The following is a 72,089-nucleotide window of genomic DNA, read 5'->3' as shown; positions in this document are numbered from 1 at the left end:
TTACTGCATCGCAAAAGTGTGTCCGACCCTCTGTCTAAATGGTTTATAAGCATGTTCTTCGTGTCTGCAAACATGTTATCTAAGTGGCTGTGTATCGTAATGCAGGAATACATATGTGCTTCATGTCTAATGCATCTATGTCATAATCTCAGTCATGACATCATCAGCTTTTGCATGGTCGCCATCAGTCTACCTTTTCCATTGACTGCAAACGTATTTATTCAGTGATGTCCTCAGGATTAGGTCTAAATGATTGTCTGAGTGAATAGCGTTTTTCACATCTTAGGTACATTGACGATGGTGAGGATGGGGCCGGGAAAGATGTGCACCTTTCCTTTCACTGCATCGAGATGCGGGTGGGATAAGCGCAACAAGGGCCACATTAATGTCTCCCTCATCAATCCCCCCTCTGGTCGATATATATTGAGCACACTTCCTCAGATATTTTCCCTGTTCATATATGGTTTCGGAATCCATACTTTCGCCACTCCTCGCAGATGACTTGCGTGCTTCATTTGTTTGTCCAAACTCCAGGCCATATAGCAGCAGTCTCCATTGGGCTTGCACCAGACCCATCATCCCATGTAGTTGCGTGGATCTGGGGGAAATGAGAACCTTGTGCCTGGACGGAAAAGGGGACAATGCTTGAGAAGTGACTGTCGGACTTCGTAAGTCTGCGTCTCTCCATCTGCCTTTGTCTCTACGTCCAATAATATTTTCATCATTATTGTCTTCTCAGTGGCCATCTTGCATTGGGTTATAGCTACTCAAATGACACAGAATGCTAGCAGTACTACCACTAGGGCTTCTACAAGTACTTTTAGCCCGTTGGCCATCCATGATGGTATCCAGGAAAAAATATATGTCAGCCAATCTTCATCTTCCCTTGCTGAGCTCGTTATCTCTTCCATTTTGGCATACAGGTCTGATAATTGCATGATTGCTTCTGTGAGGGTTCCATTCTCTTCATCGTGAGAGGGCACCTAGTTGCAACAGGACGGCCCTATCTTTGTGCACAGGCCTCCTTCCATGGCTGTGAGGAGATCCAAAACATATCTGTTCTGTAGGGTCATCAGTCGGACAGCTCTCAATTCGTTCTTGATAGCGTTGAATCCTTTAACTCTTGAATTTATTGTCGGCAAAAGTTCCCGTCTTGTAATCTGGAGCTACCTGGCATTTGAGTTGACGTGAACTCTTGGAACAACTGATTTGAAAAACATTTCAGTTCTGTAGAATAGTCTGTGCTCTGGTGGTGTCGCATGGAGCATCTCTTCCATCTTTGTCAAAATGTAATTTCCTCTTTACTCTTATCAGCTCCACTGATCTCCTCTTCCTCTGGTGTGCATCCACTTTGGGGATCCCATCAATTTGTATGTCCTTTTGAGGCACCACTAATGCTCGTGTATTCAGCTGTACTAGGGAACATATCCCCCCCCCCAGTTTAGTGGTAGTTGCATGTACGCCTTGAAACCACAGGCCCAATAGTAGTCCATTATCACTGTGGTACCGAACTTCATACTCAGTGGGCCTTATTACGAGTGCGGCGGTAAGGGGTTAACGGCGCCGGTAAGGATGCCGGTGCTGTTAACCCCTTGTGGTGGTGAGTCTGTGGTGAGTCTGTTATGAAAGGGAGATGTTGTGTGTGGTGAGTCTGGTATGAAAGGGAGATGTTGTAATGTAGTCTTGTCCTGCCACTGGCCTGGATGTTTGCTGTAGAATGTTGGGGCATGAATGCAGCTCAGGAGAATGTTGGGTGGATCTGTGTGTGAATGTTCTGTGAGTGTCAGTTGGGGGCCTGAGCTGGGTTGAATGGATGGCCGGTGGGTCAGCTCCTTTGTGAGTGATGTTTATACCTTCCCACGTTCCTGTCCATGTCTACGTGTGCTGTAAATACATGAAGAGTAACTGGAGTATTGTACAGATTGTACATATGTGAATAAAGCCTACCTGGAACCAAACCTAGACTACAGCTGGTCTGTACTTCAGTGATGCATCCTGAATGTCTAGCATAAGGTTTTATTACAGCCCTTACCACCGCATTCAGAGGTCCTTAAGCAGGCCCTGCTAAGGGCGGCTGGTAAAACCAGCCTCCCTTAGCGTGAGCCGCTAAGGAAACAGGGAGCTAATAATGGGCCCGTTATTAATGGGCCCATTATTAGCTCCCTCCCCATTCCCATTGAGCCCTATGGGGGCTCAAATGGGAATGGGGATGGGTAAATTGAATGAGGAATTACCGGGTCCTCCAAGATTGGAATGGGCCGGTAATTCCTCATTCAAGGAAACCGGACCCGAGTTTGGAGGCAGCCATGCCGCAAATAGCGGCATGGTTACCACCAAACTCGTAATGAGGCCTAGTATCTTTGATGTCCATTTGCATCCTTTTTCCGCCCGACCTTCACTGGACCGTCATTCTGGAAACACAGGGAAGCATTCTCAAGTGGTATAATTGACATAGGACCTGCTTCATTCTTGTCCCATGTGAGCAGCTTGGCACTTGCCGCCCATTCTCTGAGACAGTCATTGGGCCTCATTACACGGACGGCGGTAAGGGTTTACCGGTACCGGTAAATCCTTACCGCCTTACTACAAGGTCCCTTTGCGGGTTGTAGAATTTAACGCCTGCTTTTTGTAGGCGTTAAAAACCAACCCGCAAAGGGACCAGGGAGCTAATTACGGCACCGCAATTTGTGGTGCCGTAATTAGCACCTTCCCCATTCCCATTATGCCCTATGGGGCAAAAATGGGAATAACGAAGGGCAATGGGGAAAGGGGGAATTACCGCCCCACCAACCTTGGAATAGGGCTGTAATTCCCCTTTCCACCAAGGCGGTGCCGGTATTTTACCGGCATGGACCAAGGTGCTAAAAGCACCTTGGTCCACCGCTGTCCGTGTAATGAGGCCCATTGTTTTACTTTTGTACCACTTCCACTGGAACCATCAGCAGTGCCTGTGATTTGCACCTCACCATCCCTTCCATCCATCCTTCTCCTGTGAACACCTGTCCATACACCAACAGTTGACGTCTCCCCCAGCACACTGGCAGTCCTTCCGTCTCTTTTCTCCCTGTTTTTTGACATTGCAACTCCTTTTGTTTTATTATCCTGGCTTCTCCTTTGTTTGACCCATACAAAATATACTGTATGGTTATACCAGAATGGCAATAATTGTCCAACTTTGCTTGAGTCTTGATATAGCTGTCTTCATACGGGAACGTCTTTTGTGACATCCATCGCAGTGTGGCTCATCTTACTTGAAATTGACCCCTTGTAGTGTAGAGCACTAGGTGCATAAGGCATTGTGCTATGGCTGCTGGAATTTCTGTGGCTATGAATGCTCGGGAAGCACTATGGCATAGGGGATAAGAGAGCACACATACACGCTCTTCTTTGTGGTCTCTCTCCCTACCTTGGTCCTGTGCTGATAACACATGTAATTTGAAACCTGGGTCCAACCAGCTAAATCCACATTTACATTTTCAAAATCAGTGGTTGCACTTCCCTTGAGTCTTTTTGCTTCTCGGGCAGCAATGGTGACCTGCTCGGGTAACACTTTAGTGACACCAGGAATAGGGGATGTATTAACATATACTTCAGCCTTACTGACGACCAAGAAAAAAGCATCTAAAGGGATTAATCCACTGACTGAGTTCTTACAGGACTGTTGGCGTGATATTTCTAAGCGCTTGGGTTCTGAGTCTTACTTGTTCCCTGACGCTTATATCTGGCTTAACCTGGCTTTGAAATCACAAGGAAAAGTCCTATTTTGGCCAGGATGGTTTTTAACAGGCATAAAATAACTTAAAGATCTGATTGAAGGTGACAAATGGATATCATATGCACAATTAAGCCGTACATTTAAAATGATTGATTGCACATATGCAGAATATAGGAGATTGAAGAGCATTATTACTGCAAGTATGGATGTGTCTCAATTGACGGCTCAGAATGTAGCTTGGTCAGCTTTACAGACCTGCAAAAGTGCATCCCATCCTGAAGCTACTATGTATGGAGTCTTAAAGGCTTGCCGAAAAGGAGACCCAAGGTTGCCAGCCATCTGGGCTGAAGAGCTTGGGGAAGATGTTGATCTGAATTGTTGGCAGCAATGCTGTGGAAATACATGCCTAGTGAGTATGGACTGGAGCCTTAGAGCTTCACAGACAAAGCTCCTTTTTAGGTCTTACTGGACACCTGTAAGGTTATTCAAAAGACACCTTCTAGAGAATGAAGTGTGTTGGAAGTGTAAAAACACAAGAGGCACCCTATGTGATTTGATCTGGTTCTGCCCAAAGACTAAGATGTTTTGGGATGGTGTCTGTGAGAGGTTGGTTTTGGTTCCTTGTTGTACAGTCCATATGACTGCCTCGTTACTGGTTCTGGGAGATGTGTGTCTGATGGAGGAAGTCTCATTCAACAAAAGGATATGGCTTCTCCGCGCTTGCATGATTGCAAAGAAAATGATATTAAGATCTTGGAAATCGAGTGGCTCCTTTTGTACCGATGACTGGGAATAGAAGCTGCTCACCGTTTCCACCTATGAGAAAGTTATCCACAAAAAAGCAGGAGACATTGATAAGTTTTGGGACATATGGGGAAGCTTCCTTGATTTATATGGTTGATGTGTGGGTTAAATTTGTATAATTCTGTTTTCTGGAGATCTCATTGCCATTATTTTATATTTTAATATGCTTTTTTCCACAGCATAACATGGATCTCATAACCTTATTAATGTGTGGTGTTCTCCATGATTCATGCATCTGCTGTTGAAATTATTTGAGCTCATTATCTACAACTTCTTGCTGTCTTTCTTTCTTTTTCTTTCTACCTTTCTCTTATTTCCCTTGCCCTCATTAGTTGGATTTAATTAGCTAATGTATTACTTTTATTACCCAGTTGTATGGTATACTTCTTTTTTATTTTATTGTTGGGTATTTCACTGGTTATTGTTGTATTTTATTTGTTTATATTGCAAAATAAACATTTTGAATTGAAAACAATTATAAATAAATAAATCATACTTCAGTGTATGTGTGATACAATGCAGCTTTCTGCAAAGCAATGAGGGTAAAGAGATAGAGACAGCAGAATGCAAAAATGTCAACACAATGGCTCTTGCTGTAGGTACCATGTCCCGCATTGTGTGTGCTCTTGGCGTTGTCCATAAATTTGATATAAATGTTTACCAAAACTCATAGGGCCTCATTACGACTTTGGAGGTAGCCGTGCCCTTAATAAGGGCATGGCTGCCTCCAAATTCGTGTCCAGGTCCGGGTTCCCTGAATGGGGAAATACCAGGCCATTCCAAGTATGGAGGGCCCGGTATTTCCTCCTTCAGGGAACCCGGGCCCGGTCCTTCCCCATTCCCATTCGAGCCCTCTTAGGGCTCAATGGGAATGGGGAGGGAGCTAACAATGGGCCCATTACGAACGGGCCCGTTGTTATCTTCCTGGTCCCCTCGCGGGACCCGCTATGGAAGTCTGGAAAAACCAGACATCCAGAGCGGGTCTCGCGAGGGGACCTCATAATAGTGCGGAGTGGGTTTATCAGCGCCAGCACCATTACCGGCGCTGTTAAACCCATTCCGTACATGTTGTAATGAGGCCCATAGCCTTTGATATTACCATTGTTAAAATGGTCAGGCCCTTCTGTGATAATAGTGTGCTAATGTGGCAATAAAGAGTTGTTCAAAAATAAATTGGGTCTTAGGATTATCAAACAAGGCAATAATAGGCACCTTACTTCTTTTCTGAATTGGTGAACCTTGTGCAATGTAAAAAAGAAAAACATAAACAAAAACCTTTGCAGGTTGCATTTGCCTTTTGGTTACTAGGAGTTCATAAAGTGCTTTTCAGTGATCGTGCAAGTGCAAAATTACTTGTTAAAAATCAGTTTGTACAAGTATGATGACTTCCTAGTGTAAAGAAAAGACATTGGCCCTCATAAAGTGCAAGTCGGTCTGGGAAAAATGCTGGTAAAACGTCTGGTACAACTGGCTCTGGCATTGTTCCCAGACCGACTTACTCCGAGTCTGCTGTTAGGGCAGTGAACTACTGGCAGGTCAGGTCTTCCAGGAGTTAAGGTCCCTTCTTCTTCTTCTTCTTCTTCTTCTTCTTCTTCTTCTTCTTCTTCTTCTTCTTCTTCTTCTTCTTCTTCTTCTTCTTCTTCTTCTCCTTCTCCTTCTTCTTCTGTATTGTCTATGTGTTGGGTCAGGGAGTTCTCTCCTCTTCAGGGCTTGACATCTCCTAGATAGTTCCAAGCTTTCTTCCGTGCTAATTCAACAGCTTTTTCTGTTGCTTGCTCTACAGAGAAGGGACTCTCAAAGCGAGGCTTGTGCCATGCCCTGGTAAAGTTCTTTAATAAAACCTTGTTCCTAGGATAAATAAGAGGTCTCTTAAGTAACTTGTGTGATTCTACTTGTGTGTTATCATCATCTTTCTTCTTCGACCTCCCCTGATTCAATTTCAGCTGTTGAGATATAAAAGAAGCACTAGCCATCATCGAAGTGAGATGTTCGTACATTTCATTACCAAGAACAGTAGAGATATTATGGGCGTCCGTCAGTGCTCTAGTGGGAAGAGCAATTGGGAGGTGCATGTGTCATCATGTCACCACCTCATGAGGAGTTAAATGGTGGTCAAATGCAGGCTGATTGTGCAATGGGAATAACGCTATGGTCAGACAGTGAAGCCACCCATTTTTCAGTGTCCTTTTTACCCTTGCAATTTTCTTTTTGATCAAGCCATTGAGGTGTTCACAAATTCCATTCGCTTGCGGGTGATACATGCAGGAAAATGTATGCTTAATCCCCAGTAGGGCTGTGATATCCTCAAACACTTCATTTACAAAATTAGGTCCGTGTCGAATTGTTGGACCTCGCACACCCCCTACTGTGGGAAAACCTCTCTGATGAGGGATTTCATCGCAGAGATGGTATTGGGGTGTGAAGATGGACGAGCTTCTATCCACTGAGAAAATGGGCACACCACTACAAGCATATACCTGTAGCCATTCAAGTTTTGAATCATGTCTACATATGCGATATGGAGATGTTGGAAGGGACCATTAGGGCACGGTATTGCTCCTCTCACTACACGCAACGTGTGTCCCTCAGTGAACTCTGACAAACAATGCAGTTATTTATAAAGGCAGCAACATTCCTGTCAAGTTGGGACAAAACCAGTCTTCCGCTATCTGTGCTGCAAGAACATCTTTGCTGAGGTGGGTGTTGTAGTGGAACTGCGCAAGGGCTACTTGCAATAATGCAATGGGAACAACCGGCTTTCTGGTGATCTCCTGTCCCCACATTACATCTGTGGGAGATATTGAACACCCCCTTCTAATCCATAGCTCCCTTCCTTCTGTTGGTACTTGCCACTGAAGTTCTAATATTTGGGTAATGGCCAATGAATTATACCCTTCTTGCAGTATCATGCTAAGTGCTCACATGCGTTTATTAGGTGAACTGTCAAACTCATTTATTTCTAAAAAAAAAATAAGCTGCTCAATTTGCGTCTGCATCTGCTGCTTCATTTTCTTGTAGGAAACCAAATCCTCCTCCCTCATGTGAGCCTGGCATATCACTACAGCAATGGCCAATGGGAGCTGTAGTGCATCTATGAGCTTGTCCAATAGGGGTACATGCTGTACAGGGGAAGTTGGCAAAAAGTCTCCTCTGACTGTTTTATTATCAATTCTCTAAAACAGGGAGTTACAACTGTCGTGATATACAAAGTGCCAAACTTGCCAATTAGGGCTTTAGATGACAGCATTAGCCGCTGAAAGCCAATAGTTTATTCAAAGTATGTGCTAAATGCTGAAAGTAATGCTGACAGTAATGTGTGGTAGCGCCTCCATTACTCTTTAGTGAGCTACAAGGAATATGCAGGCCTAGTAGGGGTGGTAGGTCACATTATGCATTGTGCATAGACAGGCAGGGCGGAGGCCCCAGTTCTGTAACTAATAGAGACATTATTGGAGGGTTTGGAGCATTATAGCACCTTAATAGCGCTTAGATCTTTCAAGCACTATGGGCACTAAGTTATGAGTGCAGGCCTGGTAGAGCTTGCTCACATGGGGTTAATTCATCTCGGCTTCTGTTAGAATATTCTGCCTTTTCTGTAGCTCTGCATGGCTATGTAAACAAATCCTCTTTCTCTGAGAAGGCCTGGTACGGCCTTGCCCACACACTGATAAGGACATTCCAGCGCTTTCACGGAGAGGCCTCCAAGGGAGGGGTAGGAGCGAGCAGAGAGCATCTCAGAGAGAGTTGGGTTTTTCCATGAGCAAGCCTATATTTTGCACAGGGAAAGTTCTGGAACTGAGCGTCATGTTGATTGACGGCACAAGAGCACAAAGGTGCACTCACCCTGAACTGGGCGGGAGATCGATCCGTGGACTTGGTTCAAGCAAGAGTGAGTGCCCGGAACCTGATGCTCTGTTGGCACCCTGCAGCGCTGTCATCTGAGCGGGGCTGGCAATAGCTAGCTTATGAGGGCCATGGTCTCCTAGCGCTGATTAAGGGACGTAAGACTGTGTTTCTCTATGTTTCTCTAAGTTCTGTGTTTCTCTATGTTTTGTGATTACTATAATGAGCTTTATAATCTTCTCCAACTTGAATTCCAAAGTGCTACTAAATTTACAGGGTAATTCATAGAATTTCGCCGAAAAGTGTCGCAAGCGGCTGGCGCAGAGTGTCCGCGTGCGATTGTGTGCGCCAGGAACGTGCGCTAAAACCGATTTCCGCGCACAGCGTATTCATGGATTTTAGGCTCCCAAACCAACCATGGCGCAAAGAATCGCAGCGACCCTGCAGCAGCGCCAGTAACGCCCCCAAGAACGCCCTCGCGCAAGGAAAAGCCATCAAAATCGCTAAATCATCGCAAAGGGCTGCGCTAACCCTGGACCAGTTCACCGGGCTGGCAAACAGCAAACGCCAAGCGGGGAACGTGTATTTCAGGGGTGCGCGGGAAGTTCCACACGCGATTGGCCCAGTGCGAGCAGGGTACATGTATTTCAGGGGTGCGCGGGAAGTTCCACACGTGATTTCATCAGGGTACGTGTATTTTAGGGGTGCGCGGGAAGTTCCACACGCGATTGGCCCAGTGCGAGCAGGGTACGTGTATTTCAGGGATGCGCGGGAAGTTCCACACGCGATTTCAGCAGGGTACGTGTATTCCAGGGGTGCGCGGGAAGTTCCACTCGCGATTGGCCCAGTGCGAGCAGGGTACGTGTATTCCAGGGGTGCGCGGGAAGTTCCACACGCGATTCCAGCAGGGTACGAGTATTCCAGGGGTGCGCGGGAAGTTCCACACGCGATTGGCCCAGTGCGAGCAGGGTACGTGTATTTCAGGGGTGCGCGGGAAGTTCCACACGCGATTTCAGCAGGGTACGTGTATTCCAGGGGTGCGCGGGAAGTTCCACACGCGCTTGGCCCAGTGCGAGCAGGGTACGTGTATTTCAGGGGTGCGCGGGAAGTTCCACACGCGATTTCAGCAGGGTACGTGTATCTCAGAGGTGCGCGGGAAGTTCCACACGCGATTTCAGCAGGGTACGTGTATGTCAGGGGTGCGCGGGAAGTTCCACACGCGATTGGCCCAGTGCGAGCAGGGTACGTGTATTCCATGGGTGCGCGGGAAGTTCCACACGCGATATCAGCAGGGTAAGTGTATTTCAGGGGTGCGCGGGAAGTTCCACACGCGATTGGCCCAGTGCGAGCAGGGTATGTGTATTCCATGGGTGCGTGGGTAGTTCCACACGCGATATCAGCAGGGTAAGTGTATTTCAGGGGTGCGCGGGAAGTTCCACACGCGATTGGCCCAGTGCGAGCAGGGTACGTGTATTCCATGGGTGCGCGGGAAGTTCCACACGCGATTCCAGCAGGGTACGTGTATTCCAGGGGTGCGCGGGAAGTTCCACACGCGATTGGCCCAGTGCGAGCAGGGTACGTGTATTCCATGGGTGCGCGGGAAGTTCCACACGCGATATCAGCAGGCTACGTGTATTCCAGGGGTGCGCGGGAAATTCCACACGCGATTGGCCCAGTGCGAGCAGGGTACGTGTATTCCATGGGTGCGCGGGAAGTTCCACACGCGATATCAGCAGGGTAAGTGTATTTCAGGGGTGCGCGGGAAGTTCCACACGCGATTGGCCCAGTGCGAGCAGGGTACGTGTATTCCATGGGTGCGCGGGAAGTTCCACATGCGATTCCAGCAGGGTATGTGAATTCCAGGGGTTCTGGGGAGTACTACACGTGAATTGGCCGTGTGGGTCCTCCCAGGTGTGCGCTCGACAACCTCCACGGCCCCTGCAGGCAGCCCACACCACGGGGGACTACCCTGCACCCCTGCTCATGTCCCGCAGGCAGCCCATCCACCATGGGCATGCCCCGCAGCCAACCCACATGTCACCTTGCACTACTGATCAACAATGCATGTCTCCCACCACCCCCACCCCCCAGCAGTGCAGGGGCATCCCCCACCAGGCCCCACTCATGTCTCCCACCACCCCCACCCCCCAGCAGTGCAGGGGCAGCACCACCAGGCCCCCACTCATGTCCCCCTGCACCCCCACCCCCCAGCATCCAGGGGCACCCTCCACCTGGCCCCCACTCATGTCTCCCACCACCCCCACCCCCCAGCAGTGCAGGGGCAGCCTCCACCAGGCCCCCACTCATGTCTCCCACCACCCCCACCCCCCAGCCACCAGGGGCAGCCTCCAACAGGCACCCACTCATGTCTCCCACCACCCCCACCCCCCACCATCCAGGGGCAGCCTCCACCAGGCCCCCACTCATGTCTCCCACCACCCCCACCCCCCACCATCCAGGGGCACCCTCCACCAGGCCCCCACTCATGTCTCCCACCACCCCCACCCCCCAGCAGTGCAGGGGCACCCTCCACCAGGCCCCCACTCATGTCTCCCACCACCCCCACCCCCCAGCAGTGCAGGGGCAGCCCCCACCAGGCCCCCACTCATGTCTCCCACCACCCCCACCACCCAGCTACCAGGGGCACCCTCCACCAGGCCCACACTCATGTCCCCCTGCACCCCCACCCCCCAGCATCCAGGGGCACCCTCCACCAGGCCCCCACTCATGTCTCCCACCACCCCCACCCCCCAGCAGTGCAGGGGCAGCCTCCACCAGGCCCCCACTCATGTCTCCCACCACCCCCACCCCCCAGCCACCAGGGGCAGCCTCCACCAGGCCCCCACTCATGTCTCCCACCACCCCCACCCCCCACCATCCAGGGGCAGCCTCCACCAGGCCCCCACTCATGTCTACCACCACCCCCACCCCCCACCATCCAGGGGCACCCTCCACCAGGCCCCCACTCATGTCTCCCACCACCCCCACCCCCCAGCAGTGCAGGGACACCCTCCACCAGGCCCCCACTCATGTCCCCCTGCACCCCCACCCCCCAGCATCCAGGGGCACCCTCCACCAGGCCCCCACTCATGTCTCCCACCACCCCCACCCCCCAGCAGTGCAGGGGCAGCCTCCACCAGGCCCCCACTCATGTCTCCCACCACCCCCACCCCCCAGCCACCAGGGGCAGCCTCCACCAGGCCCCCACTCATGTCTCCCACCACCCCCACCCCCCACCATCCAGGGGCAGCCTCCACCAGGCCCCCACTCATGTCTCCCACCACCCCCACCCCCCAGCAGTGCAGGGGCACCCTCCACCAGGCCCCCACTCATGTCTCCCACCACCCCCACCCCCCAGCAGTGCAGGGGCAGCCCCCACCGGCCCCCACTCATGTCTCCCACCACCCCCACCACTCAGCCACCAGGGGCACCCTCCACCAGGCCCACACTCATGTCCCCCTGCACCCCCACCCCCCAGCATCCAGGGGCACCCTCCACCAGGCCCCCACTCATGTCTCCCACCACCCCACCCCCCAGCAGTGCAGGGGCAGCCTCCACCAGGCCCCCACTCATGTCTCCCACCACCCCCACCCCCCAGCCACCAGGTGCAGCCTCCACCAGGCCCCCACTCATGTCTCCCACCACCCCCACCCCCCACCATCCAGGGGCAGCCTCCACCAGGCCCCCACTCATGTCTCCCACCACCCCCACCCCCCACCATGCAGGGGCACCCTCCACCAGGCCCCCACTCATGTCTCCCACCACCCCCACCCCCCAGCAGTGCAGGGGCACCCTCCACCAGGCCCCCACTCATGTCCCCCTGCACCCCCACCCCCCAGCATCCAGGGGCACCATCCACCAGACCCCCACTCATGTCTCCCACCACCCCCACCCCCCAGCAGTGCAGGGGCAGCCTCCACCAGGCCCACACTCATGTCCCCCTGCACCCCCACCCCCCAGCATCCAGGGGCACCCTCCACCAGGGCCCCACTCATGTCTCCCACCACCCCCACCCCCCAGCCACCAGGGGCAGCCTCCACCAGGCCCCCACTCATGTCTCCCACCACCCCCACCCCCCACCATCCAGTGGCACCCTCCACCAGGCCCCCACTCATGTCTCCCACCACCCCCACCCCCCAGCAGTGCAGGGGCAGCCTCCACCAGGCCCCCACTCATGTCTCCCACCACCCCCACCCCCCAGCCACCAGGGGCAGCCTCCACCAGGCCCACACTCATGTCCCCCTGCACCCCCACCCCCCAGCATCCAGGGGCACCCTCCACCAGGCCCCCACTCATGTCTCCCACCACCCCCACCCCCCAGCAGTGCAGGGGCAGCCTCCACCAGGCCCCCACTCATGTCTCCCACCACCCCCACCCCCCAGCCACCAGGGGCAGCCTCCACCAGGCCCCCACTCATGTCTCCCACCACCCCCACCCGCACCATCCAAGGGCACCCTCCACCAGGCCCCCACTCATGTCTCCCTCCACCCCCACCCCCCAGCAGTGCAGGGGCAGCCTCCACCAGGCCCCCACTCATGTCCCCCTGCACCCCCACCCCCCAGCATCCAGGGGCACCCTCCACCAGGCCCCCACTCATGTCTCCCACCACCCCCACCCCCCAGCAGTGCAGGGGCATCCCCCACCAGGCCCCCACTCATGTCTCCCACCACCCCCACCCCCCAGCAGTGCAGGGGCAGCACCACCAGGCCCCCACTCATGTCCCCCTGCACCCCCACCCCCCAGCATCCAGGGGCACCCTCCACCAGGCCCCCACTCATGTCTCCCACCACCCCCACCCCCACCATCCAGGGGCAGCCTCCACCAGGCCCCCACTCATGTCTCCCACCACCCCCACCCCCCAGCAGTGCAGGGGCACCCTCCACCAGGCCCCCACTCATGTCTCCCACCACCCCACCCCCCAGCAGTGCAGGGGCACCCTCCACCAGGGCCCCACTCATGTCTCCCACCACCCCCACCCCCCAGGAGTGCAGGGGCAGCACCACCAGGCCCCCACTCATGTCTCCCACCACCCCCACCCCCCAGCAGTGCAGGGGCACCCTCCACCAGGCCCCCACTCATGTCTCCCACCACCCCCACGCCCCAGCCACCATGGGCAGCCTCCACCAGGCCCCCACTCATGTGTCCCACCACCCCCACCCCCCAGCCACCATGGGCAGCCTCCACCAGGCCCCCACTCATGTCTCCCACCACCCCCACCACCCAGCAGTGCAGGGGCACCCTCCACCAGGCCCCCACTCATGTCTCCCACCACCCCCACCCCCAGCAGTGCAGGGGCAGCCCCCACTCATGTCTCCCACCACCCCCACCACCAGCCACCAGGGGCACCCTCCACCAGGCCCACACTCATGTCCCCCTGCACCCCCACCCCCCAGCATCCAGGGGCACCCTCCACCAGGCCCCCACTCATGTCTCCCACCACCCCCACGCCCCAGCAGTGCAGGGGCAGCCTCCACCAGGCCCCCACTCATGTCTCCCACCACCCCCACCCCCCAGCCACCAGGGGCAGCCTCCACCAGGCCCCCACTCATGTCTCCCACCACCCCCACCCCCCACCATCCAGGGGCAGCCTCCACCAGGCCCCCACTCATGTCTCCCACCACCCCCACCCCCCACCATCCAGGGGCACCCTCCACCAGGCCCCCACTCATGTCTCCCACCACCCCCACCCCCCAGCAGTGCAGGGGCACCCTCCACCAGGCCCCCACTCATGTCCCCCTGAACCCCCACCCCCCAGCATCCAGGGGCACCCTCCACCAGGCCCCCACTCATGTCTCCCACCACCCCCACCCCCCAGCATCCAGGGGCAGCCTCCACCAGGCCCCCACTCATGTCTCCCACCACCCCCACCCCCCACCATCCAGTGGCACCCTCCACCAGGCCCCCACTCATGTCTCCCACCACCCCCACCCCCCAGCAGTGCAGGGGCACCCTCCACCAGGCCCCCCACTCATGTCCCCCTGCACCCCACCCCCCAGCATCCAGGGGCACCCTCCACCAGGCCCCCACTTATGTCTCCCACCACCCCACCCCCCAGCAGTGCAGTGGCACCCTCCACCAGGCCCCCACTCATGTCTCCCACCACCCCCACCCCCCAGCAGTGCAGGGGCACCCTCCACCAGGCCCCCACTCATGTCCCCCTGCACCCCACCCCCCAGCATCCAGGGGCACCCTCCACCAGGCCCCCACTCATGTCTCCCACCACCCCACCCCCCAGCAGTGCAGGGGCAGCCTCCACCAGGCCCCCACTCATGTCTCCCACCATCCCCACCCCCCAGCCACCAGGTGCAGCCTCCACCAGGCCCCCACTCATGTCTCCCACCACCCCCACCCCCCACCATCCAGGGGCAGCCTCCACCAGGCCCCCACTCATGTGTCCCACCACCCCCACCCCCCAGCCACCATGGGCAGCCTCCACCAGGCCCCCACTCATGTCTCCCACCACCCCCACCACCCAGCAGTGCAGGGGCACCCTCCACCAGGCCCCCACACATGTCTCCCACCACCCCCACCCCCAGCAGTGCAGGGGCAGCCCCCACCAGGCCCCCACTCATGTCTCCCACCACCCCCACCACCAGCCACCAGGGGCACCCTCCACCAGGCCCACACTCATGTCCCCCTGCACCCCCACCCCCCAGCATCCAGGGGCACCCTCCACCAGGCCCCCACTCATGTCTCCCACCACCCCCACGCCCCAGCAGTGCAGGGGCAGCCTCCACCAGGCCCCCACTCATGTCTCCCACCACCCCCACCCCCCAGCCACCAGGGGCAGCCTCCACCAGGCCCCCACTCATGTCTCCCACCACCCCCACCCCCCACCATCCAGGGGCAGCCTCCACCAGGCCCCCACTCATGTCTCCCACCACCCCCACCCCCCACCATCCAGGGGCACCCTCCACCAGGCCCCCACTCATGTCTCCCACCACCCCCACCCCCCAGCAGTGCAGGGGCACCCTCCACCAGGCCCCCACTCATGTCCCCCTGAACCCCCACCCCCCAGCATCCAGGGGCACCCTCCACCAGGCCCCCACTCATGTCTCCCACCACCCCCACCCCCCAGCATCCAGGGGCAGCCTCCACCAGGCCCCCACTCATGTCTCCCACCACCCCCACCCCCCACCATCCAGTGGCACCCTCCACCAGGCCCCCACTCATGTCTCCCACCACCCCCACCCCCCAGCAGTGCAGGGGCACCCTCCACCAGGCCCCCACTTATGTCTCCCACCACCCCACCCCCCAGCAGTGCAGTGGCACCCTCCACCAGGCCCCCACTCATGTCTCCCACCACCCCCACCCCCCAGCAGTGCAGGGGCACCCTCCACCAGGCCCCCACTCATGTCCCCCTGCACCCCACCCCCCAGCATCCAGGGGCACCCTCCACCAGGCCCCCACTCATGTCTCCCACCACCCCACCCCCCAGCAGTGCAGGGGCAGCCTCCACCAGGCCCCCACTCATGTCTCCCACCATCCCCACCCCCCAGCCACCAGGTGCAGCCTCCACCAGGCCCCCACTCATGTCTCCCACCACCCCCACCCCCCACCATCCAGGGGCAGCCTCCACCAGGCCCCCACTCATGTGTCCCACCACCCCCACCCCCCAGCCACCATGGGCAGCCTCCACCAGGCCCCCACTCATGTCTCCCACCACCCCCACCACCCAGCAGTGCAGGGGCACCCTCCACCAGGCCCCCACACATGTCTCCCACCACCCCCACCCCCAGCAGTGCAGGGGCAGCCCCCACCAGGCCCCCACTCATGTCTCCCACCACCCCCACCACCAGCCACCAGGGGCACCCTCCACCAGGCCCACACTCATGTCCCCCTGCACCCCCACCCCCCAGCATCCAGGGGCACCCTCCACCAGGCCCCCACTCATGTCTCCCACCACCCCCACGCCCCAGCAGTGCAGGGGCAGCCTCCACCAGGCCCCCACTCATGTCTCCCACCACCCCCACCCCCCAGCCACCAGGGGCAGCCTCCACCAGGCCCCCACTCATGTCTCCCACCACCCCCACCCCCCACCATCCAGGGGCAGCCTCCACCAGGCCCCCACTCATGTCTCCCACCACCCCCACCCCCCACCATCCAGGGGCACCCTCCACCAGGCCCCCACTCATGTCTCCCACCACCCCCACCCCCCAGCAGTGCAGGGGCACCCTCCACCAGGCCCCCACTCATGTCCCCCTGAACCCCCACCCCCCAGCATCCAGGGGCACCCTCCACCAGGCCCCCACTCATGTCTCCCACCACCCCCACCCCCCAGCATCCAGGGGCAGCCTCCACCAGGCCCCCACTCATGTCTCCCACCACCCCCACCCCCCACCATCCAGTGGCACCCTCCACCAGGCCCCCACTCATGTCTCCCACCACCCCCACCCCCCAGCAGTGCAGGGGCACCCTCCACCAGGCCCCCACTCATGTCCCCCTGCACCCCACCCCCCAGCATCCAGGGGCACCCTCCACCAGGCCCCCACTCATGTCTCCCACCACCCCACCCCCCAGCAGTGCAGTGGCACCCTCCACCAGGCCCCCACTCATGTCTCCCACCACCCCCACCCCCCAGCAGTGCAGGGGCACCCTCCACCAGGCCCCCACTCATGTCCCCCTGCACCCCACCCCCCAGCATCCAGGGGCACCCTCCACCAGGCCCCCACTCATGTCTCCCACCACCCCACCCCCCAGCAGTGCAGGGGCAGCCTCCACCAGGCCCCCACTCATGTCTCCCACCATCCCCACCCCCCAGCCACCAGGTGCAGCCTCCACCAGGCCCCCACTCATGTCTCCCACCACCCCCACCCCCCACCATCCAGGGGCAGCCTCCACCAGGCCCCCACTCATGTCTCCCACCACCCCCACCCCCCACCATGCAGGGGCACCCTCCACCAGGCCCCCACTCATGTCTCCCACCACCCCCACCCCCCAGCAGTGCAGGGGCACCCTCCACCAGGCCCCCACTCATGTCCCCCTGCACCCCCACCCCCCAGCATCCAGGGGCACCGTCCACCAGACCCCCACTCATGTCTCCCACCACCCCCACCCCCCAGCAGTGCAGGGGCAGCCTCCACCAGGCCCACACTCATGTCCCCCTGCACCCCCACCCCCCAGCATCCAGGGGCACCCTCCACCAGGCCCCCACTCATGTCTCCCACCACCCCCACCCCCCAGCCACCAGGGGCAGCCTCCACCAGGCCCCCACTCATGTCTCCCACCACCCCCACCCCCCACCATCCAGGGGCACCCTCCACCAGGCCCCCACTCATGTCTCCCACCACCCCCACCCCCCAGCAGTGCAGGGGCAGCCTCCACCAGGCCCCCACTCATGTCTCCCACCACCCCCACCCCCCAGCCACCAGGGGCAGCCTCCACCAGGCCCACACTCATGTCCCCCTGCACCCCCACCCCCCAGCATCCAGGGGCACCCTCCACCAGGCCCCCACTCATGTCTCCCTCCACCCCCACCCCCCAGCAGTGCAGGGGCAGCCTCCACCAGGCCCCCACTCATGTCCCCCTGCACCCCCACCCCCCAGCATCCAGGGGCACCCTCCACCAGGCCCCCACTCATGTCTCCCACCACCCCCACCCCCCAGCAGTGCAGGGGCATCCCCCACCAGGCCCCCACTCATGTCTCCCACCACCCCCACCCCCCAGCAGTGCAGGGGCAGCACCACCAGGCCCCCACTCATGTGCCCCTGCACCCCCACCCCCCAGCATCCAGGGGCACCCTCCACCAGGCCCCCACTCATGTCTCCCACCACCCCCACCCCCCACCATCCAGGGGCAGCCTCCACCAGGCCCCCACTCATGTCTCCCACCACCCCCACCCCCCAGCAGTGCAGGGGCACCCTCCACCAGGCCCCCACTCATGTCTCCCACCACCCCCACCCCCCAGCAGTGCAGGGGCACCCTCCACCAGGCCCCCACTCATGTCTCCCACCACCCCCACCCCCCAGGAGTGCAGGGGCAGCACCACCAGGCCCCCACTCATGTCTCCCACCACCCCCACCCCCCAGCAGTGCAGGGGCACCCTCCACCAGGCCCCCACTCATGTCTCCCACCACCCCCACGCCCCAGCCACCATGGGCAGCCTCCACCAGGCCCCCACTCATGTGTCCCACCACCCCCACCCCCCAGCCACCATGGGCAGCCTCCACCAGGCCCCCACTCATGTCTCCCACCACCCCCACCACCCAGCAGTGCAGGGGCACCGTCCACCAGGCCCCCACTCATGTCTCCCACCACCCCCACCCCCAGCAGTGCAGGGGCAGCCCCCACCAGGCCCCCACTCATGTCTCCCACCACCCCCACCACCAGCCACCAGGGGCACCCTCCACCAGGCCCACACTCATGTCCCCCTGCACCCCCACCCCCCAGCATCCAGGGGCACCCTCCACCAGGCCCCCACTCATGTCTCCCACCACCCCCACGCCCCAGCAGTGCAGGGGCAGCCTCCACCAGGCCCCCACTCATGTCTCCCACCACCCCCACCCCCCAGCCACCAGGGGCAGCCTCCACCAGGCCCCCACTCATGTCTCCCACCACCCCCACCCCCCACCATCCAGGGGCAGCCTCCACCAGGCCCCCACTCATGTCTCCCACCACCCCCACCCCCCACCATCCAGGGGCACCCTCCACCAGGCCCCCACTCATGTCTCCCACCACCCCCACCCCCCAGCAGTGCAGGGGCACCCTCCACCAGGCCCCCACTCATGTCCCCCTGAACCCCCACCCCCCAGCATCCAGGGGCACCCTCCACCAGGCCCCCACTCATGTCTCCCACCACCCCCACCCCCCAGCATCCAGGGGCAGCCTCCAGCAGGCCCCCACTCATGTCTCCCACCACCCCCACCCCCCACCATCCAGTGGCACCCTCCACCAGGCCCCCACTCATGTCTCCCACCACCCCCACCCCCCAGCAGTGCAGGGGCACCCTCCACCAGGCCCCCACTCATGTCCCCCTGCACCCCACCCCCCAGCATCCAGGGGCACCCTCCACCAGGCCCCCACTCATGTCTCCCACCACCCCCACCCCCCAGCAGTGCAGGGGCAGCCTCCACCAGGCCCCCACTTATGTCTCCCACCACCCGCACCCCCCAGCCACCAGGGGCAGCCTCCACCAGGCCCCCACTCATGTCTCCCACCACCCCCACCACCCACCATCCAGGGGCACCCTCCACCAGGCCCCCACTCATGTCTCCCACCACCCCCACCCCCCAGCAGTGCAGGGGCAGCCTCCACCAGGCCCCCACTCATGTCTCCCACCACCCCCACCCCCCAGCCACCAGGGGCAGCCTCCACCAGGCCCCCACTCATGTCCCCCTACACCCCCACCCCCCAGCATCCAGGGGCACCCTCCACCAGGCCCCCACTCATGTCTCCCACCACCCCCACCCCCCAGCAGTGCAGGGGCAGCCTCCACCAGGCCCCCACTCATGTCTCCCACCACCCCCACCCCCCAGCCACCAGGGGTAGCCTCCACCAGGCCCCCACTCATGTCCCCCTGCACCCCCACACCCCAGCATCCAGGGGCACCCTCCACCAGGCCCCCACTCATGTCTCCCACCACCCCCACCCCCCAGCAGTGCAGGGGCAGCACCACCAGGCCCCCACTCATGTCTCCCACCACCCCCACCCCCCAGCAGTGCAGGGGCACCCTCCACCAGGCCCCCACTCATGTCTCCCACCACCCCCACCCCCCAGCCACCATGGGCAGCCTCCACCAGGCCCCCACTCATGTCTACCACCACCCCCACCCCCCAGCCACCATGGGCAGCCTCCACCAGGCCCCCACTCATGTCTCCCACCACCCCCACCCCCCAGCAGTGCAGGGGCACCCTCCACCAGGCCCCCACTCATGTCCCCCTGCACCCCCACCCCCCAGCATCCAGGGGCACCCTCGACCAGGTCCTCACAATCCCCAATCATGTGCGTTATGGTCAGCCTCCACAGCCAAAAAGCCCTACCAAGTAACCCATTCACCCACATGGAAATGGAAATTACATGTCACACCCCCAATGTTCATGAAGCTAATGAACCCATGTCCGTCACACACAATGTTTGCAATTGAATGGGAAAACACCCAACATGACATGCATGAAACCAATGAGATGATGCCACACAGTGAAGTATGAAAACAAAATTGTATTGAAAAAAAGAAAGAATGCTAAAGAAATGAAACAAACTACAATGGGAAGTAAAAAAAATCAAGCTGCATGTCCGTATAAAAATAAAGAACTGCAAATCATAATCCAAAAAAATGTCGTCCAAAGTCAAATGTAAAAAAATTATCTATCAAATCAAGAACAATGTAAAAAACTCGAAAGGGTCCATGAGCCCAACTGAACAAAGGAAACCTAAAAAAGAAACCTAACTAAAAAGCAACTATATACAAAAAGTGGAGCAGTGTCCGTCGACTCCAAATCATAAGAAAAAACAAAGGAAACCTAAAACTAAAGAACTATATACAAAGGCGGCGGGCAAGTCCAGCGGCTCACTCTGTGGTGTTCCGGGCCAGGGCATCATCGAACTCCTGTTCGATGTCCCGGAGGCGGTCCAGTTCCATGGCCCCGAGGGTCCACAGGGACGACGCCGTGTCCTCCTCCAACCCCCTGCGGATTGCCTCGAGGCACTCGGCCCGCCTCAGGGTCCTCCGCATGGAGTTCTCCGCCCTGACCATTGTGAGCCGCGCCTCTTCTGCCCGTTGCCGCTCCGCACCTATGGCGTGGCCCAACCGCTGCCACACGGAAGACACTCTCTGTCCTGGGTCCTCCTGCCCTCCGGCCGATGCCTGCCCCTCCGATGTCGAAGGCCCCGAGCCTTCATGGCTCCCACCATGTTGCTGCTGCTGCTCTGCCTCTGCCCGTGCACTGCCTCCTGCTGCCTGCACATCCTCCGCCGGCTGGGGTGCAGTTGTTGATGTGGCCACCCCTGCTGGACGTCCGACTCCCGACTGTGGCAGGGATGCCTCCTCCACCAGCCTGGCCGCACTGTCAGAGGCAGCTCCACAGGGCACCCAGGTGACTGATGGGTGGGAATATGGCACAGAGGACGACTGGCGCGTAGGGGGTCCAGTTGAGGAGGGGGTCGGAGCAAGCCCCATCAGACGGAGGAATCCGGTCTGGGTGACCTGTCCCAGCAGGCTGACGTGGTCAACGAGCCATTCGAGATGACGTGCAGTCTCTCCATGAAAAGACTGCAGGTCACCTCGCATGGCCCGTTGACGCAACGCCACACCAGCCAGGACAGGCTCAACCCGGACCTGGATAGCCACGTCGGCAGGCAGAGGAAGGCCAGTTGACGTCAGCTCATCCCCTGCCTGAAAACGGGTCTGGACGTAGGCATCCCTGCTGGTGCAAGATGATGCAGGGACAGGATCGGGGACAGGATTGCACACAGGCACCTCCGCGGCGGCCTGTGCTGCCTCCTGTCCCTGGTCCTGGACTGCACCACTAGCACCAGTGGGATCCCCACCTCCAGACCCCGTCTCTGGTGCTTGCACGGCCTCCTCCTCCACCAAACCCCCCACCAACCTGGATGACTCTGTGCCATCTTCCCCTGTTGGGCCCTGTGGGGTCCCAGCTGCCCCTTCTGCTGCCGAGGAGTCCAACTCCAACCTCCGCCTCTTGGACCTCCCCCCGGCAGCTGCGGCCTGGGACGCGGCACCGGACTCCTCACTCCCCGACGAGATGACAACACGGGAGGGGAGCCGGGCCTTGCGTCTCCGGCTGGCGGTGGGATCCCCGCCGCTGTGCTCCACAGCACCTTCTCCGCCCTCTTCTTCAGTTGACGCTGCAGACAGGGAAAAACAAAACACAGGCATCAGGGCACTGTACAATGGACACATACACACATGACAGTTGCACATGAGTGGCATTGGCAAACCTCAGACATGTCATCACAATCCCCAACACACATGTCAATGCAACTCGCACACATGAGCCATACCACAGCCATATCGCAACTGCCACCACCATCCATACACATACAACAGCATGAGCAGCCAAAGGTGACCCAGACATCACATGCAACACAGGAAGTGCACCACACATGTACACACACCACCACACTTGCATGCATGTGTACACCTCTGCCAAGTGTCGCACTGTTCAGACGGGCATCCATGTCACATCTGCCAATCAGGCTTCCACATACCGCTGTCACATGCATCCATATTGCATCACTGTTGCACCCTTGTCAAATACACACACATGCACATGTACACAGTGCTCATACATGCAGCCGAAAACAACATACATGCGTGACATCACGGACATGTCTACTTACATACACATTCATCCAAACATGTGTGCACACACAACTGCATTTGGCATGCAAGCCTACACACACAAGCACCATCCATGTCTCACACATTACAGCCCTCGCATGTGTCAGCCCCACGGCCCTGGACACCCCCACCCATACTCGACCCCATACAAACAGATGTGCAACCTGCACACTACCGAATAATCACCACACGCACTGCTCACAATCAGGATGCATGTACACTCACCGCTCGACTCCAGACGGGTCTGCTTCTCCAGGACCTGGACGTGGAGCGCTGGGGATATGCGTTCCAGGACCCTCATCTGTTCTTCCGACAAGTGGCCCCGGCGCCCCTTGGCATCCGCTGCCTTCAAGAGGCGCCGGGCCTTGTTCAGGGTCCTGGACCTGAAGTCCTCCCAGCGCTTCCTGACATGTTGGAAGTCGCGGACTGCCACCCCCTCCGCGTTGATGGCAGTCACGATGTCAGTCCAGATCTGAGTCCGTCCTTCCTTGTCGGCGCGGGAACCTCCGAAGAGGGCATCATACTGCCCCAGGACTTGCTCCACCAGGCCACCAACTTCGGTGGCACTGAAGCTGGTGCCCCTCTGCCTCTCTGGCCGGGGGTTGTCAGTGGTCACAGATGGTGTTTGCCCCGACATGACAACCCCAGAGGCAGGAGTGGGTGGGCAACTGGGTCCTGGGGCTGGGCTGTGGAGCGATGGAATACCAGTCGGGAGTCTTCGGTTCCAGCAGGGGTAGTCACAGCAACAGCACCCCTGGCTGATGTGCAGGCAGCAAATGGCAGTGCACGTGGGCAGCAGGCAGTCAGGCAGCAGCAGATGGCAGGTGGGAGCGTGCTCGGGGCTCTGGGGGGCAGTAGTTCGGCCTTCTGGGCAGGAGCGTGGTCTTCCGTGTGCATACGCGTGGCCAGCTTGATACGGAGTGATTTGGCACGTGAAAAGTCTGCACGTCTGCGTGAAATTCGAGTAAAGGCCCTTAGCGCGTAAGCGCGTCAGCACGCATACGCGATTCTATTGGACCAAAGGCCCTCAGCGCGTAAGCGCGTCTGTGACTTGAGCCGCACGGGTGTTTCCCACACAGCACGTGATGACAGAGCACACATGGAAAGACTGCACGTCAGAGTGTCATCGCATGTTATTGGACAGCACGTCAGAGTGTCATCGCGTGTAATTGGTGGGAATGGGCCTAGCGCGCACACGCGGCAGTGACAAAGCGTGTAATTGGTGGAAATGGCCCTACACGCAGAAGTGACAAAGCGTGTAATTGGTGGAAATGGCCCTAGCGCGTACACGCCGCGTAAGTGACGCTGGACGTGTGGGCCTGTATAAAAGGTACGTGTAGAACACCATTTCCTTGTACGTGCTTTTCGTGGAGAGCGGGTGGGTGAATTCTGTACTTCTTGTCGTTTCACACGCGATTTACTTCACGGCGTTTCAAGTTCGTATTCCCTGTTACCTCTGACAGCTTTTTCTCTTTTTTCTCTTTTACTGGTTTACCTGGGCCTGTTCCCTCAAACAGTGTTCCCTTCTACTGTTGTCCTGTCTCCTCAGACAGCGTACAAATCTTCTTTTGGCGGGGGTGTTGCCAACCAAACGCGCTCATTTTTCACGCTCTTTTACCTGGCAGACGGTGAGTCACGCACGTATCTAACATCTGTGCTTGCCCCGTGTGTAGCCTACCCCTTCAGAGGTCATTCTAGGCTGCGTGTGACACGCATACGTTCATTCTTGTGTTACTGGGTGCCACAGCGTAGTGCAGGTTTTTCTTTCTGCACACGTGGTCTAGGAGGGGTTGCATGCACGTCATCTCCCTTTTTTGAGGCTCCTGTCCGTAGCGGGACCCGTCATCTTTCCCCAGGGGTTACATTCAGCCTTGCAAGAGCACTAGGGTACAATTACCATCTGGTACCCAACCCCTTTGACCCCCAATTGCCCAGGACAATAGTTTACAGCCACTCCCATACGCACATTTACATCAGTGCCATGGCTGGGAGGCGAGGATTCCGTAAGGGTGGCAAAGGTGGAAGAGCCACAAGTGGTGGCCGTGGTGGATCCGGTAGGGGACGTGGTCGTTACTTGCAGGGTGAGCCTGTCCCCCATGTGTGGAGGACCAGTCAAGGGCACCCATAATCCCCCCCCCTCCCGTTGAGCCTGATGTGGCTGACACCATCCATGCTCAGCCCTTGTTGGACCAGCCCATTGTGGCACCAGACCTGGCTGACTCCATGGCTGACTTCCAGGTCAGCAGGCCTATGACACGTGCGCTGGTGCACGTTGATGTCACCATGCCACGTGCATCTGGGGCAGCAAGGTCATCTGCTGCCCCAAGTAGGCAGGGCGGAGAGGCTGCAGGGGCAGCTGCGGCTCCATCCACCCCAGCCCTCACACACTCAGCCAGGACAGTGTCGGTCCTAGTCCATCCTGCTGACATTCCCCCTGACACCATCACACTTGAGCCAATGCCTGCACCAACTCCCATGCTGAGTGTGCAATCCCACACTCCTGATACAGAGTCCACCAGGGCTCCTGCCCCTAGTGTCCAGAGCGGCGCAGGACACTCAGGATCACCACCACCTTCCAAGCGGAAGAGGAAGAGTGCTCGTCCGGCACAGGCTGATGCCCCAGACACGGCTACACAGTCCGGCCCGTCCAGGAAGCCCAGCTTCACGGATGACGAACTGAATGCACTTGTCGAGTATGTGTCCGCACATGACAACGAGATGGTCATTGTTGCAGGATCCAAGACCACACCTGCACAACGCCAGGCACACTGGCAGACCGTTGCGGACATCGTAAGTGCCCTTGGAATCGTGAGGCGCACAGCCAATGATTGCTATAAGCGCTGGAATGACCTAAAGCGCAGGGCAAAGAGTAAGCTGGCCTCAAGTCATGCCGCAACTCTAGTGACTGGAGGTGGGTCTCCAGTAGTAGACATGGAACTCACTCCACATGAGTCAGTCGCTGGGACCTACGTCACGGAGGAACAGATCCAAGGCGTGGGAGATCTGCCTGATTACGAGGCATTGTCCGGTGAGTGCACATGCATGTGTGTGTCATCCATGTGCATGGTGTGTGTGAGGGCTTCTGTTTGTGTGCCAGGTGAGAGTGTGTGCGCCTGAGTCGTATGGGTCAGCCATGTGCTTCATGCAATACATCCTGCGCAGCTGCATTTGGCCATAGCAGTATCCCTTCTGCCAACAGTAGACATCTAGCCCAACTGCACGCCAGTTGCCCTTGAAGTGTCACCTTGCCACAACATTGTTGCTTATTTTTCACTGTTCATTCAGTCAGATTGTTTGCATTCCACCACTTTTACTAGGCATTTCGCAGTCCTCTAGTCACATGTCTGACATGGCTATGGTAAAGTGGAGTGACTTTGTTACCTGGATATCATTTGTTCACACATGTCCCTGTGCAATTGGACCATTTCGGACTGGCAGCTCCAGGTGAAAAATCTGACCTGTTTGAATTAGAAAAGCTATTACATGCGGGAACTGGACTGAATGAATAGGTGCTGCCCTCCTCTCCATCTTCACTCAATAGCAATGGTACATGCCATCTGTGTGATGGCATGTGTGTTTCACCTGGCAATCACAGGCCAATGTGTGATGCCACTGCCAGGCAGCATGCAGAAAATGTGTTCATCTTCCATCTTGGTGTCATCAGTGTGTGCCATTTGCCTGCCCTTCATATGCAGTGAGGGTGCATGCATGGGAGGGTTTTAGTCATGTGGGACATGTGTCAATCAAGTACTGGTTCTCTTGCTTCTCAGCCCTCATTGTGTGCCATGGTGCTAATGCCTGTTTCCATTTCTTTGTTTTTATGTCTTTGCAGGGGAAGACGCACCTGATACTGCTGGGGTTGTGGAGATGGTGCAGACCCAGGAGGGGTTCGAGGGCCGACCAACCACCAGTGAGGGACGTGGTGTGGTGGTGGGTGAGAACCCACAACTGCTGCAGGTCGTGCTCTCAAGGGGTGTCTCTGGCTGCACCTCCCCCGAGCTGTACTCAGGTGTTGATTCGGATGAGACCTACGTGCCGTCGCAGGTGAGTGTTCCAGGGAGGGATTCTGTTCTGTCCCACCCACCTGCACCAGGGTCAGAACCCTCAATGGGGATGTCAGTGTTGGCAGCTACGCCTTTGGTGGTTACGGATGCAGGGTCACACTCCGCGACATCTGATCCTGTTCCTGGGCCAGCAGATCAGAGGGGAATGCAGTCCTGCAGCCTCAGGCAGTGCCGGCACAGCAAGGCGCAGTTCGCCTTGCCCCAGACAGGTGTGGTGCCCGCCGACGTGGTGGCCGTATGCCACCTGGCAATACCGCATGGGAGCAATCCATTTACGGTATGGCAACCCAACAGGCAGCATCATCCGAGATTATGGCTCAGGCCATGGATAGGGTGGCCACTTCCATTGTCCCCCCTGAAAGGCTGATGGAGCGACTACAGCAGGCAACCGACTCCATCTGCCAGTCACACAGGGAGGACATGTTGGCGTCCAACAGGGACAGGCGGGCGGCACTGGCGACTCTGCAGGAGGCCATCTCCATAGAGTCCCAGGGCCACAGGGAAGCCCTGAGGCAGGAGCTCCTTCACCTCAGGACGACTCTTGTTGAGCTTGAGGCTTCAACACACCAAAGGACAGAACAGCAGCTGGAGCGTCTCACCAGTACGCTCTCAGCTGAGATGCAGGCAACGAGGGCGGAGGTCCGGGCATCCCGTGAGTTGTTGCATGGGGACCTCCGCACACTCATCCTCCAGAACCAGACCTACCACACCCGCATGCTTGCAGCCATGGAGGAGCAGACTAGGGCCTTGGGTGGGCTGCCTCCCATAGTGCAACCACCTCCGGATGCAGCTGCACAGGGTGATAATAGCGACAGCAGTGATACTCCCACAATAGGGTAGCCGTGTGGGCCATGAGCAGGTGGGTTCTGGTGTGCATCCTGTCCTCGGACCTCCTGGGTGGCCTCCCCAACCCCCCCGGGCCCATCAATGGCCATTTTTTATTTTTTTTTATTTTTATTTTTATTTTTATTTTTGATTATTTTTTCCCAATTTTTTTGGGACAATTTGTTGGCTTCCGTGGTTCCTGTGGGCATACGCTGCATTGTGGCTGGGCACATGCAGGCTTGTCATGTATTTGGTTCAGATGCTTGGGTTAGAGTCACACACACCCCTCCTGCTTCCCGTTTCCATGGGCTTGCAAAGGGTGTGCCCAAGTGACATTGACGTACATGGTGACATTGGACTCCCACTACATGTGTGGGTAGTCTAGTCAATCTCAGGCTGATATGGTTTTCACGGTTGATTCTCCAGACATTCAGGATCAGTGTCAGGTTGAGTCATCATTGATTGTCAGATGGAATGTGCCAGGGCAGTGTGCACTCCACAGGGGTGTGATTTCTATGTGAAGTAATTAGCCACTAGCTGTGTACGGGCTGCCTCCCCCGTGCCCTTTCCCCTCCCATGCGCAGCGGCTGTGCATGTGGTTGGGGATGTGGGGCCACCACCATGTCCACGGCCAGGCCCCGGCGTGTTGCAACGTTGTGCAGGACACATGCTGCCACTATGATCCTGCACACTACTGGGGGAGCGTACAACAGCTGCCCGCCAGAACGGTCAAGAGAGCGAAAGCGTGACGTTAGCACTCCGAATGTGCGCTCCACTATGCCCCGGGTTGTAATGTGGGCTGTGTTATATCTTACCTGGGGTGGCGTGGTGGGGTTCCGAATTGGCGTCATCATGTGGGGGCTGAGAGGGTAGGCACTGTCCCCTGTGGAGGTGGTGATTGGTATCATTGGTGGGGTTGTGACCTTGCTCAGTATCTGACATGCATACATGTGCAGTGGCATTCATACTCACCAAGCAGCCATGTATCGCCATGCCGCCCAGCTTCTAGGTCCCGGCTTAGGGTGGACATTCGGTAAAGGAAGCTGTCGTGGGTTGACCCGGGATAGTTGGCAAATACTGAGGTGATGATTCCCTTGGCATTACATACTACCTGCACGTTGATGGAATGCCAGTGCTTGCGGTTCCTATAGATGTGCTCTGATGCCCTGGGGGGACGTAGAGCCACATGGGTGCAGTCAATGGCACCTAGCACTTTGGGGAATCGTGCCACACCGTAAAAATCCAGGGCGGCAGCATGCCTTTCTGCAGGTGTTCTGGGCAGGTATATGTGCCTGCGGACTGATGGGCGTGCAGTGATGATGTTCAAGACCTGGTGTAGGCAGCGTGACTGGGTGGCCTGTGATACCCCACCCACAATGGCACTTGTCCGCTGAAATGATCCTGTGGCCAAGAAGTGCAGTACATTGAGGACCTTCTCCAGGGGGCTGAGTGCTTGGAGCACAGGGTGGGTGATGTGAGGTCATCCTCCCACTCACTCACCAGGTCCAGTATAATGTGTGGTGGAAACCTGTACCTCCCATGCACCTGGTCATCAGGCATCCCGAAAAGGCTGGTTCTGGGTGTGAATATTCTGGCCCTGACTATCCTCCTCCTCCTCCTTTGGTAGCCCACGCCCACTGCTGCTAGGAACGGTATGTTCATCCTGGGTCTGAGCTTGTTATTTTGTTAGCGCGCAAATTAATGCGTTGCGCGTGTTGTAGGCGAGCGTGTGACCCGCGCACCCCTGAAATCCAGTACCCAGTCCAATAGCGTGTGGAAATTCCCGCGCACCCCGGGATACAGGTGCGCTGACGTACTTGCGTGTGTAAGTGCCCGTGCACCCCTGATATACACGTACATAGGCCAATCGCTTGTACCCGCACTTTTGTCCAATTACACGCGATGACACTCTGACGTGCTGTCCAATAACACGCGATGACACTCTGACGTGCAGTCTTTCCACGTGTGCTCTGTCATCACGTGCTGTGTGGGAAACACCCGTGCGGCTCACGTCACAGACGCGCTTACGCGCTGAGGGCCTTTGGTCCAATAGAATCGCGTATGCGTGCTGACGCGCTTACGCGCTAAGGGCCTTTCCTCGAATTTCACGCTGACGTGCAGACTTTTCACGTGCCAAATCACTCCGTATCAAGCTGGCTACGCGTATGCACACGGAAGACCACTGTAACGCTCACCTGATTCCCGTAGAGGCGCCGGTCTTGACTGGGCGTATACCGTATCTGCAAAGGTGATGTGTAACACACGGCTGGCTCTTTGGGCTGGACCTCTGTGCACTGTATGTCTGACTTGAAGGGTAAGATGTCTGCAGATAGAAAATATGGGATTAAGGAACTGGGTTATTGAATGTCTCTCTCTTCTTCCCTTTCTCTTCTCCTGTAGAACCCCAAAGGTTAACGCTCTCACCTTAGGTAAGTGAACGCCGTGCTCTCCATCTGCCTCGGGGCAGGGTGCTGTAACCAGTTTCTTCACTGGATAAGGGAAGCAGGCCTCTTGACTTCAGAGGACTGCTGTCCGTCGTCTACTGCACGAACGGTAAGTTTCGAGTAATTCTAATGTCTTTAAAGTCTTTAGTAATGATGTTTCTTGTTTTGCAGGGTTCCGGCGATGGCGGATGACGGGCTGAAGTGAGTTGAAGATGGAGCCCGTGTGATGAATAGAAGCGCCTGGAAGCACGTAAGTAAGCGCTTGTTGCCTGCTTCACGATGTGCTCTAACTGTCTTTTTATTTTGCAGGTATAAGTTCGGAGCGGCTGCAGGGTGCCGGAATACCCACTGGGTTAGATGTGGAAAGGAGTAATGGCACGTGAGTATTAAAGTTCCCCAATGTCTTTAAACGCACCTTGTTTTGTCTTTCAGATGCGGGATGCAGCGCCGAAGGCCTCCGGAGCGTGCGAAGAGTTGGTAAGCCTTTGTCTTTCAGATGCCGGAATGCAGTGTGAAGACCTCCGGAGCGCACGAAGAGTAGGTAAGCCTTTGTCTTTCAGATGCCGGAATGCAGCGCGAGGCGTTGGTGACAGCCGATGGACCAGGTAAGTGAAGAGCTGTCACTGAAGACCGTAATGCTAACCTGTTCTTTCTTGTCTTTATAGGTGTTGCTGAAGACTGGATTCAGGATGGTAAGCCTTTTTCCTTAGGCCCAGGATCAGATGCAGAAGACACGATGAACGTTCTGCTGCAGAGGATGCAGAATAACGCAAAGCAAGATTCATCCATCGGGTGTGGTTTAAATAGCCTCCTGTAGTGCTTAGGTGTCTCCTTCCACAGCCACGCCTAGGTAAGAAAAGAGTTCCTGCTTTCCAGAAGAGTTCCAGTGTTCTGAATCTAGGAAGTGGCTCCTGCCCCACCCAACAGGAAAAGTAGTTCCAAACAGAAGAGGATCAGAGGCTCAACTGGCAGGCAAGTAAGCAGCATGGTCTGCTGCAGGTAAGTCCACCCAAGCATTATGAGCCCGGCGCTTCCAGCGCTGGGACTGGGCATATTTATGAGCCTGGTGCCACTGGCGCCAGGACTGGGTCCAAAAGGTCCCAATTGGGACTGGTTGGCACTCGGAACCTGGGTTATGGATCTGCTTCCAAGGGAGTTGGGAAAACCCTGACCTTTTGGAAGCAGAGATCATGACAGTACCCCCCCTCAAGGCCCCTCCCAAACCGGGCTTCTCTGGGGGTTTTGGTTTGTCAGGAAATGTTCGGTGAAATCTTTTGATTAGGCGAGGAGCGTGGACATATTCAGCAGGTTCCCAGGATCTCTCTTGGGGGCCGTAGCCTTTCCAGTCAATTAGGTAAAATAGTTTAGATTTGGAGATCTTGGAGTCCAGAATGCTTTTGACTTCAAACTCGAGTTCTCCATCAACAAGGATAGGTTTTGGAGATTTAGTTAGTCGGGTTTGAGGTTGCACGGGTTTTAATAGAGAGACGTGGAAGACCGGATGTATCTTCATGTGCGGGGGCAAGCCCAACTTGACCGCTACTGGGTTTACTATGGTAGTGATGGAATAGGGACCAAGGTATCTTGGGTTGAATGTGCGTGGCCCTTTTAGAGGTAGATATTTGGTGGATAACCAGACTTGATCCCCTACTTGATATTGAGGGGCTTCCTTCCGATGTTGATCTGCTCCTTTCTTGTATTGTTCTTTAGCCCTTTGAAGGTGAGAAACAGCTTCCTTAAAGGCTTGGGTGATTGTAGAATGCAGGTAGTCTACTGCTGGTGTTTCAAGATCTTGGAGGGGATCCAACTCCGAGGTTCGAGGGTGACTGCATTACAAAAGAAAAAACGGGGTTTTCCCAGTTCCTGAATGGACAGAGTTATTGTAGGCATATTCGGCTATCCAAAGGATGTCTTTCCAAGTTTTTTCCGTTTGTTGCAGCATGCAGCGTAAATACTGTTCCAGAGTTTGATTGGTCCTCTCGGTTTGTCCGTCAGTCTGAGGGTGGTGACTGGTCGATAGTCTCACATCAATTTGAGCCGACCGACAGCAACTTCGCCAAAAATGAGAAATAAATTGACTACCTCGATCCGAAATTAGAACCGAAGGAAAACCGTGCAGTCGGACGATGTTTTCGAGAAATTCTCGGGCCAGAGTTGCTGCTGTTGGCAAGCCTTTGAGCGGAATGAAATGCGCCATCTTGGAGAATAAGTCCACGATTACTAGAATCGTATTGTATCCGGAGCATGGAGGTAGATCGGTGATGAAGTCCATAGAAAGCGTATGCCAAGGGCGAGGTGGGATGTCAATAGGGCGTACGAGGCCTGCTGGTCTTTCCTTTTGACTCTTGTTTTGGGCGCATACTCCACAGGACATTATAAAGTCTCTGATATCTTTTTTCCAAGACGGCCACCAGAAGTAGCGCTTGATCTTTTCTGAGGTCTTGGCCATACCGGGATGTCCTTCCATTAAAGAATCGTGATAACAAGAGATTACTTTTTTCTGTAAATCTGTGCTGGGTAGGTATAATCGTTCTTGGAAATACAATAAGTTGTCCTTTACTGCAAAGTCCTTTCCCTGCAGATGCCAATTCTGTATGTCTGCTGGAGTTACAAGTTGCCTGGCCTTATCCTTAACTTCCTCTATGGATTCTGTGGCGATTACACCCAGAATTCTTTGTTCGGGAATGATTGGTACAGGTTTAGGGTTGATCAAGTGTTCTTCCACTCCCATCCGAGAAAGGGCATCAGCTTTACCGTTCTTTGTACCAGGTCGATAGGTAATTATGAAGTCAAACTCGGCAAAGAATAATGCCCAACGGAGTTGTCTAGAGGATTGGGCTTTTGCGGTTTTCAAATATTGCAGGTTTCGGTGATCCGTAATCACAGTAACGGTGTGTCGGGCCCCCAGCAGATAATGCCGCCAAGCCTTAAAGGCAGACTTGATAGCCAGAAGTTCCTTGTCAGTAATCGTGTAATTGATTTCAGGAGGCGAGAATTTGCGGGACCAAAATGCCACGGGATGCAACTGATTGGTTACCGGGTCCTTTTGTGATAGAACTGCCCCCATGGCAAGGCTTGAAGCATCAGTTTCCACGATGTAGGGGAGTTCGGGGCGAGGGTGTTTTAAGATTGGTGCAGAGATAAATTTAGTCTTCAAATCCTGGAAAGCTTGTTCCGCCTCGGTAGACCATTCAAAACGTTTGTTTTTCTTTAACAAGGCAGTGATGGGCTGGACTATTCAAGAGAATTCGGGGATAAACCTGCGGTAAAAGTTAGCGAAGCCTAACATGCTTTGCACACCTTTTACGGAGGATGGTGATGGCCATTTGAGAACTGCATCGACCTTCTTTGAATCCATATGCACTCCGCCAGGTGATAAAATGAATCCCAAGAATTCAACTTCAGTCACGTTGAAAACACATTTTTCCAACTTAGCGAAAAGTTTGTGTTGACGCAATCTTTCGAGGACCATTTTCACGTGTTTCCGATGTTCAGATTCCGATGAAGAATAAACGAGGATGTCGTCAATGTAAACAACAACACACACATCTATGAGCTCTCTGAGGACATCGTTCATAAAATATTGAAAGGCGGCCGGGGCATTGCAAAGTCCGAAGGGCATGACCTGATATTCAAATAGTCCATACTTGGTGCGGAAGGCCGTCTTCCATTCATCGCCCTCTTTTACTCGTACCAAGTGGTAAGCTCCTCTAAGATCCAGCTTTGTATATATGCATGCTTTTCTGACTTGGTCCAGGAGTTCAGGGATCAAAGGTAACGGATATCTATTCTTAACGGTGATCTGGTTCAGGGAGCGATAATCTATACAAGTTCTAAGGTCTCCTTCCTTTTTTGGAACGAAGAACAAAGCTGAAGAAGCAGGGGACTTGGAAGGACGAATAAACCCATTTGCCAGGTATTGATCCAGGTATTGTCGAAGGTGAAGGTTCTCAGGCTCGGTGAGGGCATACATTCTACTACAAGGAGGAGTAGATCCAGGTATCAGGTCTATCTGGCAGTCATAAGACCTATGAGGAGGTAGAGAGTTAGCCTGATCCTTCCGGAAAACATCTTGGTATTCTAGGTATTCGGGAGGTAACTGGGGAGTCTCTGAAGAAATTGCTGCCAGTGCAACACCAGGTGGAGGGTGACAAGTAGAGACACATTCTGGAAACTGGACCGTTCTTGCTCGCCAATCGATCAGAGGATTGTGTTTCTCTAACCAAGGTATTCCTAGAATAATCTGAAACTGAGGGGCCTTGATCACATCGAACACGATCTTCTCATGGTGTCCATCTTGACTTACTAGCGTCACCTCTTGAGTGGTATGCGTTACTGGCCCGGAGGCTATCTCTGTACCATCCACCGTAGTAATGACGTCCTTTACAGCCTTGGGACAAAGAGTTAGATTCATCCTCAAAACCATTTCATGATCCACATAATTGCCGATGGCACCGCTGTCGACGTAAGCTTCAATTGCATGTAATCGATCCGGATTATCAGTGCTAATGAGGACCATAGGTATCACGAAATGCGAGGTCACGGAACTGGTTTTCACGCTCGGCAAGAGGACCTCTATTCTTGTCGGGCGAGGTCGTTTCCCTGCTCAGAGTTTGTAACTTTGGTAACTGCAGCTCCTACTGCCTTCTTGGCAGGTTTCACCGGACAGTCTCGAAGAAAGTGCCCTGAGTTTCCGCAATAGAGGCATAATTGCAACTGTTTTCTCCTTTCCCGCTCCTTTTGTGTTAGAGGACCTTTCAGACCCCCTATTTGCATGGGTTCCCCGGGGTCTACTCCTTTGGAAGGAGTTGGCGGTTTGGAAAATACTCGAGCATCAAACTTGGAACGATCGGCCTTCCTGTTCTGCAGTCTGTGATCTATTTGAACGACTAAGTCTATATAGTCCGAACAATCTTGTGGGGGATTCACTACTTGGGCTAACACATCTTTGAGCTCTCCACGTAGACCTCTATAAAACAGCGTAATCCTTTTGTCCTCAGGCCATTGAGTTTCCACTATCAGTCTGTTGAAAGACGCAATATAAGCCAAAAGGTCTTGATTACCTTGTCGCAACGAAAGAAGCTCATTGTCCAAGGCCTGCCCCTGTGAATGTCTTGCGAACAGTTTTTCCATACTGAGCTGAAAAGCTTGAAAATCATGGAGGACCGGATCATCTTGATTTACTAGAGGGATCGACCAGTCTGCCGCATTGCCACTAAGGTACGAAAGCACGAAAGCTACTTTAGCTTGATCAGTTGGAAAGGCTGCTGGCCGGCATAAGAAATGCAACAGGCACTGATTGATAAATACTGCAAACCTCTTTGGGTCACCAGAAAATCGTTCGGGCGGAGCCAGAGGTACATTCCCAGGTAGGTTGATCTGCACTGGATTCATAGAGGATGTAGAAGGAAGATTTCCCCCAGATGCGGGTAACGGGGTCTGTCCGGCTTGTGACTGTAGCAATTGTCTAGCGAGATCATCTGTTCGCTCCTTGGAAATAATCAGTTCCCTTCTTAGAGCGTTCGTTTCCTGACGGGCTGCATGCACTTCTGCCCTTAGTTCCCCAAGTAACTGGGCTAGCTGGTCGGTATCTGAGGTTTCCATAGCGCCTGGACGGGAGTTTTGTGGTAGGCTTTGCGTTCTGTAACGCTCACCTGATTCCCGTAGAGGCGCCGGTCTTGACTGGGCGTATACCGTATCTGCAAAGGTGATGTGTAACACACGGCTGGCTCTTTGGGCTGGACCTCTGTGCACTGTATGTCTGACTTGAAGGGTAAGATGTCTGCTGATAGAAAATATGGGATTAAGGAACTGGGTTATTGAATGTCTCTGTCTTCTTCCCTTTCTCTTCTCCTGTAGAACCCCAAAGGTTAACGCTCTCACCTTAGGTAAGTGAACGCCGTGCTCTCCATCTGCCTCGGGGCAGGGTGCTGTAACCAGTTTCTTCACTGGATAAGGGAAGCAGGCCTCTTGACTTCAGAGGACTGCTGTCCGTCGTCTACTGCATGAACGGTAAGTTTCGAGTAATTCTAATGTCTTTAAAGTCTTTAGTAATGATGTTTCTTGTTTTGCAGGGTTCCGGCGATGGCGGATGACGGGCTGAAGTGAGTTGAAGATGGAGCCCGTGTGATGAATAGAAGCGCCTGGAAGCACGTAAGTAAGCGCTTGTTGCCTGCTTCACGATGCGCTCTAACTGTCTTTTTATTTTGCAGGTATAAGTTCGGAGCGGCTGCAGGGTGCCGGAATACCCACTGGGTTAGATGTGGAAAGGAGTAATGGCACGTGAGTATTAAAGTTCCCCAATGTCTTTAAACGCACCTTGTTTTGTCTTTCAGATGCGGGATGCAGCGCCGAAGGCCTCCGGAGCGTGCGAAGAGTTGGTAAGCTTTTGTCTTTCAGATGCCGGAATGCAGTGTGAAGACCTCCGGAGCGCACGAAGAGTAGGTAAGCCTTTGTCTTTCAGATGCCGGAATGCAGCGCGAGGCGTTGGTGACAGCCGATGGACCGGTAAGTGAAGAGCTGTCACTGAAGACCGTAATGCTAACCTGTTCTTTCTTGTCTTTATAGGTGTTGCTGAAGACTGGATTCAGGATGGTAAGCCTTTTTCCTTAGGCCCAGGATCAGATGCAGAAGACACGATGAACGTTCTGCTGCAGAGGATGCAGAATAACGCAAAGCAAGATTCATCCATCGGGTGTGGTTTAAATAGCCTCCTGTAGTGCTTAGGTGTCTCCTTCCACAGCCACGCCTAGGTAAGAAAAGAGTTCCTGCTTTCCAGAAGAGTTCCAGTGTTCTGAATCTAGGGAGTGGCTCCTGCCCCACCCAACAGGAAAAGTAGTTCCAAACAGAAGAGGATCAGAGGCTCAACTGGCAGGCAAGTAAGCAGCATGGTCTGCTGCAGGTAAGTCCACCCAAGCATTATGAGCCCAGCGCTTCCAGCGCTGGGACTGGGCATATTTATGAGCCTGGTGCCACTGGCGCCAGGACTGGGTCCAAAAGGTCCCAATTGGGACTGGTTGGCACTCGGAACCTGGGTTATGGATCTGCTTCCAAGGGAGTTGGGAAAACCCTGACCTTTTGGAAGCAGAGATCATGACAACCACGCTCCTGCCCAGAAGGCCGAACTACTGCCCCCCAGAGCCCCGAGCACGCTCCCACCTGCCATCTGCTGCTGCCTGACTGCCTGCTGCCCACGTGCACTGCCATTTGCTGCCTGCACATCAGCCAGGGGTGCTGTTGCTGTGACCACCCCTGCTGGAACCGAAGACTCCCGACTGGTATTCCATCGCTCCACAGCCCAGCCCCAGGACCCAGTTGCCCACCCACTCCTGCCTCTGGGGTTGTCATGTCGGGGCAAACACCATCTGTGACCACTGACAACCCCCGGCCAGAGAGGCAGAGGGGCACCAGCTTCAGTGCCACCGAAGTTGGTGTCCTGGTGGAGCAAGTCCTGGGGCAGTATGATGCCCTCTTCGGAAGTTCCCGCGCCGACAAGGAAGGACGGACTCGAATCTAGACTGACATCGTGACTGCCATCAACGCGGAGGGGGGTGGCAGTCCGCGACTTCCAACATGTCAGGAAGCGCTGGGAGGACTTCAGGTGTAGGACCCTGAACAAGGCCCGGCGCCTCTTGAATGCAGCGGATGCCAAGGGGCGCCGGGGCCACTTGTCGGAAGAACAGATGAGGGTCCTGGAACGCATATCCCCAGCGCTCCACGTCCAGGTCCTGGAGAAGCAGACCCGTCTGGAGTCGAGCGGTGAGTGTACATGCATCCTGATTGTGAGCAGTGCGTGTGGTGATTATTCGGTAGTGTGCAGGTTGCACATCTGTTTGTATGGGGTCGAGTATGGGTGGGGGTGTCCAGGGCCGTGGGGCTGACACATGCAAGGGCTGTAATGTGTGAGACATGGATGGTGCTTGTGTGTGTAGGCTTGCATGCCAAATGCAGTTGTGTGTGCACACATGTTTGGATGAATGTGTATGTAAGTAGACATGTCCGTGATGTCACGCATGTATGTTGTTTTCGGCTGCATGTATGAGCACTGTGTACATGTGCATGTGTGTGTATTTGACAAGGGTGCAACAGTGATGCAACATGGATGCATGTGACAGCGGTATGTGGAAGCCTGATTGGCAGATGTGACATGGATGCCCGTCTGAACAGTGCGACACTTGGCAGAGGTGTACACATGCATGCAAGTGTGGTGGTGTGTGTACATGTGTGGTGCACTTCCTGTGTTGCATGTGATGTCTGGGTCACCTTTGGCTGCTCATGCTGTTGTATGTGTATGGATGGTGGTGGCAGTTGCGATATGGCTGTGGTATGGCTCATGTGTGCGAGTTGCAATGACATGTGTGTTGGGGATTGTGATGACATGTCTGAGGTTTGCCAATGCCACTCATGTGCAACTGTCATGTGTGTATGTGTCCATTGTACACCTGTGTTTTGTTTCTCCCTGTATGCAGCGTCAACTGAAGAAGAGGGCAGAGAAGGTGCTGTGGAGCACAGCGGCGGGGATCCCACCGCCAGCTGGAGACGCAAGGCCCGGCTCCCCTCCCGTGTTGTCATCTCGTCGGGGAGTGAGGAGTCCGGTGCCGCGTCCTAGGCCGCAGCTGCCGGGGGGAGGTCTAAGAGGCGGAGGTTGGAGTTGGACTCCTCGGCAGCAGAAGGGGCAGCTGGGACCCCACAGGGCCCAACAGGGGAAGATGGCACGGAGTCATCCAGGTTGGTATGGGGTTTGGTGGAGGAGGAGGCCGTGCAAGCACCAGAGACGGGGTCTGGAGGTGGGGATCCCACTGGTGCTAGTGGTGCAGTCCAGGACCAGGGACAGGAGGCAGCACAGGCCGCCGCGGAGGTGCCTGTGTGCAATCCTGTCCCCGATCCTGTCCCTGCATCATCTTGCACCAGCAGGGATGCCTACGTCCAGACCCGTTTTCAGGCAGGGGATGAGCTGACGTCAACTGGCCTTCCTCTACCTGCAGACGTGGCTCTCCAGGTCCGGGTTGAGCCTGTCCTGGCTGGTGTGGCGTTGCGTCAACGGGCCATGCGAGGTGACCTGCAGTCTTTTCATGGAGAGACTGCACGTCATCTCGAATGGCTCGTTGACCACGTCAGCCTGCTGGGACAGGTCACCCAGACCGGATTCCTCCGTCTGATGGGGCTTGCTCCGACCCCCTCCTCAACTGGACCCCCTACGCGCCAGTCGTCCTCTGTGCCATCTTCCCACCCATCAGTCACCTGGGTGCCCTGTGGAGCTGCCTCTGACAGTGCGGCCAGGCTGGTGGAGGAGGCATCCCTGCCACAGTCGGGAGTCGGACGTCCAGCAGGCGTGGCCACATCAACAACTGCACCCCAGCCGGCGGAGGATGTGCAGGCAGCAGGAGGCAGTGCACGGGCAGAGGCAGAGCAGCAGCAGCAACATGGTGGGAGCCATGAAGGCTCGGGGCCTTCGACATCGGAGGGGCAGGCATCGGCCGGAGGGCAGGAGGACCCAGGCCAGAGAGTGTCTTCCGTGTGGCAGCGGTTGGGCCACGCCATAGGTGCGGAGCGGCGGCGGGCGGAAGAGGCGCGGCTCACAATGGTCAGGGCGGAGAACTCCATGTGGAGGGCCCTGAGGCGGGCCGAGTGCCTCGAGGCAATCCGCAGGGGGTTGGAGGAGGACACGGCGTCGTCCCTGCGGACCCTCGGGGCCATGGAACTGGACCGCCTCCGGGACATCGAACAGGAGTTCAATGATGCCCTGGCCCGGAACACCACAGAGTGAGCCGCTGGACTTGCCCGCCGCCTTTGTATATAGTTCTTTAGTTTTAGGTTTCCTTTGTTTTTTCTTATGATTTGGAGTCGACAGACACTGCTCCACTTTTTGTATATAGTTGCTTTTTAGTTAGGTTTCTTTTTTAGGTTTCCTTTGTTCAGTTGGGCTCATGGACCCTTTCGAGTTTTTTACATTGTTCTTGATTTGATAGATAATTGTTTTACATTTGACTTTGGACGACATTTTTTTGGATTATGATTTGCAGTTCTTTATTTTTATACGGACATGCAGCTTGATTTTTTTTACTTCCCATTGAAGTTTGTTTCATTTCTTTAGCATTATTTCTTTTTTTCAATACAATTTTGTTTTCATACTTCACTGTGTGGCATCATCTCATTGGTTTCATGCATGTCATGTTGGGTGTTTTCCCATTCAATTGCAAACATTGTGTGTGACGGACATGGGTTCATTAGCTTCATGAACATTGGGGGTGTGACATGTAATTTCCATTTCCATGTGGGTGAATGGGTTACTTGGTAGGGCTTTTTGGCTGTGGAGGCTGACCATAACGCACATGATTGGGGATTGTGAGGACCTGGTCGAGGGTGCCCCTGGTGGCTGGGGGGTGGGGGTGGTGGGAGACATGAGTGGGGGCCTGGTGGAGGGTGCCCCTGCACTGCTGGGGGGTGGGGGTGGTGGGAGACATGAGTGGGGGCCTGGTGGAGGCTGCCCATGGTGGCTGGGGGGTGGGGGTGGTGGGAGACATGAGTGGGGGCCTGGTGGAGGGTGCCCCTGCACTGCTGGGGGGTGGGGGTGGTGGGAGACATGAGTGGGGGCCTGGTGGAGGCTGCCCATGGTGGCTGGGGGGTGGTGGGAGACATGAGTGGGGGCCTGGTGGAGGCTGCCCATGGTGGCTGGGGGGTTGGGGTGGTGGGAGACATGAGTGGGGGCCTGGTGGAGGATGCCCCTGCACTGCTGGGGGGTGGGGGTGGTGGGAGACATGAGTGGGGGCCTGGTGGAGGGTGCCCCTGGATGCTGGGGGGTGGGGATGCAGGGGGAGATGAGCGGGGGCCTGGTGGTGCTGCCCCTGCACTGCTGGGGGGTGGGGGTGGTGGGAGACATGAGTGGGGGCCTGGTGGAGGGTGCCCCTGCACTGCTGGGGGGTGGGGGTGGTGGGAGACATGAGTGGGGGCCTGGTGGTGCTGCCCCTGCACTGCTGGGGGGTGGGGGTGGTGGGAGACATGAGTGGGGGCCTGGTGGAGGGTGCCCCTGCACTGCTGGGGGGTGGGGGTGGTGGGAGACATGAGTGGGGGCCTGGTGGTGCTGCCCCTGCACTGCTGGGGGTGGGGGTGGTGGGAGACATGAGTGGGGGCCTGGTGGAGGGTGCCCCTGCACTGCTGGGGGGTGGGGGTGGTTGGAGACATGAGTGGGGGCCTGGTGGAGGCTGCCCATGGTGGCTGGGGGTGGGGGTGGTGGGAGACATGAGTGGGGGCCTGGTGGAGGCTGCCCATGGTGGCTGGGGGGTGGGGGTGGTGGGAGACATGAGTGGGGGCCTGGTGGAGGGTGCCCCTGCACTGCTGGGGGGTGGGGGTGGTGGGAGACATGAGTGGGGGCCTGGTGGAGGCTGCCCATGGTGGCTGGGGGGTGGGGGGGGTGGGAGACATGAGTGGGGGCCTGGTGGAGGCTGCCCATGGTGGCTGGGGGGTGGGGGTGGTGGGAGACATGAGTGGGGGCCTGGTGGAGGGTGCCCCTGCACTGCTGGGGGGTGGGGGTGGTGGGACACATGAGTGGGGGCCTGGTGGAGGGTGCCCCTGGATGCTGGGGGGTGGGGATGCAGGGGGACATGAGTGGGGGCCTGGTGGTGCTGCCCCTGCACTGCTGGGGGGTGGGGGTGGTGGGAGACATGAGTGGGGGCCTGGTGGAGGGTGCCCCTGCACTGCTGGGGGGTGGGGGTGGTGGGAGACATGAGTGGGGGCCTGGTGGTGCTGCCCCTGCACTGCTGGGGGGTGGGGGTGGTGGGAGACATGAGTGGGGGCCTGGTGGAGGGTGCCCCTGCACTGCTGGGGGGTGGGGGGGTGGGAGACATGAGTGGGGGCCTGGTGGTGCTGCCCCTGCACTGCTGGGGGTGGGGGTGGTGGGAGACATGAGTGGGGGCCTGGTGGAGGGTCCCCCTGCACTGCTGGGGGGTGGGGGTGGTGGGAGACATGAGTGGGGGCCTGGTGGAGGCTGCCCATGGTGGCTGGGGGTGGGGGTGGTGGGAGACATGAGTGGGGGCCTGGTGGAGGCTGCCCATGGTGGCTCGGGGGTGGGGGTGGTGGGAGACATGAGTGGGGGCCTGGTGGAGGGTGCCCCTGCACTGCTGGGGGGTGGGGGTGGTGGGAGACATGAGTGGGGGTCTGGTGGAGGGTGCCCCTGGATGGTGGGGGGTGGAGGTGGTGGGAGACATGTGTGGGGACCTGGTGGAGGCTGCCCCTGGATGGTGGGGGGTGGGGGTGGTGGGAGACATGAGTGGGGGCCTGGTGGAGGGTGCCCCTGGATGGTGGGGGGTGGGGGTGGTGGGAGACATGAGTGGGGGCCTGGTGGAGGGTGCCCCTGGATGCTGGGGGGTGGGGGTGCAGGGGGACATGAGTGGGGGCCTGGTGGTGCTGCCCCTGCACTGCTGGGGGTGGGGGTGGTGGGAGACATGAGTGGGGGCCTGGTGGAGGGTGCCCCTGGATGGTGGGGGGTGGGGGTGGTGGGAGACATGAGTGGGGGCCTGGTGGAGGGTGCCCCTGGTGGCTGGGTGGTGGGGGTGGTGGGAGACATGAGTGGGGGCCTGGTGGAGGGTGCCCCTGCACTGCTGGGGGATGGGGGTGGTGGGAGACATGAGTGGGGGCCTGGTGGAGGGTGCCCATGGTGGCTGGGGGGTGGGGGTGGTGGGAGACATGAGTGGGGGCCTGGTGGAGGGTGCCCCTGCACTGCTGGGGGGTGGGGGTGGTGGGAGACATGAGTGGGGGCCTGGTGGAGGGTGCCCCTGGATGGTGGGGGGTGGGGGTGGTGGGAGACATGAGTGGGGGCCTGGTGGAGGGTGCCCCTGGTGGCTGGGGGGTGGGGGTGGTGAGAGACATGAGTGGGGGCCTGGTGGAGGCTGCCCCTGGATGGTGGGGGGTGGGGGTGGTGGGAGACATGAGTGGGGGCCTGGTGGAGGCTGCCCCTGCACTGCTGGGGGGTGGGGGTGGTGGGAGACATGAGTGGGGGCCTGGTGGAGGGTGCCCCTGGATGCTGGGGGGTGGGGGTGCAGGGGGACATGAGTGGGGGCCTGGTGGTGCTGCCCCTGCACTGCTGGGGGGTGGGGGTGGTGGGAGACATGAGTGGGGGCCTGGTGGAGGCTGCCCATGGTGGCTGGGGGGTGGGGGTGGTGGGAGACATGAGTGGGGGCCTGGTGGAGGGTGCCCCTGCACTGCTGGGGGGTGGGGGTGGTGGGAGACATGAGTGGGGGCCTGGTGGAGGGTGCCCCTGGATGGTGGGAGGTGGGGGTGGTGGGAGACATGTGTGGGGGCCTGGTGGAGGGTGCCCCTGGATGGTGGGGGGTGGGGGTGGTGGGAGACATGAGTGGGGGCCTGGTGGAGGCTGCCCCTGGTGGCTGGGGGGTGGGGGTGGTGGGAGACATGAGTGGGGGCCTGGTGGAGGGTGCCCCTGGATGCTGGGGGGTGGGGGTGCAGGGGGACATGAGTGGGGGCCTGGTGGTGCTGCCCCTGCACTGCTGGGGGGTGGGGGTGGTGGGAGACATGAGTGGGGGCCTGGTGGAGGGTGCCCCTGCACTGCTGGGGGGTGGGGGTGGTGGGAGACATGAGTGGGGGCCTGGTGGAGGGTGCCCATGGTGGCGTGGGGGTGGTGGGAGACATGAGTGGGGGCCTGGTGGAGGGTGCCCCTGCACTGCTGGGGGGTGGGGTGGTGGGAGACATGAGTGGGGGCCTGGTGGAGGCTGCCCATGGTGGCTGGGGGGTGGGGGTGGTGGGAGACATGAGTGGGGGCCTGGTGGAGGCTGCCCATGGTGGCTGGGGGGTGGGGGTGGTGGGAGACATGAGTGGGGGCCTGGTGGAGGGTGCCCCTGCACTGCTGGGGGGTGGGGGTTGGTGGGAGACATGAGTGGGGTCCTGGTGGGGGCTGCCCCTGGATGGTGGGGGGTGGGGGTGGTGGGAGACATGAGTGGGGGCCTGGTGGAGGGTGCCCCTGCACTGCTGGGGGGTGGGGGTGGTGGGAGACATGAATGGGGGCCTGGTGGAGGCTGCCCATGGTGGCTGGGGGATGGGGGTGGTGGGAGACATGAGTGGGGGCCTGGTGGAGGCTGCCCCTGCACTGCTGGGGGGTGAGGGTGGTGGGAGACATGAGTGGGGGCCTGGTGGAGGGTGCCCCTGGATGCTGGGGGGTGGGGGTGGTGGGAGACATGAGTGGGGGCCTGGTGGAGGGTGCCCCTGGATGCTGGGGGGTGGGGGCGGTGGGAGACATGAGTGGGGGCCTGGTGGAGGCTGCCCCTGGGGGATGGGGGGTGGGGGTGGTGGGAGACATGAGTGGGGGCCTGGTGGAGGCTGCCCCTGGATGGTGGGGGGTGGGGGTGGTGGGAGACATGAGTGGGGGCCTGGTGGAGGCTGCCCCTGGATGGTGGGGGGTGGGGGTGGTGGGAGACATGAGTGGGGGCCTGGTGGAGGCTGCCCCTGCACTGCTGGGGGGTGGGGGTGGTGGGAGACATGAGTGGGGGCCTGGTGGAGGGTGCCCCTGGATGCTGGGGGGTGGGGGTGGTGGGAGACATGAGTGGGGGCCTGGTGGAGGGTGCCCCTGGTGGCTGGGTGGTGGTGGGAGACATGAGTGGGGGCCTGGTGGAGGGTGCCCCTGGATGGTGGGGGGTGGGGGTGGTGGGAGACATGAGTGGGGGCCTGGTGGAGGGTGCCCCTGGTGGCTGGGGGGTGGGGGTGGTTGGAGACATGCATTGTTGATCAGTAGTGCAAGGTGACATGTGGGTTGGCTGGGGGGCATGCCCATGGTGGATGGGCTGCCTGCGGGACATGAGCAGGGGTGCAGGGTAGTCCCCCGTGGTGTGGGCTGCCTGCAGGGGCCGTGGAGGTTGTGGAGCGTACACCTGGGAGGACCCACACGGCCAATTCACGTGTAGTACTCCCCAGAACCCCTGAAATACACATACCCTGCTGAAATCGCGTGTGGAACTTCCCGCGCACCCCTGAAATACACGTACCCTGCTGAAATCGCGTGTGGAACTTCCCGCGCACCCCTGAAATACACTTACTCTGCTGAAATCGCGTGTGGAACTTCCCGCGCACCCTTGAAATACACGTACCCTGCTGAAATCGCGTGTGGAACTTCACGCGCACCCCTGGAATGCACGTACCCTGCTCAAATCACGTGTGGTACTTCCCGCGCACCCCTGAAATACACGTACCCTGCTGAAATCGCGTGTGGAACTTCCCGCGCATCCCTGAAATGCACGTACCCTGCTCGCACTGGGCCAATCGCGTGTGGAACTTCCCGCGCACCCCTGAAATCCACGTACCCTGCTGAAATCGCGTGTGGAACTTCCCGCGCACCCCTGGAATACACATACCCTGCTGAAATCGCGTGTGATACTTCCCGCGCACCCCTGAAATACACGTACCCTGCTGAAATCGCGTGTGGAACTTCCCGCGCACCCATGGAATACACGTACCCTGCTCGCACTGGGCCAATCGCGTGTGGAACTTCCCGCGCACCCATGTAATACACGTACCTTGCCGAAATCGTGTGTGACACTTCCCGCGCACCCCGGTATACACGCACACATAATTTTTTTGTCAGCGGGTGTCCGTGTTTGTGGGTACCCCTTTGCACGTCATTTGTCCTGGAGGGCCACAGTATAGGACATTCTTCATGGCTGTATATAGGTGCTATTTGTTGGCGCACCTTTTCGCGCACATTTCTTCCAGGCGCAGAGACGCTACCGCCTGCTTTCTTGTGGCGGTCGTGTTTGTGCCTGTGCGCTGGTTTGAGCGTGTGCTTTTTTGCCCTATTCTATTCCATGAATACGTGTTGTAGGCGAGCGTGTGGGCGTTCCGCGCACTTGTACCCTGTACTTCCCCCGTGACGCCCACTTTTTGGCAAGTTGTTCCCCATTCCGAGTGTTACGCCCCGTGTTCCGCCTACTTTTGTTGCGTGCGCCGCGCTATGTGCGATTTTCGCTGTGGCCTGTGCGATTTTCGCTGTGACCTGGCGCACGCTGTTAGATGGCCTGTGCGCCAACGTGAGCCGCGCACTTTTTTTTCGCACATCCGATGGTTTTCTCGCGCACGGCCTTCCATGAATCGATGTGCGCTACTTTTCGTGCGATTTTCGCACTTGTACTGCGATTTTCGCTATTCCACTGCGATTCGCACGTTTTTGCCCACTTGCGCCGCGCTAATTATTCCATGAATCGGCCTCTTACTGTTTATGCTTTTTTTTGTCAAATAAATGCTAAACATTTTGAAGGTGTCATTTTTCATTAGCATGAGTTCATTGCTCAGCACGATAGGACCTGTATTTTAGGCTGGATTGGGTAATGTTTGCTCTCAAGGGCTGGTCCCTGGGAAGATTTTCCCCTTTTCAAGACAACAACAGACATCAACGGATGTTCGCTTAAATTCTCTCAAATCTTTTAATTAAAAAACATTTATATAGCAAAAACTTGTCATATTTGACGTCATACTACGTGGCAAATAAGAGAAACCTAACGGGGGGTTGTGATACGCTCAAAGGGAACATCTAAGTATACTTTCTATGTAGGGACGGGTTGTAAATGGGTTTCTACAGTCAGGTGGAAAACTTATGCCCACCCCTAGTGCAAGTCATCCTCATCAGTTATTAGGTACACACTATACTATTGGCTCTCAAAATATACAGCCTTTCATGATATGGTCCTCTACAATTGGTTGGCACACTTGTACCTGTCTGGAACATTTGGCTCACAAGCAGCACGTAAGCTGGTACCCCGGGTGCCAATGGGTGGACTTTGACCATGTCTCCCCACCCAATTAGCCCAAAATCTCTCATCGCTCATGCCATCAGCCATTCAGATTGTCTTTGAACTTGGCCTTGCAAAGTATCCTTAGTCCTGGGAATAAAAGGGAGTATAGGCACAGGCTATCTCAAGTTCAGAGCAGCATGCCTACATTCTATTTCCATTCTTAGCTCACGTGACAGGAGACCGTATTTCGGCCTGTTTTGCAGCATTATATTTTCTTTAATTAACAAACTTGGAACTCGTGGTGTTCTTTCTTAGTACCTTAACACAAGACTATTCAGCTTCTCACGGTCACTGTTTTGCAAATAGATAACCAGTTCTTGGCTACTTCATCCTTTGACACCAGGCCAGATAGCTCTTCCAGGCCTTTCCATGCTTTTAGCTTCATGTTGCTGCGACAGAGCTTTTCCGATCCTTCCTTCGTCATGGGTCCGAGCTTACTGAACATGTGACATCAATGTCCAGCTTCTATATAATGGCAGCACCGCCTGCAGTCTATTCACTATGTATAGCTGCCTTTATGATTACTTAGTCTACTTGCGTTGCTGCATCTGTACAGTTATTGAACGACTTGCATTTTCTGCAGTGGTCATCACACATGCAATATTCATACCACATATGAACGTTTACTCGATTCTTTATTTCGTCATCAGATTCCATAGTCTATACATCTTCTTCTTTAGCCATTCTTCTTAGTGCGCCATGCTTACTTCCTGTGACGTCACAACTTCTCTTTCTTTCATCTTCATATTCCTTCAGGGAGCTCCTCAAAGAGATTGTCATCTCTATGGGGATATATCATATAGGGTTTGCTCAATGGCACCTCTGTGAAAAAGGCACAACCACTGGTGTCGTGCGTGTTGCAATTTGCAGTTTACGGCATACAGGAAGGATGGGGGTGGGACTTCCTGCAGAGGCATTCAGCTGCTCCTCTACACACCTCTACACACCCCATACTAAATACGGGATCTAAGTGCACCCCCCCTCTGTACAGTCTGCCCACAGAATGCATGAATGAATTCCCATGCATTCATGTAGTGGATTCCTCGGGTAGAACACACTATCCCTTGGTTAGCGAATGAAATGGCCATGTTAAGCTTAGTCATCAATTCCCTTCCCATGATGTTACTTGGTGTCTGGCGAGAATATAACAGTGGCATGGTAAGGCCGTGTTCTCCAATGTTTGTCAGTAAACAGAATCAAATCTGTAGCCCCAGAGAAACCTTGAGCATTCATGGCAATGCCTGACATGGGGAATCTCCCCTCCCTAATACAGGATCTAGTCACCCCCGTATCCTTGAGAAAAGATAAAGCTTTGTGACCTATGCTTACCCCTACACGTTGTTCGTCATTCGGGTCGGGTGTAACAGATGGGATTGAATACATCAAGTCAGTCTGTGGGCTGTCCTATTGTGGGTATAAAGTCATCCCTGTCCCCGCAAAAGGATTCCCTCCCACTATGGTCGCACCCTCGAAGCCTCTGTGTGGGAGAGTGGACCGAGGTGTCCTTGAGTTTTGTGGCTACAATGTTCTGCTGCGCCGTTGATTGCAACACTGTCTGCAGTGGCTGTGTGTTCACCTGTGCTTGTGGTGTGTGTGTCATGGGCTGTTGTGATTGGACCAGTGCATGTTGTGCATATGAATGTTTCTCTGTGTGATCTTGGGCATAATAGTCGGGTTGCTCAGTGTTTTATGTCGGCGGATATGTGGCCACCCCATTCTGTTGCATTCCCAATCTGCTTTTACATACTCATGATTTGTGACCGGTCTTCCTGCATAACCAACATTGTGGCGGAACACCCATGGGTCTGGGCTGTCCCGCGTTAAACCCGTCCCCACCCTGCTGTGCTGGATACCCTACCCCTCTCCAATTGAGTACACCACCTCTTCCCTGCACCCAATAGTTAGTGCCTCCCCTTCCTGCAAAATGTCCCCCTGTCAGTTGGTGCTGATGCTGAGTGTTTTTGGTAACTGCTCCCTCTCGGAGTGTCAACATCGTTCCTTAATTATTATATTTTGACAATTATTTCTGCACTAACTTAGCTTCTTCCTGTTTTCTCTCCTTGCGCTTCTTTCTTGCTTTATCCTGCATTAGGTGACAATAATGTACTATGGTCAGCTGAAATTATGACCATTGCTCCCCACTAATTTTTTCAATTTTCAATTGCTTCTGCACTTGTTCTGGCAATCCATGGCTTAATATGCAGAAAAATAAGCCCAGAGTTCTGTCCCACGGTTAACGCTTCTCTAGATGCCAACACTCTTGTATCTCCTGAATATACTGAAGTGGGTCTTCCTTCCGATGCATTTTTCGTGTCATGATCAAGCTTATTTTTGATGTGTCTGGGTACTGCACCCTAAGAGCCTGCCATACGGCAGCCCTGCAGTTATTGAATGGCGCTCCATTATGCACTGTGTTCTGTGCTGTCACTCCGGGATATCCTACCTGTTTCCAAACATCGTCAGCTACTTCCCCAGGACTGGTGGAGAGTAAGCTCTTCATGTCCCCCACTGCTAATGTCATACCTGTTGTCACTCTTTCCAGTTCATAAATCGACTTCCCCACTCCTGCAGTTAATGATGGTAACTTACACCTTAAGTTTTCCTTGTCCATCTGTTGCCACGCTATATATTGTGATTGTCTGCCACCCATCTCTAACAGTGGAAACTGTGTTATCCACTGCCCTTATCATATTTCCCTATGTCTTTCATACTTGTGAATGCTCTTGTCATGCTACTCCTCTTCTGTCCTGGTAGCGCTCTCAGCCTCTGCACATATGCAGTGACTTCGTCCGTGCTATGTGATCTGCCTTCGGAGCTCTTAAGGCACCCCTCAGCTTCTAGCTTTCCCCTTTCTATATCTTCCCGTTCATTCTATTGTGTCTCCCGCTCTGGGTTTATCTCCTCAGAGAGGCGTTGCAGCCTTCCCCCTTCTTGGTCAACGCTGTCTCCTAGTTCTTCATATGACCCCATCGTCCCTAAGCTGTCATCACTGCCTTCACCCCTTCATCCTCAAAATTAAGTCACCTCAGAATATTTTCCCCTGTTGTCTCCCCTCTACGAGTGAGTCAGTTCTTCTCATGGAGGACCCTGCTATGCGTTTGCTTGCCTTAGGGGCAGAAGTGCTCTCCATTGTGCTCCAATACAGAATACCGATCATCCTCCCTATTCCTGCTTCATCGTCGTTATGTAGAGGTCCGGGTCCCGTCATCTCTCTGCTTCTCTCTCTCTCCCCCTTCTGTCTTTTATCTCGCTCTTCTTCCTCCCTGCGCCGACATTCTTTAACAATCCTCTCAATCTCCATTTTCCTCTTCTCCCTTCTCAATTACAACTGCCTCTCCTTTACCTCCTCAGCCTTTCTCATTGTTGTCTCCTCTATTTCTTTCTGTCTTCACCTCTTTCCTCTTTCCTCTCTCTCTTTCTCTTCTACATTCTCTGCCTCTTGTCTAAACAGTTCCTGTTGGTCCTCTCCTCCCTTTCTATTCTGTTCACTTCCTTTATTATATCTGCCCATTCTCTGCACTCTTCCTCCTTCTCTTTTTCTCTTTTTTGTTTAGCTTTGTCCTATGGGTCTCTGAGCTCTGTTAAGCGTCTTTCATATAGTTTGAGCAGTATTTGTCCTCCTACCCACTCATTCCGTGGAACTGTTGCCTCATCGTCCCTTTTATCTCCTGAGTCACTTCATCACCCACGTCAACTTCGCTTGCAGGTCGCTGTGCTCTTTGTCTTCATTAATAAAAATCCCTTTTTTCTTATTCACCAGCTGTGCGCCACAGCTGGTGAATAAGTGTTTCTTCACTACCATACGCAGGAGGTGCATACGCAGGGTTGGTGTACGATGTCGCAGCTTTTAACTCCTTCAAGAGGTAAAATCACTGTCCCCCTGGTGGAGGGTCTGTGATTTGAGGAGCCACGGGAGCTTCACCCCCCGCATCAGGCTGGTTATACATCTACTGCTCAGTTTCTTTCCCTTATATGCATCATGTAAATATGTGGTTGTGTGTTGCAGCACAGATTTCGAAAGAGAGCCTTCTCTGGGCAATAGCCTCATCATTTTGCCCTCAGAATCACAAGTCCATTCTGCTCTGTACTTGCAGATTTTGTCCTGGGATCTCAGAAGGGACTTGAACAAATGTTTAAGCGGTGTATCCCCTACGGTGGCACATCACTTTCTGACTGGCAATACTTAGTTGACCTCGAATCAGGATTTTTTCACACTTTACACAATGCCAATTTCAGTTCTACAATCGTTATGAACAATTAACCAACTTCTCCACAACAAAACAACCTTTAGACTGCTCCACCAGCCTTTTCAGCTCACCACCATCAATTAGGTTGTGTTCCATACATCGCCCTTGCTCCAGTCTCAAAGGTCAAGCCACAACTTTCCAGGTGCTCTTCGAGCCATACTCAAATGGTACATCAACCATCTTGCTTTCTGAAACTTCACCATCACTTCAACTTGCTACAAAACAACCCTTCTTTTCATTTTCCTTCGCCAACAGCTCTGTGCCCTTTTGCGGGCCGTCACTATTACGTCAATGTGCTATGTCCGATTAACAACCTTTTTGTGTGATGTCACCAAACCACTAGGCATGTAAAATAATTTGAGTGCACTTTCAAACCCCTTAATACACAAAACACCACAATGCAATACACAACACACACATAAATACACAAATACACAATACGGCCATCTTCCTGCTTATTTCATTCACAACAGAATCCATCTTAGGCCCACTGAACTGCATGGGGTACTTCTTCTACACTGAAATCACATGGGACAACCTTTAATCTGTTATTTTTTTCCATAAAATTGAAGGTACCACCTTCTGCAACCTAAGCTAATGAGCTTCATTATAAGGTTGGAGGTAGCCTTGCCGGTAAAACCGGCAAGGCTACCTCCAAACTCGCAACCGGGTCTGGCACTCGCAAATATAATGAGGCACAATGTCTAGCCACAGGGAATCATCTTGTCATTTGTAACCTAGTTAACACCTGGAAATAGGGAATCTCTCATAAATAACGTAGAAAACACAACAAAACCAGGGCCAAACCACGACACAACAACTTTGCCACCAATATTTGTCAAATTGTTGGACTCATACTTACACTCCGTGGATCCGTTGAGGCCCTTGGACAGCATCACTCCCACAATCTGCCACTCTGCATTCCGGTCTGCTCAGCGTCCCATGGGGAGTGGGAAGAAACTTCACCAAGGGGGCTCCTGACGACCGTATCAGTTCTCACGCATGGTCAATGGTCCGGTCCTCGTGGGTCACGATGCATCTCTTCAGGCACATGGTGGGAAAAACTGTATTTGCTGGGGGTCTTAGCAACTTTCCTCTGCTATCACCTGTTGTAACATGAGGGATTCGGAATCTCCCTAATTACAAGCAAGAGGAGCTCGGCATGAGGAAATCCGCAAGCAATTTAATCTAAGCGTCTGCAGAGCTTCATGCAGGAATGCATATGTGCTTCATGTCTAATGTATCTATGTCATAATCTCAGTCGTGACATCATCAGCTTTTGCATGGTCACAGTCAGTCTTCTTGCTCCATTGCAACTTCATTGTTCTGCAAACCTATTTCTTCAGTGATGTCATCAGGATAGGGTCTAAATGGCTGTTTGAGTGAATAGTGTTTCTCACATCGTCGGTACATTGACGATGGGGAGGATGAGGCCAGGAATGATGTACACCTTTCAATTGTCTGCTGTCAAGATGAGGATGGGGGAGGACAACAGCCCTAAGATCCGCACCAAGTATACCATTGGCACGTTTGGAATAGACGTGCCTCTTTTCTTCTTCCTGACAACTCAAAATTTGCTTCCTGAAACTTGTAAGTGGATGTCCTTCAATGTACCACAAATCCCAAGAACTGCATCCTCTTAGAAATTTGCATCACATTTTTATCAAAATACTCCCCCTTGGGTACTATTCAAACAGTCTGTCACAGAAGGAATGAATGGTCCTTTGAAACTGTCGGCCACTTTCTCATTGGTGCCTCAGACAATTCTATACCCAGTCCGATTGTCTCTAAATATCTTCATTGTTTGGCACCCTGCTATCTATTTTCACTTGTATTGGTGCACAATCTGTCTCTCTGCTTGCACTTAATGTCCTTATTATTACTAACTGTTCTGCATCATGGAGTCCCACTTCCTCTCCTTTTTCTTCTTGATCTTAAATTTTGGAATGCTTAACCTTTCGCCCTTTGTGCAGTCTCTTCTCGCTTCTTTTCTTTCTTCTCTTGGAGTTTCTTTTCTTTTCTAAGTTTTAAGATTTGTACTTCATGCTGGTTGCAGCTTAGTCTATTCATTCATTTAATTAAATTGAGTACAGCGTTTGAGGCATAAGTGCTTTATGAACTTAAATAAAGAAATATGTAAATGACCATGAGCATCTCAGCTTTGCACCTGATAGTTTTCAGAAAGCCTACAGTGGGAGGAAATCTGGAGAGGCCGAAAGAGTCTTTCAGATGCTGCAGTGAAAATGCAATTCAAAAAGATTTCATCGGCAAATGTGCTTCAGAGTTAGGATTTTAGAATCAGGCATAAAATGGCAGAGGAAAAACCTTTTGAATCAGGCCCAGTGACTAACACTTGTATTAAGTACCAATTATTCGACCCTAGGGTTCTGATGACATTTACAAACGCTTTCACTTAATTCATCCCCCAAAAGATAGTCAATGGGCCTCATTACGGGTCCTGCGGTAACCGTACTGGTGCTACCAGCAGGTTGCCGATGGACCCCTAATTATTTAACGAGCCTGACTTCCCGGTGCCACCGTGAGATTACATCCCCGGCGGCTGGAAATTGTCCTATGGGACTCTATGGGAGTGGGGATGGTGCCGGTGCTTCCATGACGGGTCTGCCTACCGTGGCCGCTGCGCCCGGCACGGTCAGACCTGTCGGGTACAGCGGCTCCGGCGGGCAAACCCGTAGTTTGCTGGTCCGAAACAACGGTGTCGGTATGCTTACTGGCACCGTTGTTTCCGGACCGGCAAACTTAGAATGAGGCCCAATGTGTCATTTTTAAATTCCATTGGCGATATTGTTTGCCTCTAAGCATTGGCCATCCAGATGCCACCTGTGCATGATAAGAGATTGAGGGCCTGATTCTTAGCTTGTGCTAAATATAGCGAGGAAAGCTGACATTCTCCGCTCTAGTTCCCAGCACCATCATTCTAAGATGGGTGGAAATACTGGAGTGGAAATGTGCTTTCCAGCAGAAAAAGCTGGTAAAATCACACGTTGTGGGGGACATGTGCTCCAGTGGCATTGCAAGCATTTCTCAAATGACTGCCACTTTTATCATTTCTAAGGTTTTCTTAAACTTTCATTAAACTAGAAAAGTGGTGCTGCGCTGAGAAATAATATGTTCATAATGGGAAAAAATATGCTGTAGAATTTACCAGCAACTCCCAGGGTACCGTTAATGAACGCCTCTTTTGGCTGGCGCATGAAGGCTGTTCTGGCCTCTGAATACAGTCCTGCCAGCCCCTGACATGTGAGGTTGTTGGCAAGACGGTTGCCGTAAATCATGACTTTGCAGGAGTGGCGGACTTTGTTTATTGCCGCCACTCCCGTATTACATCAGAATACATGTCTTCATGGAAAAGCGTCTTTCAACTCAGGCACAGCACTTTTCCATTATTACCCGCACCTCAGAATCAGGCCCTCAGTGTAATCTTGGGAAAAAAACACTTCTTTAGAGAAATAGGAAAAATGGCTGGTCTCGCCACCAGAATGCATGGGTTGCATGGGTATTTTTGAGGAGTTAAACTAGGACGACCTCATGATTGCATGGGTGGCTCAGACACATGGCATTCATGTCTGCCACAAGAAAGCTAGGCAGCCTTTCCATGGGCTCAGTCATGTGTTCATGCCTCCTAAATCCATCAGCTTGTCCCACAGCCTCCTTATACCCTGACTCAAGTATCTTAATTTCTTTTATTGTAGGGTGTCACAATGTCCTTGCCTCTGCTTATCCTTGACGATGATCTTTAGGACTATAGGTGCAACTACTCGTTGCCCTCCTACCATACGAGCAGTAAATATACCTCTGTGAAGCGCTCTGTTGCTCCCCGAAGCTATGTCTGTGCTCAATAAATATAATAATAATAATAATAATAATAATAATAATAATAATAATAATAATAATAATAATAATAATGATAATAATAGGGTCACATGTATGGAGCACCCCGGGTGATCTAGATGGTAGTAATGGGGTCAAATGTATGGCGCACCCCAGGTGAACTAGATGGTAAGTGGGCAACTGTGTTTTTTCCTCTGCCCTTAGTGTGCACTCATTATTAAATGAGTAACAGAAGTCTGTACTTAATTGAGCAACAGAAGTCTGTTATGTTTTTCACATAGTTAGCAATTCATTGACTTCAATTTGAATGTATTCATTCTTTTCCTTGCATCATATCTATTAGCTGTGGTTAATTCAATTAACATGTTCCATTATTGCAGTGCAAAATGCTCCAGGAGTAGCATTCTCCCTTTTGCACGTGCTAAAAAAAAGAAATAAAATATATAAAACATCTTAAGAAAGCCTCATTATGAGTTTGTTGGATTTACCGCCAAGATACCACCAAACTGTAATACCATTACCGCCACTTGGTCTGGCGGTATTGGCGCCGGATTACAAGTGCCGGTGGCAGTGTTAGTCCCCATTTATTTGGAGTCCATAGGACATTTTGGCAGAATCACTGCGGCGCTAATTCCGCTGCAGTAATTCCACCAAAATTGGGTAAAAAGTTGGCAGATTTACCTCCAGCTCATAGCTGGAGGTGAATCCTCCAAGTTTCCGCCCAACTCGTAGATGATAAATATAAAACGGTAATTCATGATAAGCGCCTCACATAGGAGTCCAGCTCTGCGAGTGAGCTAATGGTTGGTCTACGTCTGCTTCTACAAACATTCTCAAGTAATTATCTAAGTACTCCTCAAGTAAAAATAGGAGGGGACAAGCAATTGAAACAAAAGGAATTCCTAAAATGTCATAGCAATCTGTGCCAGTCTACTAGAAACAGTAGAAAGATTGCATAACTTAAACTGTCTTAAACAATAGATCGACAGCAAATCAAGATTTTACATGAATATTCTCCAGTTAGTAAATTCATGAAGGCCTTTTTGCAATTCTGTTTTTAAAAGTATATTGTGCAGAAGGCTCTCCCTTTATAAATCAATGGGCCTCATTACAAATGATCCGGTCCGGAAATAAAGATGCCTGTTTTCCAGACTGGGTCACTCCGAGTCTGTCGGTAAGGGCACTAAACAATCCGTGCCGCCCCCTGCCGGCAGACTCTGAGTGACCCGGTCTGGAAAAGGTGCCAGGCCCCTGCCAGAAGGAAATTCACTGAAGCACTGGCACTGCTAACAACAGTGCCAGTGCTTCAGTGTTCCCATTCCCATGGAGTCCTTTGGGAATGGGGACTTACCGTACCGCTGCCGCCTGTGATATACCGGTAACACAGGGGTGTCAGACGGCAGAAACAGTAATGCAAGGTTGCCGGTAACCCGTGATGAGGCCCAATGTCTTTGTGAGAATGTCTTTTAGAATTTTCTGAACAAATGTTTGTAGGTGGCTAACACTGTGATTCGTCTGTAGTGTTCAGTAACACTTGACTTCATATTTTTATTAATTTTGTCAGTTTTATGTTCAAATAAGTGTTCTTCCACTTTGCGCTTAGTTTGTCCAACATGTATCATGCCAGGTTAAAGTCCAAGCATTAATAACATGATATGGGATGCCAGCAGCAAAGTACTGAAAAGTACTCTTCTTGCTGGAGAGTGATGTAATATCCTCAGTATGGACATGCAATCATTCTCCTTTTCATGAAGTGAGAACAGATTAATTAACTTTCATTATGAAGATGTCTCCTAAGAAGTCTCCTCATCTCATATGGTAAGAAATACAATTAATTATTTTTTTTAACAAACATGAGGATTTTAGGCATATCTTATGATCAGCCTCTGCGTGAAAGAGTTGTCAATGTTTTGCAATAAGTTCTTTGATTTTATTTTTGCTATTGAAACAAGTTCTCCTGGTTTAATGGCAGAGGGACAGAAATATTCCTAGCACCTGGTAAATGGAGCTTAGCAATGGTACTTCACCAAATCCTATTATAACTCTTGGAATGTTCTGTAAGTGTTCTCACTGTTTTCTATAATAACCATTCACACCCTCAGAGGGTGCGGGAGCCAATTAGGTAGCTCAATCTCAGGCTGAATCTACTGATGCAAGCTCTGCACGCCTGGCTTCCCCCCCCTCCCGCCTGCTGTTTTTCCTCCTCCCCTGCCTCCTGCCTCCCAATCCAGCCCCTCCACACCACCCGACCGCCAGCCAATCCAGTCCCCACTCCAGTCCAACACTCCTTATCTCGGGGGCTCCTCCATCCGAGCTGCACTGCTTCCTACTTCAGTACCATGGAAATAGAAGAGGGATTCCGAGCAGAACCCTGCCTTCCATTTCTATGGCAACCCTGTCTGACTCTACCCGGCTGCTGCTAGCAGCACAGCAATTTATTAAACTGTGTTATTGGTATTGGCACCTCAATGGTTTGCCTCAGGTTGCTAATAGCAATAATACTGCCCATCAAACGCAGGATTATTGCTAAGTATAGCACGTGAAATGGTTCATATAGCTTGCATATTTTTCACTTTAAAAACCCTATGCTTGGGCTGTACAGGGTGTTATGGGCCCATTAACCTCTTTAAGCGCCCTTGGTACACTTGGGCCTTTAACCCGGCACTCAGAGCCCATAACACCAGGTGCGTCCCTTGGTCTGGGTCCATAAACTCGAATTATAACTCTTTGAATGTTCAGTCAGCATTTCCATTGGGCAATCTGCAGGCTCTGAGAACTGGTGGAGTTTACAGATTGTTCAGACTATCATATTCCAAGTATTCCGACAGCATGGAGTGCATGGAGTGCATGGAGTGCACTTCATACACGCCCTTGTGACCACCAGCTGTCCCTGTGTATTTACCCACAGCCAATAGCCCACGACCCCCAGGCAGATTTAAAATGTAATACCAGGGCCCAACCTGCCAATGTTAATGTTGATACCATAAGCAAAGCGAGAAAAATAAACTCCCTGTTATCTAGGCCCTTAAAGGCATTAATTGCTTCCACAATGTATGCCCTTTTGACAGTTTTTTCCTTCACGAGCAGCGCAGGTTAAAATAGCTTTATAGGCCCCACCCTTGGGCCTCAACTGATGTTATGGGCTGGTAAACTTTGTTAAAAACCCTTGCTGCCCTCAGGCCTTTAACTTGGCCTCCAGGACCCATAGCGGCAGATAGGGCTATAGGATGGGATGTATAAAGCTTAATGAGAGCATGTTTTCTTTGATTTGAGAAATCAGATATTGTGGAATTGATTCTCGTACCACAGCAGAAGCCTGCATTCTTTTTTTCTTCTCACAGTGTTCAGCTCTCTATCCAATCAGCAAGCTTGGAAGTGAGGCTCTAACCACCTGAAATGGCTTCATTACAAGCTTCCTTTTGTGATGTCTAGACACCGGGCTCTGGTTAAGGGGAAATGGACAAACTGTGTGTAGACCGTGGCCCCAGTGGCCCTTATACGGAGACAAAGCTAAGAACAAAGACGGAACTCCCCTGCCCAACAATGGACTGGGCAGAGGAGAAAAGTTTTCTGAGAGGATCGGAAAGAGCAGTGACAGTTTGAAAAGGACACAAAGAGAGAGAGAGAGAGAGAGAGAGAGAGACAGAGACAGAGACAGAGACAGAGACAGAGACAGAGAGACAGAAAGCAGAGACCAGACAGGGAGAAAGAAAAGAAAAAAGAACCCTCTCTGGGTGCCTCTTCCTGCAGCAGACCCCAGGTCACAGAGACAGAGTGAAGCACCGGGTGGCGCATAGGGGAGCCCCTCAGGGAGCAAACTAGGGGCTGAGCTGCTTGTCAGGGGAAGCTTGACTGCCCCAGGGACGTGGTGGGTGTCGGCCTGCCTGGGGCCCAGACCGGACGGACCCATGGATCACAAAGGGCCCAGGCAGCGTGTGTGGGGGGTCCAGGGCCAAAGAAGAACAGCCCAGTTCGGGCCTCGTGAGGGGAGGGACCAGAGCCAGGTTGCCAGGTGGTACCTCCACTAAGCCCACCTTGTGGCCAGCAAGCCTGGCCCCTTCTAAAAGTCCTCCCTGGCTGAATATGTCAGGCACGGCCCAGGAGATGAAGAGCAGGAAGTCTGCTCCACCCAAGAGGCTGCTGCTGTAAAGTAAAGCCCTGTGCTGGCTCGCCGGCCAGCCTCGGTGAAGAGGAGGACAGAGGAATTCTGGGTTTGCTATTTTGGGCAGCCCCAGTGAAGGTAAGCCCTGGTCTGAGTTGCAAGCAGCCTGGGTGAAGTCAAGGGTCGGGAATCAATGGACAGTGGAGTAACTTTGCTGAAAATGTTGTGGGGGACATGACATCTGAAGAAAAGGTGCCCCAGCCAAATGAATGGGGACAAAATGGTCTGCCAAGAAAGTTGGGGGGGACAAACACCCCAGTCCCCCCCTAAAATTATGCCCATGTCAATGGAGGCCGCGTGCGCGCAGCGGTGACAGTGCTGGCATCCTTGTTGTCATTGGGATGCCCATCTAAAGTTAAAAGGGTGCCTGGAGGAGGTGGTGATTGTGGCCCCATGGCACAAAGGACACTGCCTGAAGTTTAGATGGTGGTGCATACTGCGGGGTGGTGACATGCGGCTGCCCCCACACCAATGTGGCTTTCTCAAAGATTTTAAAATAAGCAGCAGTTGCGGCGTGAGTGTGGGTGCGCCGCTGACCCTATGGGGCACACCCTGAACATGAAAAGGGCCGCGTGGGCAGCACTAACTGTGGAGGCAACCACCACATGTGCAGAGGGCTGTCCAGAAGTAGCAATTGGAGCGCAGGCTGTGCAGTGAGCCCAGATGGCCTAGTGCGGTCGACAGGGCCATTCCAAAGAAAGAAGAGGGGCCAGGCCCCCACAGAGCATCAGGGGACAGGCCCCCAGCCAGCCACAGAAGGTATAGTGACAGAGCCACCAGGACAGATGTTAAGTAGTATAAATGTTATGCAGGGAACACGTGTTTACGGAATGTTAAGTAGTGTAACAGCTAAGTAGCTCTTATTGTTCTTATTTTGCGGTGTAGACCAGCCGTTAAAGTAGGGACCCGCAAAGGGACCTTGGTGCTAATTACGGTGCCGCAATTTGCCATATCTTTTTTTTCGGTCTGCTCAGGGTCAGTTAACAATAGATCTGAAGAAATTCCTGCTGCTAACATTGTAGCTGAGATATGATTTTTCCAGGGTGTTAGATACAGCTAATTTAAAGTATGATGCCAAGATGGACGGCAAAGATCCTACAGTATTGTTAGTGACACATTTTTTTGTATATATTAAGCATTTTCCAAGTGCATGTCACACTCATAAATAACATGCTGAATTCATAGCGACCTACGCACATGGGTGGACTGGGCGGGAGTGGCAACATTTTCTTCCAGAATTGACCTACCAATTTGGTCCAGAACGTCAATCCTGATGCGCTCTAGTCCCTGCTCCATAAGTTATGGTTAGAATTACTTTTTTCTTATAGAACTTTATGACCGGTTCTATGGAGAATGGTCTATGCTTTTTAAGGATAATTCTTGCTTGTGTTGCTGTAGTGTGGACTTGTCTCTCTAATTCGAGCCCTGTATGGCAAGTATGATGGATGGTTATTAGTGTATAACCCTAAATAACAATATTGGTTTGTGGTTTCAATTGGCAGACCATATACTCTCCACTTGTATTTAGTTTTCTTAATTACGTGAGTTGCACCACAGATAAAAACAATTTTTTAGCCAAGTTGATGGCCAATTGATTTTGCTCGACATAGGCTTCCAATGCCGATTGTAAGTTTTGTACGCTTTTTAGTGTTTTAGAAATTAGAACTTAGTCATCGACATACAATAGCCACAATAACGGGTACGAGCCAATCTTAGGGTGGTCTGACACTACTGATTTCATTGAACGTCCAATGTCATCAATAAAGTAATTCAATAAAGAAGAGGCTAAAATACACTCCTGTTTCAGACCACGGTTTGTTGCATTTGGTACGGACAAGTTGCCATCTATGGACAGCCGACTTGAATCAAAGTTTTTGTATGCAATTGCATGACTAAGGCTCGAAATAGGAGGGGCAGTTAGCTTCTTGGAGTTTTTTTTTAACAGGAGTTCTCTTGACACTGAGTTAAATGCTGCCTTGAAATCAATAAAGGCCATGTAGATCGGTTGTTTGGTCTGTATGGCCCATAAGGCAAATAAATTAATGGCCGTGCCCATACCCGGAACAGACCCTGTCTGGTGGTCGTTAAAGACCTTTGCCTCTTTAACCCATGTAGATAGGACCTTTAATAGTAACCTCACAAATATTTTACCCGGAATGTCCAGGAGGGCAATTGGACGATAGTTTTCTGACTGTTCACAGTCACCCTTTTTAAAAATAGGTACTATTAAAGACTTTCTCCATGTCAGAGGAATTTGTCTTTTTTTCATGACCTTAGAAAAGATGGTAAAGAGGATTGACACCATTCTTCTGGATGAGATTTTAACATGTGGTTGGTTATGCCGTCAGGGCCTGGTGCCAGAGAAGTGCTTAGCTTATTGATCTGGAAGATTATATCTTCCTTATCAAAGCTCATGGTATCGATCAATGTCCATTCGCGCAAATCTTCAAAGTTCTGGCTCAAAGGAATGGCATACAATCTGTGGAAGTGTTGGATGCAGATCTATTTGGGAACACAGTTAAAGTTAATTTGATACTGAGCTTGGGTATTTTGATATGCAGCGTTTATCATCTTCCAGATATCTGTGCTTTTCTTAGAGGCCATTGCGGCTAACGTTGGCTCAGATTCTCTTTGGTGCATTACAACTCGATGGGCTTTGAGCCAGGGATTTGTGGATAAGTTTGATTTAATTGACATTTGGAGGGTTTTACATCCTGAGGAAAGAGAACACTCATTTTACTCTCCAGTCCACGACTCCTATTCAAGGAATGATTACTTCCTGATCTTGGGCAGGTTGATTGAGAAGATGGCTTGGGCAAGTATAGGAGAATGTGGTTTATTGGACCATTCAATGGTGATGCTAAAATTGGATATGGAAATTCATTGGTCCAATTTCTTTAGGTGGAGACTTAAATTATTCATTCTAAAAAATGAAGAGGCCTATAGGGCCTTGGAGAATGTTATTACCTTCTACTTTGAACAGAATAGTGGGTCGGCAGATAGTCTCATAGTATGGGATTGCTTTAAGGCTTCTGTTCACAGTGAATTAATAGATTGGACTTCTCGGGCAAGGAAGTCAGGAATGGAAAACTTAAAGGTGATGGAGCTAGGTTACCTGCAAAAGAAATATGCTTTGTCAAAAGACGTGAGAGACAAATTGAAGATGGATAGGGCTAAGGAGGCGTTAAAGTGTGAGATGGATACACATGCAGAAAGGGGCATTTTCTATATGAAGAAAATATTGGGAGGAGGGAGGCTGAGGAGTCGACTCCTGGCAAAGAAATTGAAGGGTTTGATGGAGAGATCGTACATTGCTAGGATAGACAATGGGTCTGGTGAAATGGTTGTAAAAAAGAAGGAAATCTATGATTGTTTCCGGACCCTCTATGCCTCTTTATATCCAGAGGAGTTTCATCCCTCCAGTTTGGATCTGGATAATTTCTTTAGGAAAATAAACATTCTGTCTGAGGAGGGCAAAAATTCACTAGATGCCCCTATTAATATTCCAGAGGTCTTAATGGCGAAAAACCAACTTAACACTGGGAAATCCCCAGGCATGGATGGATTACCTGTAAAATTGTTCAGATCGTTCAGCTCCAAACTGGCACCCATACTTTGTGGATTATATAACCGTTTTATGATGGATGGGATTTTCTGTCCATCAATGAGAGAGCCGATTGTCACCTTGATCTCTAAACCAGGGAGGGATAACACTAAATGTAGCAATTACCACCCAATCACGTTGCTTAATGTAGATGCTAAAATATTCACTAGAATACAGACTAATAGGTTGGATAAATATATGGGGGATTTTATTGACCAGTCCCAGGTAGGGTTTATGAGGCAGCAATATGGATATGGTAACATCAGAACAATAATATACATTAGGGGACTTCCAGAAGCCGAAGTGGAAAATATGTTATTGATTTTTATTGATGCTGAAAAAACATTTGACCGTGTTAACTGGACTTTTTTAAATTACACATTACTTGAAATATGATTCAGGCCTTTCTTTCTGAATGCTGATGGTGCACTATAGTTCAACATTTCTGCTAGAATCTGGTTGAATAACAAATTATCTACATACTTCCCGTTGTTTAGGGGTATGAAACAAGGCTGCCCGCTATCACCTTTTCTATTTAATCTGGCATTCAAACCCCTGGTAGCCTATATCAGACAAGAGCATGCCTTCCGGGCCTGTGAGTAGGGGACAAAGAGGTTAAGTTACTTGCCTATGCAGATGACATAATCATACTTCTAGCAAACCCAGATGAAGGAGGGGCATTACTGAAACAGCTATTTGAGGAAGTAGGTCTTCTCTCAGAGCACAAAATCAACTGGGAGAAATCTGTGGTCTTCCCGATTAAGAAGTCTCCACCATGTAGGGGACTGTCTGCTTGAAATTGTCAGTGGGCAAACACAAGTGTAAAATATTTATCGGTCTACCTTATTCGTGATCTGAAAAAAGTTGTGGAATTTAATATCAACAAGCTGATAGAGGTGCTCCAAAGGGATATGCGCAAATGGGAATGCATGACTCGGATTGTTTGGGCAAGAGTGAATGCCATTAAAATGTTGCTTCTGCTCAAAGTATTGTATGGTATGCAATTTCTTCCTTTGAACATTCCCAAGAAGGTGCTTAAACGTAAAAATAAGGTTTTTCAGGGATTTTTGTGGGGCACTGGAAAGATCCCACAATACATTATGGTACGTAGTGTCTGGGATGGTGGCTTTGGTTACCCAATTCCTGAGAATTACCATAGGGGATTCTTGTTGAAAAAATATGCCAACTATGTTTCTGAAAGTGGGGGATCACAGCCTCTTTCAATAGAAAGGGAGAGGCTGTCACCTTATTGCCTGGATAGTGTTTATTTACTTGGAAAAATGCCAAAGCTGTCAGCAAGATTACAACCTATCAATGTTACTAAGACTGCACTGACATCATGGATTTTGGGCTGTGCACAGAACCTATTTATGCATTATGGGGATTCACCTTGGCATAACCCTGGTTTACATATTGATAATAAGACATTAAACTGGCGTAGTTGGGTTAGGAAAGGGGTTATCAAGATTGGAGATGTTTGGCAGGAAGGCTGAATTATGCCCTTTGTGACTTTTATGGAAGTATGACTTAGGTAATGGGAAGTTTAGGAGATGCCAAGCTTTAGAGGTCTTATTAACTGAGAGAAAGAGGTTGTTGAATGCATCAATGGGAGACAGGCCCAAGGTTTGTGACTTGTTTGATGCAACGCCCATATGGTGTCAACCCTTCTTAAAATGATGATGGTAGAAGACTCCTTGATAGTTTCTTGGAAGAAGCTGAGACAAGACTGGATATCAGTAAAGGAGTGGCAGGGGCTATGGAGCGTGGTGACAAGGGCTAAAATGGATTTGAATTCACTCTATACTCACTAGAGAATTCTAGGTCGCTTCTACTGGACTCCAGTGTAGATGTGTGGATTGGGTATGCTTGATATTGAGACGTGCTGGGGCTGTGGTCGAGAAAGGGGTTCGCTGATGCACATGCTATGGGACTGTACTACGGTTGCTGACTTCTGCAAGGATGTGCTTCATATGTTGGATACAATCGGGGTGACATTCCCGAGATCTTCATCTGCCCCAGTTCTACTTTCACCCAAAGGTAGATCTGATGTAACGTGACTCGTCTTGCTGAATTGATAAAGTACTGATTGTGGTGACCAAGCAAATCCTGAAAGTGTGGAAAACTAGGAAAACACTGCTAGTTGAGGGTTGGCTGTCAGATGTGTAGACTTTTCCAAACTTTGAAAAGCATATGTTGTTAAAACAAAAGCGGAAGGATGTTTATCTGGAATTATGAGGGCCTTTCAATGAGATGTATGGTTGCATGTGATTTTTGAGCAATTTATGAGATGAACATGTGTGTGTTGGTCTATTTTGTAGTTTGTTATGTACATACATGTGTGTTCGTTTATGATTTGTCATGTTCAGTCTATGTAGTTTGTGCTTGTGTATTATATCTTTTTGACCCACAGACACTGGGTATTTTGTTATAGCAGCTTAAATTGATTTAATGTATATGTTCATGATGGAAATACATGACAATATAGGAAGAATATGTTTATGTTTAATGCAAATCGCTATAATTTTGGAAACCCATGTACCATTGAATTATTTGTTCTTCATGAAAACCTAAATAAAGTGTTGAAAAAAAAAGAAACATAGGGTGGGTGGTGACAGGGTTCATCGACAATCCAAGGTCTAAGCATGAGGTCAACCTGTGGGGCTCAGGTTGTAACAGTATGGGGATTGCAACTAAAGTTACAGGCAGCAGTTTCGGCAGTCTCAGCACTCTCAACCTCTGTGCATGAGGCTAACTGTGAAAATCGACTTGCAGCTGTCTAAGAGTTACAGCTAGGATTATGGGTGGCAGTAGTCAGGGTTTTCAGGTGAGCAGCTTCCCGTATTAGATCGTCAAGTGGTTCATAGGCTAAACCAGGATCTGGTGACGATTTTGAAGGCATAGTGAATTTTGCTTTTTTATTTGCTTTCTTGGTTTTGGCAATTTCGGCATATTTTTTCTTGCTCTGAAGACTAGTGGTCTGTGTTTCAGTGGGAGGAAGGGTCAATGATTGCACAAACGTACGACAGCTGCTCTGAGACGACTATGGTGGAGGTGTTTGGTTCGTGGGTTTCTTTGGCATTTGATTATTGGATGGTTGAGGCTTAATTTTGACAAATATAGTTTATGTCGGGCAAGTGACTTGCATGTTAGTGTGGGATACGCTGGTAGCCTCGGGAGGCGCAGGTGCAGACAACAGCCCTACCTCACTAGAGTCTTGATGGTGCTCATTAATGGAAGTACCAATTTTAACCATTTAGTGTAGGGGACAACCCTCACCGTTTTGAATGGCGTTCAACACGCCACCAGGATTTACTGAATGGGAAATCTGGAGAGTTGAGGGATTCGATTCAACTAGAATCGATGATGTATCTAGTGCAATGTGTGGGGACATTGAATCAGTGATTGCACTGAACAATGTAACACGGCACGCTGATGCTGATTCGATTCGCCTCCGCAGAGCTGACTCAACCGCCTCTGGATTCTTAGCCGTAACAGCGGTACGCCATGCATCCACACATCTGTGTATGCGCCATCTGCATCGCTGCTGCCACTAATTGAAAACACAGAGCTTCCCTTCTCTGCGAGCTCCCCGCTGTTGGTCCACAGTGTTCCCACCAGCCTACGCATTGCTGATCTACACCCATCCAGAAGATCAGACAATTGCCCTGAGCACAGCTTTGACCTCCAGACCCTTGCTGCAAGGTTCCTTTTACCTCAACACCATTGGAAGTCGACCTCCACCATCTACTTCTTTATGTCCAGGGAGACCGGGTCAAGACGCTTGAAGAAGGCGTTCCACGCCGAAACGTCACGGGACCACATACCATCTGGGCTAGTCATGCCCGTCCCCACACACCATCTGATCAATATCTAGACGTAGACCAAAGACTTGGTTACCTCCCAAAAATCCAGCACACCTTGGAAACAACTACTAGGATGTTTTTGTGAAGACTAAACTCCGTTTCACTATTTACAGTTTCACATTTTATGTGTTTTGCGATCATAATTGCTGAAAAACTGCCCTGCTTTTATATACATGCATTAGCAAATCTATGACCATGTGTAAATAACTTGAATTGTGACTTTAGTTTGCTTTTTGCTTTGTTCTGTTTTCAATATGTCTGCCAATCAGTAGGCAAGTGTTGTTCAAAAAAACTATTAAATACTCTTTTGACATTAGCTAAATAAATAAGCTAATAGTCAACTATGACATTTGTTTGTATTTATACCTCTACTAATCATGAGTATACAGTTCCTTTGAAACTTAGCATGCAAAATGACATAACCTTTGCAGTAAATATACATGCAGAGGATAATTGATATAAATTTATGTGGCAGGACGCCACCCTTATGTTTCAATATGCACTGAAAAATGTGACAGCTGCTGGTGGGTCCAGGAAAGTAGGTGCAATGTGATTGGTACTAACAACACCCCTTGTAACGCCATCCCCACCAATTTTAGAGTGGCAGCTTTGATCCACCATACATAATGTAATATTTTCAAGCAAGTCAGTATTTTTATTTATCTTGGCATCCAACGTCTCATAGAGTCTCATTAATGATGTTAGAGTCATATTCATGGCACCTAGCGCAGCCTCAAGCACGGGAGGAGGCGCCTGTCTATGAAATGATATTCTACAAGGTGTCAGATGTGCAAAGGAAACAGATAAAGGAGAAGAGGCTGATGAGGAGTTTGAAAGCATGATTGGAGCATGCATTTAACTCTGGAACTTGTCATTGAGGCCAGAAGGTATATACTCGACTTCACGCTCATTCTGGGACATTAGTTAATTGCGGGTATCCACAGCTAACTTAGGTGATGGCGAATCGTTAAACGTGGAATTGACAATCTGCACCTGAGTACAGCAACTGGTACCCACGTTAGTTGTGTTTGGAGTGGGTTGTTGCAAAATGCAGTTCGAGCTGCTTGGAGAGGCAGATAGCTGAAGCACAGGCCAAAGTAAATGCTCTTCCCTCACAATATTAATCTCTGCAGCGACTAATTACAACAACAGGCGGTACACCGATGCAAGGCAGGGCATGGGATGGACTAATTGAGAAACTAGGCACAGGTAGGAATGATGTCAAATCAGACTTGCCTATAGCCGAGTCTGCGAAGTCTATTAACAAGCGGGCCTCATTACGAGTGAGGTGGAATGGGTTAACGTACTCCGCTAAAAGAGGCGGACCGTTAAACCCGTTCCGCCTCATTACAAGCTCCCCTCGCGGGTCCCGGTAAGTAAAGCCTGGTCAAACCTGGCGTCCTTACCCGGTCCCGCGAGGGGAAGAGCGAGCAAACAACAGGCCGCTCGTAATCGGCCCGTTGTTTTCTCCCTCTACCATTCCCATTGAGCCCTATAGGGGCTCAATGGGAATGGGGAAGGTCCGGGCTCGGGTTCCTGGAGGGAGGAATTACTGGGCTCTCCAAACTCGGAATGGCCCGGTAATTCCCCATTCTGGGAATCCAAACCCGGACCCGATTTCGGCGGCAGCCACATGGATACCGCCGAAGTCGTAATGAGGCCCTGCGTCTGAGATTTCAGTAGCTTGCCTTGACATTCAGCAGAGTCTTGTCACTGTGGGCGGCTGCTTGTTGAACAGTCTCAAATGCGGGTTTGGGCTTGCAAAATTTACAAATGTCTACAGTTTGAACTGGAATATCTCTGTGCGTGCGTGTTACTGGTTGGAGCATAGACATTTTTGAACAATCGTGTTTCAATCTTACATGTCGATATTTTGTCAACAGATGAAGTGCAGTCGGTAATCGGCATAGCAGCTTTTAGAGTATAGGCATAGCTCATGTTTCTTCCCAATCACTCTCTGTAATTTCGATGAGGGTGTATATAAACACACATAGCACAAAAAGAACAGGTTCAATAATGTAGACCGACAAATAGCAATCTATCCAACGTGATATACACTCACCGACTTCCCGCCACCCAGCCAAACTGCCTAACTGCACTCAACAAAGCACTTTTAGTGGGCGCAGGAGGAAAGGGATGGAGCCAGATTTGAGAGAGGTTTAAAGTCAATTAAATGTCCACATAGAGTCCACAGTAGTCCACCGAAATGTAGTGTTGATGCTACAAAGGTGAAGAGAGAGTAAATATGAAGCAGCAGTCTCACAGTGGGCTAACGTTGAGGAAATCAGTAGTTTGACATCAACGTACCAGCCAACAGTAGGAGCCCTTCCTGCAGGTAACTTCACTCAGCAAAGCACTCTGGCAAAAGCACTCGATAATTGTTGTAATAGGAAAAGGGGGATAGAGGAAACGTACCCTGGGGTGAGGTAGTGTCTGGGCATTGTGGGCTGCCTGAAGTTGCCTAGCAAGATGGGGATACTCAGAGAGGCCTTCCTCTAGTGTCACTCTCCATGTTGGTGGTAACTGAAGTTAGGGAAGGGGTCTGTTGTGTCAGACTCACCCTAAGGGTCCCTGGCACCCCTCCAAAGAAAGGTGAGCTGGCATAGCAGATTCCCATTAGTTCGTACTCCCACCAGGGGTATGTTAGGAAGGGGAATAGGAAATATTATAAGTAGAATAAGTGGTTTAATAAATAAAGAGGGGTCCCTATTGGGATCCAAATAAAATCTACCCTTAGTAATCAAAGGACTCATGGTGTAGCCCATCTCCTGTTATCAGCAATTTTATTTTGAGGTGCAACTCCCCTCGCTACTGACTCCCTGGAGGGCGGGGGTGGGGGTTTATGTTCTATTGTGTGCCAGGTGACAGTGGCCCTCACCTGTCACACAATAGTGGCATAGTGCTCAAGCCCTTTTCATTGTGTTCTTTTGTGTGCCAGATGACAGTGACCCTGAGCTTTTGGCTCAGGACCACTAACTTACCACACAATAAAGGCCTCTGGTGTGGTCTCTTATGCTTTAGTAGGACAGGCATAGGAAAACCAATTAATATATTGTGTACTGTGCAAGAATATACAGCTAATATATGCAATTATTGACAATGCTAAAAATAACACCAATTTCCTGACACACACGCACGCACATAAAGATGATCTCTGTAAGCCACTTTATATGGGTACGTGAAACACAGAATAAGATCACAAACCATAAACTGTACCCTTGCTATCTCCTGTGTTAACCCCCACCACCCTGAATTTAGTGACCCTCACTTTCTTTCAGAGAGCAAACAGTGTTTTTTCAATGCAGGGACAGCATGACTCAGAATACTGGGTATGCAGCACAGAGAGCTTGTGAAATGCAGTGGGAAGTGCAGAAGCCCGAGAACAATGGTAAATTCATCACACCTACTGTTTGGGCCACTATGGCGATAAAATGATAGAGGTAAGGAAAGAAAAAGAATAACACTGAATTAAAAAGGGAAAATTAGCAGACACTGGGGGCGCGCTCATGGACACAGCCTGAGAGCGTTACTCCCAGTCCGACAGGCCGTAAAGTGGATCGAGACCCCACTTTGACCCCATGAACAGATAACGCTTGGTGCAGGCGGATTATAAGACCCTCAGGCACACAGGGAAGAAACCTGAGATAACTGCTTTGGAAGCAGCAGATGCGAAAGTGAAAGTAAAACTGCCCGCGCAGAGCTCTGTCACAGCGAGCTGCAGGCGAGACGCCGGAGCGGCCTGTAGCCTTCATAAGGAGGCAGAGAGAAAGTGGAGGGCCCAAAGTGCATGAGCAGGGGGATGCTGGTGTGTGGATGTGAGCGGCCCATCCCTACACCCCCTGTTTCGTCCTCCCTGGAAGATCTTGCACACCATCTAGGGGGTGTGGGTTCCGCTCCCCCCCACTCTGACACACAGTGATTCTCTGCCATGCTGGGGGAGGTGCACCTGAGTGGCCCTTCCAACCTACAACACAGAGGGACCCTCAGGCAGTGCCAAAGTGAGGGGCACAACACTCTTATGGGATACACCGAGGCTAGTGGAGATTGTGGATTGTGGATGCCCATCGGGGGAAAGGTGGATAAGATTAACGTCAGAATCGACAAAATGGACGAGAGGTTGCAGGCAGTGGAGCACAACCAAGCATCCCTCGATACATTGGAAACGCAGATGGTCATGAGGATGGCGGAGCTGGACATGAGGATGGCAGAGCTGGAGAGGAGAGAGGGGGAGATTACCCATACGAGGGACGATTTTGAGAATCGAGAAAGAAGGAACAACCTGAGATTCTTTTGGGTCTCGCAGAGGGAAGGTGAGATGGACAGAGATCTGCACAGAGTTGTGCACAAGATTGCTAAAGTTTTCTTCAGAGATAACTCCATTGACAAGCCCAAGACTGACAGGGTGCATAGAGCAGGTGGCGCCGGCAGAGGCCCAAGGTCAGTCTTGGCCCACTATCATATTTACTCAGACAAGCAGAGGATACAGGAAAAAGCGAGGGTGCTGGCATGGTGATGCTGGGTAACGCAAGAATTACAATCTTTCAGTACATATCCTCCCTCATGTTGGCAAAGAGGCGTGCCCCTCAGGAAATGGCTGAATGAAAAGGGGGTATATACAGGTGGGGTTTCCCATTCTCTGTTTCTTTTGAACTAGACGGACACAGCTACAAGCTGGTTACAGAAGATGACATACTGAGGGTCATGAGAGACCTCATAGGAGGTGAGGAGTCCACAACAGAGGAGGGATCGAAGGGCCCCAAGACAGACATTGGCGCAATAAAGGGCAGAACAGCCACAGAATACCAGGCTCGAGGAAATACAGGAAATTGAACACTCCCCCAGCTGGGCCCACTTGAATCTGGGGGCTTTGGGCCTCACTGCGGGGCAGCAGTTCTCGTCGCATGCACCTGGGGTTTGTGGTCTTTTCTTCTCAGAACTTGGGGACGAGTTTTTTCTTTTGGTGAGGGATACTAATGTGATTTGGTTGTGTCTGGAGGAGGATGTACCCTTTAGTTAATTGGTTGTTCCCATAGGTCGCATTGGAGGGTGGAAATGGTTTGTGAAAGCGGGTGCTTTGGGGGCGAGAGAGAGTTTTTGGGGGGTACTAGGGAATTGGAAAGTGGGGGGTCACGTGTTTTGAAGGAGTTTGTGGAGATAACAGGGTGAGCGGGTCCTTTTGGGGGTTAGGTGCTCATCAAGTGATGTTAACTGGAGGGGACCAGGTGCCACGGAGGGAGAGAGGAAGAATGCAAGGGGTTTTGGGGAAGGGAATGGGGAGCTGGGGAAGGTGTATGTTTGGGGAGAGGGAATGTTTATTTCAAGTTCTTAGGACCCAGGGGGAAAATATTCCATTTAGGTGGTCTGTCTCTGTGGGGATATTTTAGGCGAGACTAAGGTGGTCCTGATTGTCTTTGTGTTTGTACACTAAACATGACAAGACTAAATTCACTGACCAAGAGGTCCCTAGTTGCCAGAGATTTCTGCAGAATGGAGATGGATGTTCTTTTCCTTCAGGAAACCAGTTTCTCAAGGGGAGCAAAAAAAAAAAGCGTTCCATGTGGTCTCTTGGGCCAGGTATTT

This window comes from Ambystoma mexicanum, chromosome 1p (assembly GCF_040938575.1).
Source record: "Ambystoma mexicanum isolate Mex_15411 chromosome 1p, UKY_AmexF1_1, whole genome shotgun sequence".
Taxonomy (NCBI): domain Eukaryota; kingdom Metazoa; phylum Chordata; class Amphibia; order Caudata; family Ambystomatidae; genus Ambystoma; species Ambystoma mexicanum.
Note: the sequence above shows the minus strand (reverse complement) of the source record.